The 52,797-nt window shown below is 38.5% G+C and overlaps 1 protein-coding gene across 1 annotated transcript; it reads right to left on the bottom strand.

Annotated features, from left to right (window-relative positions):
- Positions 1-1,610: 1,610 nt before the first annotated feature.
- Positions 1,611-37,064, bottom strand: ALKAL1 (ALK and LTK ligand 1). Its single transcript, XM_090138340.1, has 6 exons — positions 36,700-37,064; positions 35,634-35,977; positions 13,274-13,327; positions 6,667-6,747; positions 4,798-4,874; positions 1,611-2,239 (listed from the first exon to the last, which is right to left on the bottom strand). The coding sequence occupies exons 2-5, from the start codon at positions 35,965-35,967 to the stop codon at positions 4,810-4,812; spliced, it is 534 nt and encodes a 177-aa protein (XP_089994466.1). The 5' UTR covers positions 35,968-35,977; positions 36,700-37,064; the 3' UTR covers positions 1,611-2,239; positions 4,798-4,809.
- Positions 37,065-52,797: the final 15,733 nt, after the last annotated feature.

Consider the following 52,797-nt stretch of genomic DNA (forward strand, 5'->3'; position numbering starts at 1 on the left):
GTTTTATTGTCTCCATTCAGGTTAAATCACTGATGGCCTTTTGAGTTTCTCTGCATTATGCCAGAGGATAGATATCTACCTACAGTTGTTTTCGTTACTAATTCTGAAGTCTTCAGTGCAATGTCTGAGAAAGAAAATCAGTTAAACAGAGTGAAAGATTGGATTGAGACACTACTTCAGCAGCTAGAGCTGCCCTACTTAATATTCTCTATCAGGACAGAAATTAGACGGAACCTCTTGAACATGAAAGGAAAACATGCTTACAGGAAAACCATCAGCAAACCCTATTTTCAAAGCCAAACTGTTACTTCAGTTTAATGATATGGAAAAAAACTGAAGGAATGTTGTAAGAGAAAACACATGGGTTGCTTAATTTAGAAAAATGCAAAGCTTACTTAAAAGCATCTCTTCTCATGTTCTAAGGCACATGGTTCTTCATCTTGCTTTCAAATAACCATCTTCCAAAAGTGGTCCCTACAGTTTCTGGAACATTAACAAACTTTAAAACAAGAAGTTAAATTAGTATAATTACTCTGTTACTCAACTTGGTAATTTTTTTTGTACAACTAACTTTAGTAATTTTACATCTAAGCATTACATGAAGAATAGTGAAATAATAGAGGAAGAGTACATTATACCTAGCTTAAAGTCCAGCCATTCAAAGCATGTTGAGGAACAAAAAGTCTCTAGGAACAAAAAGAAAAGAATACATATCACAGCTGACTCAGATTATCTTGTTTTCGAACAAAATAAAAATAGAATCCCCAAAACAATCAAACAAGCCAAACCACCCAAAACCAAACAATAATCTACAAAACTTCTAGAAAAGTAGAAGAATGGAAGCTTTGCCTTCTGTAATTCTTTTCATATACTTTTTTCCCTTTTAACAAAATTTTAATTCTGTGCACGAATCTATCCTTAGTATCTTTATAATATTTGTGAATTGTACAATTAATGAATACACAGATGTTATGGTATAGCACAGAAATTGGCTACATCTTGTTACATCAAAACAGGAAACGGAAATGATAGGTACACTCACTTGTATCCTGGGCTCACATGGAAAACTCCAGTAGAGTAGATCTCCAGAAGAGATCCTTCCCCACTGGTAGTCAGCTCTTAAATTGGTCTAGGAGAGGTGGAGCCAGGCTCCACCACTTCCGGCAGCACAGTGAATTGCCTTCACCTGTGCTCCCGTGGCTGACTCATTGTTCACCTCAGGTGATTAATCAGAGGCTCAGGACCTGATTCAGCAGTTCCCATACAGTGAATCTTCCCAGAAGTAGGAGTTGAGTGCTCAACAGCTTTCATTCTATTCCTCAGTTTCAGACAACTTGACATTTTTTTCTCCTAAAGGGCTCTTTCATGATGCTCTCTTCACTCACACAACAGGTTTCTGTTGTCCACAGTAGGTGAATGACGCATTTTTATTGGTGCCCCATTGAACAGATTTTACCTCTTAAAAATAAATGCTGCAAAAAAATTCAACACAGTACTTTGTGGTTCTTAGTGGAAAATTATTTTCACTATGCAAGGTTAGTTAAATTTACATGTTAAATAAGTAATGTAAATAAACCGCCAGGAAAATAGTTTATTTTTATGTTCTTTATTCCATCAAAACTGCATTGCAGTTTTCCAGTCTTTATATTTACATTATTTGCAACTCTTTCCATAAGTGCCAGTACAAATGTAACTGATGTTAATCCAGAATAGTCATACAATTGTTCCTGAAAGCAAGGTGCATTTCTGAGCATTTTTTTTCTGATGCGCAATAATATATATATTAACAAAGCTTCATAATATAAAATATCTTCCATGGCAAGTAAAACTTCCCCACAGCTTATTCAGATTTCAGTTACATAGACTTCTGCATTTCAAGTTAGTGCAAATAATGAAAGTAAGAGCCTGAGCAAAATGATGTAAATACAATGGAACAAGAGAAACAGCAAAATTTTTCTAACTCCCTGCATATGATTATAGCATTTAATCAGTATATTATTAGTATTCTTTATATACAATGTATTTAAATAATTGGCTTGTCTGAACTATAGGCAACAAATTTACAAATTAAAATAAAATAATGTTTTACACAAATATGGAATGTCCAACAAATATATGAAAATAAAATGCATCTAGTAACAAAATGTCGTAAATCAAAAAGGTAAAAGATGTCTTCTCTGTCCTGGAAGATTTCAAGGCACTTTCTTGGCAAATCAGAATTCTCTCCTTAGTAGAAAGTCTGCAAGATAAAAGGACATACCATTTTTTAACTACTTCCAAAACACAGAAGACTGCTTAGTATAATTCTGATTCTAAACCAGCTTTCTGCAGATTGCATAAGTCTTCACTCCAGGCTGCCAGTGGGTCCTGCCCTTCCACAGACACTGATGAGTTTGGCCATGGTAAATCCTCAGTGTTGATGCAAAGAGGCTTAACACAGAGAGCTTCATGCTGCACATCTCACAAGAAAGCCTTCCATGAATATAGTTACATGCATTTGTAGATACTCAGTTCTATCAAATGCTTCAGTGCCATTTGCAAGCATCTGAATTAAAAAGAAACTCTCCAAGCCCTAAGAGCAGTACACCCCTCCCAGCGGGGTGGGCAGAGCCCCCTCCCTGGCCTTCTCCATGGTGCTGAAGCACAGTCCGAGGCTGTGCCCCTTGGCTCCTGCTGCAGCATGCTACCACCTCGATGTGAGAAACAATTTTCCAAGACAATGCTTTGTTTCTAACACGAGAAGACCACATCTCCTTTTTTTTTCCCTCACGTACTTGCAAGGGAAGGAAGAAAATATCCATGTTCTAGCACTGCAGTTCTGGTTCTGAGGAAATTGTAGCCTATTTTAGTACACTAAGATGAAATGCTTTAAGGCATCTGACAGAAAAGTTGTCCTCCTTTCTTGCATTCAGCTGAGCACCTCAGGACTCTCTCAAGATTTTAAAGCAAAGGCAAAGTCCCTTATGTAAAATATCAGCTAGGACCCAGTCCACTGTAAGCTACTATGAGGATGGAGTGGAAAACAGATCCTCCAGCCAAAAGCTGGAGTAGATGCAGTCACCAAATCATGCTACAAATCCAGTGTTATTAAGGGAATAATGTATGCAACTCCTGCATTGCCCTGTTCAGTCAGAGAGAAGAGAGAGGGGCTTCTGCTGCCCTTCATCTTTCTCAGAAAAAAATGTATCAATTTCAAGCAGACACTGGATAGCTCTCACAGAAACTAGCCACTCCATCTACCCAGATGTGCAAGGGAGCACAGAGGAAGCTAGAAAACAGTCATATCACAGCTCTGCTTTTTTTCTGTAATGTTCTCTCTATTTTCAACAGAATGGAGAAAAAGTCAACCTAGAGACACTGTGTGAAGACAGTGTACATGAGCTGCTAACATGGCTTACCCCCCTTTCCCACATCATATTCAGAGTATATTTTTGACAGGCAAATTAGAACAACTGGTTTTGCAACTCAGGAACAACTTATGATCCTTTCATATTTTAAAGCTGGAAATGGGATGTGATAGTGGCTTATATACTTGGAATATGGAAGAAAACTTGACTCACCAGATTGAAAGAAAAGGGAAAAAAAGTACTAGAACACTCAGAAATGTTTCTGAAAGGCCCAAGCCATGAACCCAGAGGAGTAAAGAGGTACAGATGAATGGAAAACAGATCAAATAAATGAAAGGTCATAAAATGAGAGATTTCCAGGATGCTTCTGAATGCAGAGATTTGAATAAGAAAACTAAGAAGCATACAGTTTTGCTGGGATGTAAAAACAAAAAACAAAAAACAAACTAATGGACATTCAGAAAGGTTTCCTGACAAAGTAATAGCATCTGTTAGCCAGCCTCAGGTTTGGTGTCCTAATATATTCAAAACCATGTGCAAGACCCAGAAGGCAAGAGACAAAACAGAATGAAAATAGTTAAGAAAATAAATGATAAAATAAATTCTCAGCACCAAATTATTGCCATATTCTTCTAAGCATTTTTGCACAGACACCAAAATGAATCCCACCTCCTCTTGGAAATCAAATTAACTAACACTGACTCATATCCTACTCTTTCTTTCTTATTCTTGATTAGTATGAATTGAAGTCTTGATTCAGGAAGAAGTGACACACACTGCTCCACCAAACTCCAGGCAGTATTTGACAGAAGGAAGTTGTGAGAGGAAACAGCCTTTGAAGAAATTTAAATACATCAATTTTCACTGATTTTATGTATATATGTTCTTGGCCCATAATAATCAGTGCTGTTTTTCAAATTAGTATGAAATGTGCAAACATCTCATTGATATTCAACCAACTAGAGAATGTTAGACAAGTTCTTAGAACAAAATCTGAGAATGAAAAGGGGTCCTGATGATGAATGAAGTGATAGAGCATTTACTAAGATTGCAGACATGAGACCAAGACCTTTTTTTCATGCTTTAACAACAGAGCCCTCTTACTTAAAGGATTGAAATGCATTGATCAAGTCTTCATACATTTTTCACCTTCACTAACTAGTCTTCTTTAAGTTTTGACAGAAAGATGTGACCCAGAACATAATTATAGTCTACAGTGCCACCAGGGATTGGTTGGACATTACAATGGAGTTTGTATCAGAGACACCAGTGCTTCCATATATTTTCATGTCTATCTAGCCAGTCTTAATAGCAATGCCAGAGTTTCACGTTGATGCACTATTTATATCATGTTTCTGTGTGCACATGCAATAACAATGTACAAATGTGAAATAAATCATTAGACTATTACAGAATTTTAAAAGAATTGTGAGGAAAAAATGATACTTACATAGCAAACATCCTAGGACTGTGTACACAAAGGGCTCATTGCTAATCTTGTTAGCAACCTTGCACACCTTTTATAATCTAAAAAACAAAAAATACCAACAGCAATAATGAATCTCAACTGCCACATACTCTCAAACACTGTAAAATTAAATGTAGGACTTGTATTAGATTTTCAGGCTTTCAACACAATAAAACCATTCTCTGATGGAAATCCATTACAGTGGAAGATGCAAAATTATACTTTATTATATCTTGGGCTTTAGAGGAAATACGAGTGATGGCAGCAGTTCATTTTCAACTTTTAAGATGCATAAGACAAAGCTGAATTCCCAGCTTTACCTGAAGGAACTTAATTCATTATTTGGGAGGCTATTCTAATAAGCAGACTATGAGGTATTCTGACACCAGAATCTCAAACTTTTTTATTGTTCCACTTACTAGTGACTTTGGCAGAAATCCATATTTTTCATGTCTAAATAAACCTTCTAATAATAAGACTAGAGGGACTTGTTCTCCCACTCTAGTCTCCTTAGTTCAAAGGACCACTTGTTTCAAGTGACCCCCGAGCCACTGCCATCTTTTCTGATGAAAAGATCTAACTATTTGGTAACAAGGAAGTGCAATTTTCTTCCCTTGCTTTATAAGTTTCTTAACAGAAAACTTAACAGAAAATGTTCCAAACAGCAAGAGACTGAGTGTCAACCTGGGATCAGTGCTTCAAGGAATATGTGTAAAAAAGATAAACCATATCAGCAGGAGAGGAAGTAAGCCATCCTTAGACATTCTGTGGCAGGTAAGGTTTCCCAGAAAGAAAATATCAACTCCCTCTAAAGAGACTCAAAAAGATTCTGGCTATGATTAACCTTGTTAATTATTCTAAATCTTGGTGCCAAGATTTAGATAAGGTGGAGACAGTTCTGAGAGAGCACTGAACTCTCCTTCTAGATCAACAGAACAGTTCAGGTTGAATGGAAATCATTGTCTGGTTTAGATCTGGTTGAAGAAAAGGAGAAATAAAATTTGATTTGGTTTTAATTGCATTTTTCAATTCAATTTTTATTTTGATAATTAAGTTTAAAAATTAGTTCTTCACACAGCCCTAGCTGCAAACTCATTTTTAACTTTAGAGAAAAGATGTTTATTAAGAACAGAAATATCATGACTGTATTTCTTAATAGAAAAGAAATGCAGCACTCACAGAACAGTCCAAACGATATCCATATATATACAGTGGATATGCATACTCAAGATAGATGATAGGCAAAATACATGACACTTTTATTATGTACATATGACAGATATGTGTCTGGCTTATCATTATGTCTACTTACAAAGCTATTTGTATAACTTCTTAGAAAACTGTCATCCCTAACTAGCAGTATGCAAAAATAAGATATAACCATGTTGTTAAAGATAAACAGAAGGTAGGAAATTGTTCAGATTTCATCTTATTGCACAAGTTAATAAGTAGAGCTAATGGGACTGAAAAGCAGAACATGGCTTCGTAACCCACCTCTTCATTGGCATGCTTGACTTTTTTTCCCCAGAATTTTCATTTAGTTTACATTAGTCTCATTTAGAAGGATTTAGAAGGAACTCTGTTACATGTAGCTAACTGCAAATGCATTGTATATGAATAGATAGATGTATAGATAACATAGAAAAATATTTGTGCATTAGAAGACCTTGTGTAAATACTTCAGCATATTCTACGGAAAACAAACAAACAAACAAACAAAAAAACAAACCCAACAAAACACAACTTCTAGAAGGATCAGCACATCAAAAACTGACCAGGAAAAGCAGAAAGCAGGTTGCTTTAAAACAAATATCACAGTTAGAATTCTAAATTACTTTACTTGCTACTTACAAGCTGGTGTTGAGCAGTCCCTTGTATTGTGATACAGTCGATGAAAGTGCTTGCTGCACTCTGATGAAAACGTGACTGGCCCTGTTTGAGGGTAAGCAGGAGTTAACTACAAGCTTTCAATTGTACTACTTTGGAATTTTAAACAATATTGCCATAGAATTAATTTCAATGTGTTTTGATAAAATTACTCTTAAAATTTTGCCATGCATTAAACAATTATGATGAAACACAACTATAACAATATATGCTACTGAAACAACAGAAAGTGATACTATTACTATGCTACTATACAAGCGGAGTAGTTCGATTGACCAGGAGGAAGGGATGCCATCCAAATTCAAAAAGTAGGCCACTGTGAACATAATGAGGTTTAGCAAGGTTTTGCAATTTGGTCACAAGGGAGGTGATTGTCCCCCTCTACTCTGCCCTTGCAAGGCCCCATCTGGTGTACTGCACCCAGGTCTAAGTCCCCAAGCACAAGAAAGATGTGAAACCTTTCCAAAATCTTCAAATGAAGACCATGAAGATGATCAGAGGAATGAACCGTCTCTCCTGTGAAGAATGGTTGAAGGAGCTGGGCTTTTTCAGCTTGGAGAAGGCTCCAGGAAGCCATGCCACAGCCATCCAATACTTAAAAGAAGCTTATAAATGTTGATCTTGTAACTGTTTGTAAATATCTAAAATGCAGGAGTCAAGTCGATGGGGGCAGACCTCTTTCTGGTGGCATGCATAGCAATAGAACAAGGGCAATAAGCAGAAACTGGAACACAGGAAGTTCCATGCTAATGCAAAGAATTTCTTCACTGTCAGGATGAAAGAGCACTGGAACAAGCTGCTTAGAGAGGCCGTGGGTTCTCCTTTTCTGGATATATTCAAAACCTCTCTGAACTCCCACCTGTGTGATCTGCTGTAGGAAACTTGCTTTAGTAGGGGGCTTGGACATAACAGAAGTCCCTTTCAACCTCTACAATTCTATAACTTTGTGGTTTTTATAAACAGGAGGGAAACAGACTTTTTACAGGGTCTCAGAGTGATAGGGTGAGGGGGTGAGAGGAATAAGGGTTTTAAATTAAAATAGGGCAGATTTACATTAGATGCCAGAGGGAAATTTTTCATCAAGGAAACGGTGAAGTGCTGGAAGCCTTTTGTAGTGCCTAACATAGAGGCTGGCAATGCTGCCAATGGTAGGGGGTAAGAAACATGATATTTGAGGTCCACTCTAACCCAAGCTATCCTATGATTCATGATACTATACTCATGATCCAGATATGAGAAAAACCTCATAGTGATAGACCACACTAGCCTTGAAATTCCATTAATTTCAAATTAATGGTAACATTTTTTTATGTGGTGAAAAATAGAATGGTGCAACTACGGCAGTAATTAGTTAGTTCAGTAGTCCATATATGAAATTCTAAGCCCTGCAAAAGTTAAGTAGCTTGACCTACTAAGGCTTCTAATTTGCACATCAATCATTCATAAAGCTCTGTATGAATACAACATGGGTGTTGAGGAAAAAAATTGGCTGAATGCTACCTAGGAACATCATTTGTTGTTGAAATAGTACTAGCAGAAAAGGGTACAGACCTGCAGAGGGCAGCATACGTTTTAACATATGGATGAGGCAAATCCCTGTGCACACAGGGTGTACTGTGCTGTCTATTCTTCCAGCCACTGCTCTTTTCTTCGGACATATCATGTCAACTACTCATATTAATATTTGATATTAACATAAAGCTACTGGTCTTCAAACCATAGCAGACAGGTTATAAGTCACCAAAGGCCTTCCATAACTACTCATAACCTCAGAAATGTAATAGTGATAGTATCCAAGATGAAAAAGAGGGCAAAAATATAACATTTAAATCATGTAATATGTTAAGCATGTAGCTGCTTTAAACCAGTTTTGGATATCTGAAGAAAGGTAGAGGTCACAATCCAGCAAATAAAGAAGGAACTGCTTACTCCTTTACAAGGATTAGAGCTCACAAAATACTCCAAAGGAGGCAACCTCCAAGTAGAGATGTGTACTATTAGGCTGCCAGCAATTAAATGAGGTTAGGGAGAGGCAGATCCTGGGCCCACCCTTTCCGGTCACCCAGGCAAATTTCTTCCACCTGTGCTCCCAGGACTGGCTACATCCTTTCACCAGGTGCTCAATCATTGGTTCAGGTCATGACCTAACTGTTCCCATACGCATGCTTAGAATACTACCACTGTCAGTTAGGGACCAGTTTCTGAGATTTGATTAGAAAACACTGATATAAATCAAAACTAGATGAACAAGACTAAATCGACCTCCATTCTCTTAATTCAGCACACATAGGGAACCTGAATAAGACTTTATAGATTGATTCAAGCAGTGCTATAAAAGGATCAATATGAAGAAAGCTGCTTTGACTGACCTTTTAGTCAGAGGAAGCTACTAAGCATTTCTGAGCAAAGATTATTTATTTTGCCATTTCAACGGTGGGTTAGCAGCCTGGTAAAAGAGCCAATCTTAGTGGATAGTGGAGGCTTTACAGAAGGCTCCTCTTTATGACAGTGAACTGATTTGAACATTAGATACATTTTACAGTAATACATGGAATTCATAAGATTTCCAGATTGAAACCTAATTCAATGCACCCATTTTTGCTGAAGGACCTGGCAGAGATTTGGCAGATTGCTTTCTATTGTCTTTGAAAGATCTTGGAGAACAGGAGAGCTGCCTGAAGACTGGAGGACAGCCAATGTCATTCCAGTCTTCAAAAAGGGCAAGAAAGATGATCCAGGAAACTACAGGCCAGAGGCCTCACCTCCATCCCTGGAAAGGTGATGGAACAACTTGTTCTGGATGTATCTCCAATCAAGTGGAAGAAAAGAAGGTTAGCAGGAGCAGTTAACACAGATTTGCCAAGGAGAAATAATGCTTGATCAACCAGATGGCCCTCTATAGTGTAATCACTAGCTGGGCAGATAGGGGGAGAGCAGTGGATGTTGTATATCTTGACTTCAGCAAGGTTTCTGACACTGTCTCCCACAGCATCCTCGTAATGAAGCTTAGAAAGGTGGGATAGATGAGTGGATGGTGAGGTATGCTGAGAACTTGCACACTGGCAGAACTCAGTAACTAGTGATTAGTGGCATAGAGTCTACTTGAAGGCCTGTAACTATCAGTGTTCCCCAGGGGTCGGGGCTGAGTCCAACCTTGTTCAACATCTTCATCAGTGACCTGAATGAAGGGATTGAGTCTACCCTCATCACGTTTGCTGATGATACAAAGCTGGGAGGAGCGGCTGACATACCTGAAGGCTGTGCAGTCATTCAATGGGACCTGGACAGACTGAAGAGTTGTGCACAGAGAAACCTGATAAGGTTTGACAGAAGCAAGTTTAGAATCCTGTACCAAGGGAGAAATTACCGCATACACAAGTACAGGTTAGGGGATGACCTGAAGGAGAAAATCTCTACAGAGAAGGACCTAGGGGTCCTGGTGGATAACAGGTTGGCCATGAGCCAACAATATGCCATCATGACCAAGAAGGCCAGTGATATCCTGGGATGGACTGAAAAGATCATGGCCAACAGGTCGAGGGAACTGATCCTTCCCCTCTCCACACTGCCCTGATGAGGCCACACCTGGAGAGCTATGTCCAGTTCTGGGCTTCCCAGTTCAAAATACAGGGATCTCCTAGAAGGAGTCCAGTGGCAGGTGACAAAGGTGATAAAGTGCCTCTCCGTATGAGGAAAGACCGAGAGATCTGGATCTGTTCAGCCTAGAGAAGAGAAGACTGAGTGAGGATCTGATCAATGTTTACAAATATATAAAGTGCAGGAGGCAATTGGATGAGGCCAGACTCTTTTCAGAGATGTGTAGTATTACAACAAGGAGCAGTGACCAAAAGCTGGAACATAGGAAGTTGCACACAAATAAGGTGCACACATAACCAGGAAAAACAACTTCTTTACAGTCAGAGTGATGGAGCACTGCAATAGGCTGCTCAGAGAGGTTGTGAAGTCTTCTTCTTTGGAGATACTCAAGACCTATCTGGATGCCTACCTGCATGACCTATTATAGGGAACCTGCTTTAGCAGGAGAGTTGGACTTAATGATCTCTAGACACCCCTTCCAATCCCTGTAATTCCGTGATTCTATATTCTGTGATTTTTCAGTCACAAGTAAGCTTTTGAATAAAATGACAAAGTAGTCTTTGCGACTTTGAACCGAAAGATTGTTGCTATGTTTTATCTGAGTGAGTAATTAGGCTGCAGAGAAAGTATGAAATTTGAAATTTTCCAAGATATATGAAGATAACAACAGCTTTCGTCACTAGATAAATTTCATGTCTTCTCAGGTGATAAGTGGTTTTTCAGCTTTCTTCCTTACCACAAAATACAGACTGTTAATTTTATTTTTTCCTTATAGAGCAATCTGCGTCGACAGGCTTTTCAGGCCAAATTGATAGATAGCTTTGTGACTCATAATATTATTTATGATTTTTCCTACAGTCAAGGATTGTTAAATACAGTTCTTCTTTGGCTTCAAAATGTCTACTATTCTCAGCAAACTAAAAGTGTAGAGTAATTCTCTTAACCTTGAAACTGTAAAGACAATGGACTGTAAAGTTAATGTTGATTTCCTCTCTTCTTTTTCATAACTTCATTAGTTCAGAATGTCCTAAGTCTTGCATTTTTAATGACTACCTTGAAATAGTTTACTTAACTAAGGTAGATAGGAAAAGAATTATGATTTGAACAGAATCAAGAAAAATAAACGTAGACTATATAAGAAAAAAGACAAAGGATTAGAGGATCTAATAAAGCTGTGGAAAAGAAAAATCAGGCAGAATACCCCATCACTGTAGATCCTAAGAGTATAATAAAAATAATAATAAAAAAAAATATGTAGGCAGCAATCCTAAGCCAACAAAGAAATAAATTTCCAAGAATTTTGGAATGAACCTGCTTTCCTTATTCACTCCAGCTATTCTTAGTCAAATAATTTCAGCAATTTGAAATTGATGAAATGACAACTACCCATGCAGAAAAAGACCATTAATTTAATAAATTGTTCCAGAAACAGTCCTCTAAGTGCTTTTTGCTCTTTTTCACTTCTGTGATTTAGTATTCTCAAAATACCTTCTGTAAAACTCATGGCTGTTTTGTTTTTGCTGTTGTTTTTGAGCAAAGGAACTTGTTCTGCAGCCTACTCAGATACTTATGTTGAGATTGTTATGGTAGCTGAAAAGTTTCCAAAGTTAAAAATGAAGAGGAAACATTAATTATTAATTCAAACAAAACTTTCTTGTCTGCACTCCTCAGAATAGAATCTTCCAGTATTCCTGTGCTACAAGGAATAGCAAAGTTCAAGTATGTATGTTCATTTCTTTTTCATATGAATTGAAAATGACAAGGTTCATAATTATTCTTTTTTGCTGTACGAGTGAAGAGGCAGCTGGGTGTAGCACCATTCCTGTGGATGTTATTAGTCTGCAGGGAGCAGCTGGCAGAAAGATTCTTTCTGTTGTGCTTATCCTGAAGGTCTGAGGCCCTTCTTCCATGCAAAGAAAAAAACAAATTCTTCTCTTTCTTGCCATGGACTGTCCAAAATTTCCAATTCTCTTTTTCATGCACCTACTGCCATCTCTTTCTCCAGGTTTTAGTTTCACTAATCCCAGTAACATTTAAAATCACTAGCAGATTTGCAGTGAATTTCAGAATATTTGGAACTAGAGAGTAAGGAATCAGCACAAGCACATTGCTGTTGGCAGGTTTTTTGTTTGTTTGTTTTGTTTACATTCAAAGAATACAATATTTTTTCCAGTAGTTACAAAATAAAGTACAAAAGGTAAGAGTTACAAGTGTAGTTATACAACTACATTTCAAATTTCACGTACAAGTATTTGACTGTATTGATATTAAGCTTCTGTATCTAACATAGCTAATGTTTTTTCTGATTCATTTACACTGGTATAACCTTTCTGTACTCTATTTGTTTGCTATATTAGAACAAGCATCCACACATACATGTCATGATATAGAAGACAAAAAGTGTTTTGCTAATATAGTAAAAAAATTGTACAGCTACATAGATTTGATCTGAAAGATATATGCAGTCCCTCTAGAAGCTTTAAAATTAGCACTCTTAAAAATTAATATGCTAGGACTGACAAATATTAGAGAAAAACATATATTTAAAATTAATAATGTACTACTGAGTTCTCTCATTGAAATATTTCGCAGAGACAGTAGATAGGTGATGATGTATTTTTTACTCCATACCACAAAATGTTTGCATGTGGATATATAGGATATAGACACATACATTCAGTAAATGCAAATCAGCAAGTAGCAATAGGATCATAAAAATGAACACTACGCTCTAAATCATTAATGTTTTAGTTTACTTTCTTTTTAAGGTATTTTAATCTCAATTATTCAAAGAGAGATTGAAACTAAAACGTGATTAGAGTTCTTTAAATTTTCTAGTGCTAAATGACGGAACTGTAATTTTACAAATGTTTAACTTGGTTCATTAAGCTCAAGAAATCTAATATGTGACTCTTCCTATGGCTACTTAGAATATTCATATATGGGTAAATTAAGAGCAAGCAACTTTCCTTACCTGTAAAATGTTTTATGAATTTGTCTTTTAGACTGGAATCTCTTGGAAAAATTTCTGAGGAGAGAAGAAAACAAATATATCAATGTATATTGATATAATGTATGAATTAAAGTGAAAACACTGATATTGTGATATGACAAGAAATCTTCTGTAGAGAGCCACAGTAAAGATGATCTTTCGAGATTTTTGTCTGAACGGCATTATGAAATGTTTAATTTAATTCACAGCGGAATATTAAATGGCCATCCTACAACACGCACTAAAATAGTACAAAATATGTTATCATGTAGTGACAATTGATTGAGTACATGAACAACTTATGTAAAATACCTACATGCAAACAGAATACCATACATTGGGTATTGAAATAATAAACACCTTTGGATAAAAGTTTCCTACAGATCAACTGTGACAGATACAGTTATTTTTATAACTGTATACAGACCTTTTATACAGATATTTTAATCACCATTATTAATCAAAAAATAGTACTTCTCTCCTGTGAAAAATACTGTGTATTTTAAAATAGCCCCTTTTCACGTATGGCACCTTTTCCAAAAAGTAAAATAGGAAGTACACGTCTCAGAACAGCCACATGAATCAAAAAGAAGAGAAATGTGACCTAACAAAATAACTCCACTCTCCTTCAAACTATAGGAAGATGTTAATTATCTGCCAAAACAAATTCTTACCATTGCCTTTAAGGCAGTTTCCCAGAGATCACTTGAATGTAGTTTTAGGCTGGGGTTTTAAGCTAAAATGCTAAAGTACCACTGTGACTCAGCAAGATGAGGGCACGTTATTTACTTAACATTCCTTGAAAATCTCAGTTTTAAATGACATAGATTTCTTTTGTTTCCTTACTTCAAATGAAATATCAACCTTTCTAAATTTAAACATAGAATTTTACTGACATGAAACATCAGGAACCTTAAAATTGTACTCAGAATGAAGCAAAAGAAAAGACAATAGTGAAACCATCTGGATGAGTTTTTAATGGGATGCCTCTATTAGACCAATAAAGAGGAACAGCCAAATCCTGCTGAAGGCTGGGCTAAGAGCAGGCCACTTCTGGCTCTGACAAACAACATTTAGAAGCAAGGCTCTTTCAAAATCTATAGAATTTGTTCCGAGAACAGTAATCACATTTTGCCCTGTAAAATCCTTTAGGAATAAAATCTATAATACAACCAGGACAGAAGATGTCCTTCTATATCAAAGATGACAGAATGCCAAAACCCTACCCTTCAATACTAAGGCAGCAAAACAGGATAAAAGATATGATGCTGAGAAAAGAAATTCAGCATTTCAGGCACACACAGCAGCTGTAGCTGAGCGTGAAGGCTGCAGGGTCTGCTTCCTACAAGCAACTTCTCTTGGCTCGGGTTTGCTCCATCCCAATCAGAAAACTAGGTCAGCCATGTGTGGTGCAGGGGCTGGACAACTCTGCCTGCCTGCCGCAGCTGCCAGCCCTCTGGGCAATCATCCTTTCAACATGTGCCTATGCCTCAGCTTTCTTCAAGCGTTCATTTTCTTCTCATATGGTACAATACATTTGCTTGCTGAAATACAATTGGTGAACCCCTAGCCCTCCACAAAGACAACCCAAGTTCATTTGTATAAAAAACACAGGCAGTACAGGTCAATGGAGCACTTCTGTCTGCTTGCTCTAATGGCATGGGCAGCTCTGCCTGAACTATCAATTGCCCGACACAAGCACAATATTTTTTCTTGTCTTTTAGCAGCATATGAGGACCTCAGCACTGCTTATGACTAGAAAAACTATTTCGTCCATATTTATTTTCTACTTTTTTTCATCAGAAACAGGTTTTTAGAATTGTCCATGTTGAACATAGGGAAGCTCTCCTAACTGTGCTTAAGTATGAGTCTGCGGTCTGAAAGGACTTACAATTTAAATCAAACTAATGAACATCTTGTAAGAATGGAATAGTTATCACTTACTCCCAACCAGATCACACTTCAGTCACAAGCAGGATCACAACTCCATGCAGGATTCTTTTATCAGGCAATGAAAGATCATCAAGACAGACATCTACACTAAGTTATTCCAGTTTTTAGCCTGTTCACTTCATGTGATACCTATCACCTATTAAGAGAGACATCTTATGTCTGTTCTTGCAATGCTTGCTCACATCCTCACAGAGCAAGTTAAATTCTTCTAACATGTTAATTTCACAAGTGAAAAGCAGCAACATGTAATAAAACAAGATAGATTGGCAATGTATTGCTGAAATCAAAACACTGTGAAGTGACAATAGGCAAAAATACAAAAGAAACAGGAAAATCACAGCAGAAAATACTGAGTAGAGACAGTTTATTCAATCCACTCAATCCATGCCTCAAAATCATCTTACACAAGCTAAAATACAGCCACTATATGTACCATAGGAGAGGGCATTGGACTGTTTTTTTTATCAGCTGGGGGATTCTTTAGACTCATTCTTGTGCCTAAACTTACAAAACTTGCACTGCTCTCCAGAGACAGTACATCTAAGATAAAATGTGTTTGTGCTATTGACCCTAGGCTCATCACTATAATCCCAAATTATAACCATAAATGATCTTAATTCAAGGATTTCCTTTCTACTTACATTAGGACCTCCATGTATGTCTGCAGATGATTACTGATCTTGGGCATAACGCTGCTCATCCTACATTCCTTCCACGGAGAGCAGTGAACATGGACAACTATTAATTGTGCTAGTACAGATCTGCTGCTTAAAATATAAAGAATATAAAAATACATGATGAAAATCTAGGGAAGTTGCGAATGTAAGGGATTCTCCAGCTTCACACAGAGACTGGTTAACTTCATACTACAGTTTCAGCTATAAACAATCCCTACAGTTAATTTTCTTAATCTGAGTTGTGATACCTCATGGAAAGACTTGGGGCTTCAGGTAGAAGTTGTGTGGATGTGCCAGAGTTTTATCCCATGCTGAGATGAAAAGTCTGTTTGAGAGCAAACAAACTCTGAGCTAAGCAGTAAGCAATAGCTGCTCCAGATCTCCACTGTACCCACAGTTTTGTCATAAACTTTCCAAAGTTGATTTAAACCACTGTAGTAAAGCTAATTCACTTACTGTTCAGCACCTGGAAACAGAGATGAATATCTAATTTTTCAATAATTTGGACATGCAGAGAAGTAGAAGACTAAATAAATCAGAATCCCAGGCTAGGGCATGTAGAAACACAGAACGCAATAGAAACATAGCTGCATCTCCTTGGCTGAGGATTTCCATTTTTCTTAGTTCTGTGCATTACAATTGCAAAGCTGCGACAACAGGTGCTGATTTTTTCCCCGTGTTTGCATTGTCTACAGCACTATGTAGCCATAATCATGCCTGGAAAATTCATGTCCTGCTTTAGTATAATTAACAAGGAGACACATGCTTGCTGAATTAGTCCAAGTTCACACAGCACAGCTTGCTGACCCCTCCATATCCTCATATTCTGAGGTGATACCACTTTGGCAGAAAAAAAAATGAGACATAAATAATGTTCCCAACAGGCAGCAGCCTTTGCTTATTTTAGCTTATTCAGGGAAGCTGGTTAAATCAGCCATCAAAAATTAATCCTTCTCATGGTACCAGACTACCCAGAGTGCCCTACAGTGTCTCACTTCAGGCTGTACTCTAGGAAAACACAGAAAATGAGTAGTATCAGGTCTCGGGCTGTTTTCATTCATCTCTCTTCATTTGATCTTTAAGGACTTTTCAGCTCAAGTCATTCTAGAATTCTATGATTTGATGGCTATCCCTTAACTCATATATGTAAGAAAAAGAAAACTTCATTAAGAACCATGATCTTCACTTTTTGTAAGAAAACATATGCATTTAAAATAAATAAATAAATGCACATTCTCTTCAACTTCTGAAAAAAAAAAAATAATTAATGAACATTACAGCATTTCTGGAAAACTTCTCCAAGGCAAATAAGTGTTTCAGGAAACTGCATGTGTATCCAAGGGAATATGACATTAGTTAGCACTATCCCTTCGTCTGCTACCTAAACTGTATTTGTCAGATTTAAATGCTAAAGATGCTAAAGTATTCTCCATAGCATACTTCAGTTAGAGTATTTAAAACCTGGCACTTTTAGCCAGGCTTAGTAATTTTCCATTTTTCAGAATATCCATTGTTAACTCAGACTATCCTCTGTTATAGATAGCATGTCACGTGTTGGAATAACAGGCCTTTCTGAATCTTACATTGTTCTGCACTTCAAGGAGTCACTTATTAATAGAGTCAGCCAGGCAGTCCAAAAGATTACAAGCTCATAGAAACTTGTTCGCAAATAAACAGTTCAAGATATGATCAACAGGAATGGTAATGTACCTTAATATATCATACAATGATTCTGATCTGTTTTACGTTCATACTGCATCCATTTTGAGTCAATAGATGTTCTGTCCATTCTTCAGAAATGGGGAAGGATTCAAGAATTACCTCTCCTTCTTTCCTTCTTGCATACTTGCAGCAATGCCAAGATGTTTTTACTTAATGGAAAAATATAATGTATGGTGATAAAAGTGATAGTGATTTTTCAAATGGAAATTCATAAAGGTACTGGTAAGGTATCAAAAGAATTTATAGAGATGAAAATAGACAGAAACAAGAGGAAAATATCCCAGTGAAGAGACATACTTGAAAGATGAATGAACGGAACATTGCAATGCCAGGATGAAAGTATTCATCAGCATGATAGCAGTATCTCTTAAAAATAAATGATACCTCTACAAAAGCAGTTCTTAAAAGCAAATACATAAGAGAGCACAATTAAGATATTCTTTACTCCTTAATTTAACTCTGTAATGATTTCTGCAAATTTTAGGAAGGAATGTACAGCTTCAATAAAATAAAATAAAAAAGAAAAGAAAATATTTAAAAGTCTTGCTCCAGATCAACAAGTACAATAGAAAAGACTACAGACATAAGGCATCCTGGTGGGGAAAAGAGAAAAGCAACAATCCATCTGATAAGAGCATATTGTGGTGCTCAGTAAACTGTAGTAAACAGGTATCTGACTACAGTCAGTGTCACATGTAGCAAAACATCCTGTGAAGAAATGGGGCACCTAGAGATTCCGATTCAAGTATTCCTCTAGACACAGATACCACTCTGGGCTGCTGTCACAAGCAGTCAATCACATCTCCTCACTAAGGTACTTGCCACACCACAATTTCATAGTGCGTAGAAGAACGGTTCCTAACTGATGTTAAGAAGAGTCATGTTAATTAATACATACTGCTTTCTTTTGTATCCTGACCAATTGAAAAGCTTCAGTTTCCTACTCAGTTTCATTCATTCTTAAACTTTGGCTGTGACCAACTTGATAAGACTTTTATTGTTAGGTCTGGGTAGGACAAAGTTCTTATCTACAAAACTGGAGACGTCCAGCAGCTTTGACTATGTTGGAAACAGGGTTTAAAATGCTGTTATTCCATTCCAATTGGAATGGTATCACTTTTTGTTCTGAAAAGAACAGCCATATTAATATAGATTTTAAAGTTTCTGTGGATTATCAGTTGGTGTCTGATACATCAGAGAAAGAGTACATATTTCATTGCTGAAAGCATGAGATGTTTGAACTCCCTGCCCAGGGACAATTGTGTTTGTCCAAAAGTAATCCGCACACTTTGGACAAATGTGTTCTCATGTTACAACTCATGGACTGCTGTTTTTAATGTGTTTTCTATTGCACTTTCCAATAGGGAGGAAAGAATAAACACTGCTTTATGCAACAGAGAGCAAATCCTTTCATCACTAACAATCTTCAAACATTTTCTAATTTTTTGTATTAAAAATAACTGCCATAAAAGAAAATATCTACTTAGAGAATGTAATTTAGTTATTCTTTAGTCTCTTCATCTGTGATTTCTATCATATCAACTATACTTTTTCTCTGGTTTTTCCAAGTTTGTATAATTGAAAGCTTTATAATAATTTCTAGTTACCTCAGTAATTTGTTTGTTAATACACACAAACATTCACACTGCTTTCCTCCAACAGATTTGCAATTTGCTCCTGTGGACAAGGGAAAATAATCTATTTCTGTACTCAGTATTCCAGGACGTCACCATGTTACTACTTCTGTTAAATAACACACACATTTCCCACTTACTGAATACTTTTATTTTGAGACTTTGATGGGTACATACTAAGTTCCACAGAGCGTAGATGGAAAATGAGTCAATGATCCAGACAGATGCATTCCTTTCTCTATGTAATACCATTGTTTGAAATTCAAAATTTACCAGATGCTTCCAAGTGCTGTGTAATGAAGATTACAGTAAATTAGCAAAGATTTCTAGCATTTTATATCCTTGTCTGCTCCAGCAGGTGAAAAATGACCTGCTATCTTAGTATTTGCTGGGGAAAAAAAGAGACTGAAATAAACAGGACATTACTTGGTTTCACGTAGATGAGAGCGTCTGCTCAAGAGAAAATCCTGAATTAATCTACAACTGCATACCACTGCCATCTACTGAATGTAGAGTATGCTGAATGTACTCACACATACCTTTCTGCTCTGGAAGCTGAGTTTACTAGGATTCCCAACAATTCCTATCTCAAGGGAGTCCTTTCAATTCTCACAATACAAACTCTGGTCTAGAGCTTAAGGGTTGTAATTAAGAATTCATAATTAATGGCTAGGTCAATTTATCTTCTAGTTCAAGAGTAGACATAAACAGTATTCTAATCTCTTTAGATTAATCTGCTGTCCGTGAAACCTTTGTTTAGTACTTTGACATTATTTGTAGGGAATATTTGGAATGCACTCTGTGATACTTAATTGTACCTCATTAGTTAAGTACTAAAATGCTATTTCCACTTTCATGCTTATTTACACGTGCAAGTTTAAGTCTATGCTTCTAAACTTAAACTGGTGACTGAAAGTTTACTTTCCCTGATGTTCATTCCAGTAATATTTTTCTGATGTGAGCATGGCAAAATATACTCCATTTACATGCTGAGTAATTGGTATCTTTTCACATGCTCCCAATTTTAGTTATGAATAAAATATCTGGTGTTACATATTTAAAATGAAGTCTTTATTCTGTAACATTCTTTAGGAACTTGAGTGATGAAGTGGGCTGTGACATCCGTCAGTTTAAAAGTACAATGACTGTAAAGTGAAAATTGAACAGGACCTGCTTTCATTATGGCTGATCCAGTCTGCTATGTCAGTCACTGCTGGCAAGAGCACTACATTAAAAGAAATCAGTATATAAATGTGCTAAAGGTGGGCATAAAAAGAAAAACTGGCTTCTAAATAATAAATAAAATAAATGCCTTCTCAGGCATTTATTCATTATTTCTACTTTTTCCCCTCTCTTCTCTGTGTAAATCCACCACACATAAAGCCAGACACTCATTCTTATCCCAGAGACTCCACTCAGCGACATCACCTATTTCTTGCCCACTCTGGTAAGCATTATCTGTATCAGTAGTTCCCTTAAATCCAGGAGAATTGATATTCATGAGGAGTCAATAAGAGAGTAACTGCATCTATTTACTCCTATCAAAATTACAGTATTATGAATTTAAATTCATTTAAAAAGCAAACAAACAAACCACAACACAAAGGATTCTACAAACAATTTCTTTACACAGCTCGTATAAACAAATAAGGACCACTTCTTCAAAGCATAATAAATTCAACTCTCAGTCACAGCTGCATAGTCTTCCTCACTCATCAACACCTCCTTAATGCAATTGCAAGGGAATAATGAAGCTGTTTTGGACCTACTTTTTTTTTTTTTTTCAGCTTTATTATTATTGAGAATGTTTGGCGGATACCAAGAAAACACATGCCTAACTTTAGACATTGGATTTAATTCAGTTGGATGCATAATTTTTAGCAACATTCTAAGAGTACAAAAGGTTCTGTACATTTCCAAAATACCAGAAGCATAATCCTGCCATCCACTGCTGTCTCAAATGGCATATGTGCTCATTTGTATGAGAAAATGCACCTCATTCTTTGACTATAAGGAAAAACAAAAATTTTACGTTTTCTTCACTGCTGCCATTACCTCTCCATTCACCTGTGGTAGAAAGAAAACAAAAGTAAAGACTGACCTCTTTTTTAGGAAAACAAGAATTTTAGTCCCATAGCCCTTGTACATCTCTACTGGCTCTCACAGGCCACAGTGAAAGCAGTGTGCTGGTCAACACTCCTGTACTATTACAGCTAGTTTCATAGCACACTTGACAATACAGATCTCTCAAGCACAATCTGTGGGACACCCGAGTTCTTTCATACACATAAAAGGAGTTGAAGGTGATCCAAAGTCCTCTGAGACAAACTTTTCTGTCTGCCTTTTTTATGCCTCAGGTGAAAATAGTCCATCAACAGAAACTTTCATAAAATCAAAATGGTAAGAGCAAACAAAACAAATACATATACGTTTTACTTAAGTTTGTTTCTTTTCATTTTATGATGATTCTACCTGGGAAGGATAATAAGTTCTTTCTCTTATAATCCTACTTTCTGACTTGAATTTGCAGAACTATCTTTGAGACATCACAACTGCTCATGTTTTCTCAGTTTCTCTCACCCTGTGATACACATCATAGCAGCAAACAAAAATGAAAGCTTTTGTGACAGTAAAAAGGAACACACATCCAGAAGTAAGAGAATAAAAGTAAGGGAAACAGGAATGGAAACATCTGGTTTTCATATTGAATCATTTATAACACCTACACAGGATACAAGGGACAGGAGATGGGTATCTAACTAGGATTCCTGTCTTCATCCATACCTCCATCACTTCTTCAGAGACTGGGTGGGAAACCTATTTTTCGGTAAGTTCCTCCAGAAATCTGAGCAGTAGAAAAGCTTTCAGCCATGGGAAGATGATAAAGACCTCACATTCAGGGGAAGGATCCAGACAGCTTCTATCTGCACTGTTCCATGCCCATGCTCTACTCATCCATTGCATTTTGCTTCACTGCACTCCCTTTGGTCTCCTTGCTTTGGCTGGTCTCCGCCAAGCTGCGAGTGGGAGCAGGGAGTGACAGGAATAGTTAGCAGCAATCGTTGCTATGAAGACAACTATCGGCATGAACAGTAATTCCAGGGAGGCCTTCCTACCTCAGCAGAGCAATGACTATTTACAGCCTGAAAGAGGTTGCCAACCTTCAGTTCAACACCCTCTTAAGGGCAACAGATTATCCCTAGAGTTGGCTCCTCTGAGCCTGGGCACTGAGCTGTGGGAAGGACATAACCTGAGGCTGAAGGAAGCTAACTCATCCGAGCTGCAGAAGCAGCATTTAATCACATCTAAAGGACTGGGATAGGCATACAGGGGATGGGGAGGAGAGTTTTACCTGCTGTAAACTGGATTTTCAATACTGATAGTACTTTGTTCCTTTTCTTTTTGATCCGCCCTTGCTTTGAATTTCCTTTGCGTAACTTATCATTTGTGAAGAGAAAGTAATTGCTCATTAAAGTGTCCAGAAAATATACTCAGAAAGAGAAATCATGATGGATATAAGACTGAACTAACAGTATTACTTTATTTATTTATTATTATCATCATGATCTTGGACATTATGAACATTGTCTGGCCAGGAGACAGAGGTGCTTGCCAGCCCCCTCCTCACTGCCACCCTCTGTTGCCTTCTGAGGAGTGAACGCAGAGATCAGCATAAAAGGTTCCCATGAATCAGAATATTTCTACCAGCATCTTCCAAGTATGTCCAGAAATATGACACTAAGTAATGTCTTTTTACTCTATTTATAATGCCATCAGTTACTCACATTACCAACATTCATTCATCTGTCCAGAATTTGCAGATGTTACATGTCAGCTTGCAATTTGGCTTTAGATCTTTCAAGACACTTTTCTGTCTGTCACCTGTCTAAACAATATTTCCCTGTCAGTAGAGCTACGAGAATGCTCTTAGCCACGTAACAGCTACATGTTACTTTCTTCCAAAAACAGCTGCACATGTGAAGACTTCTCCCAAAATCTTTCACTTCTTCCTGAATGTAAGATTATCAGATGAATCCATTTAATTTAATTTTGATTATAACTAAGTGCATCTTTCAATTTTTCGTCTTTCTTCTGATTCCTTACTCTCTCCTGCAAAGCCTCCATAATTAAACACATTTTTTTTCTACTTCATAGAAAATTTTAAAATGCTGAAATGCTTTGAGTTTGGACACAGGTGTAATTCTGATAGTCAGAGCTTCAATCTGAGAATGCATTAAAATACATATATGTTTCAGTGTATGTCTTTGAAATTGCCTTCTATCAGAAACTGATACCTGGATCTGAAATTCTACTTTCCATATGTAGAGGCTTAGAAGCCACTGTCTACATGTCAAATTTTGAAATAAAAACCAAAAGCAGACAAGGAAATACATTCTATTTAATGTCTTAGCTTTTGTTTACAGTAATAAAACACAAAGTAGTTGTGCACTAGCAGCTCTCTAGGATTTCTGGCTAGTATAAAAATGATTCTAGAAAAGGTCATACTCTCAAGTAACAGTTTTGATGGCTGAAAAACTCTGGAAGGAGAGCATAGCCTGATTCTGTTCTCCTTGATTTCAACAGAAGCAAAAACAGGTCCTCAATCTGTGTGTAATTCACATGATCTACTTAGCTAAACAATTAAGTCACAGCTCTGACATCTGATATTTATTTTAAGTTCTTTGAGCCAGATTCTCCACTCTGAGCTAACCCTTTTTTCTATTCTGGTGGCACAAAGGCCGTAACAACCGTGGATTTTCCCAGCTGGAGATTCTCCCAGCATGAATAAGTCTTTACCTGTCTGGCAAAACCAGCTTTCATGTTATTTCCTCCTGCTTTGCACTCTCTGAACCTTAGCCATCTTACGTGAAAGAGTAAGAGGCTTGATTACAACCCTGGTTACCATATTCAAAATACTCTTAGCCTGTATACTTAGCTTTTCAAATTAAAGACAAATTTGTTAATTTTAAGTAACCCAGAATCTTTTGTATCTAACGTATCTCTTCTGAAATACCACAGAAGGAGCACAATTGAAGATCCATCCAAGGTGCATCATCAATAAGACGCCTCAGAAGATCAGCATCCCCTTTAGCCAAAATACTGTCGTGTTCCATGTCTGGGCAGAATCATACTCTAAGATGTGAGGTTCCTTGAATGCTACAAGATATATTAAATAACCACCTACCAGATTTGGCTGGTAGACATGCACTGGCATATAATGGCCCAGCAAAGTAGGCGTACAGCTTCATACACTAAGATTTCTGGCCAAGAAAATGAGTCAACTTGGGAGCTAAACAACATCAAAGAGAGCAGTTTTCATAATGCTGTGGTCCCTTCTAATTCATTGCTTTCTAAACAGCCACTTTCCAATAATTCATTAAAACTTGAACAATAAGGTTGAAGTGCCGGCATCTCATAAGACTTTAGCCAAATATAATTAAATCATAACAGGATATATTTACCAGGTTAAATATCTTGAACTCAGCTATAATTATGTTTATTAGCAATTCTTCAGTAGCTGCTCAGAAAGCATATTTGTATTAGTTAATCCTTGCCTATGGAGACCTCTATATTTATTTGGCAAAAGAACATTAAGGAACATGGCTTTCCTTTTCTTTTCTTGTATGTAAATCCCCATTTCTACCAGAAAATGCTGTGGGATCAAGAAATAAGCCAAACTGCAATTAGTGATCACACTAGAAAACAAAACTAGAATATATATAAATATAGAGAGAGAATATATATAAATAGAGATTGATTCTGACAAGTTTTATGTTTGAAAAATTTAGCAACTATAGTTTGTAGTGCAAGCCCACTGAACAGCAACACAGACAAGCACCATGTGCATAATTCAAAATAATATTTTTTCTTCTTTTTGTCCCCTGTCAGACATGCAAACATGGAAAACACATAATTATTTTGAAAAGCAAAAGAAAAAATCTCAAAACAATTACAGACCTGTTGATGAGTTTAGGCAAACTTTTCCTTTTCCCTAAGAGATCCAAATAAGCAGGCTAAGTTATTCCTCAAGCAATTCAAACGGCAAACTGTATGGTATTATGAAACTCTCATTATTTTGAATATTAAGTTGTGAATACATACTTTGTTCTTTCCAAGAGGGAAGATGTATTATGATGCTAATTGTTCATTAAAATATAAAAGGATAATTCACCAAAAATAGTGAGACATATAGACTGACTATTTGAGGCATTAATTTACTAAAGCTATACTTTTACTATTCAGAGATCTTTTTTCTGTACCGAATAACAACTTCTATTCATTTATCAGCTACTTGAAATCACTTAACTATTAAGGCAGATATTACAGCTGAATCCAGAGACTCCAAATCATATTTGGAAAGTTATTGAAAAGCTCTTGACTGAAGGCAGTATCACTCTCAGAATGAGATACAGAGACTAGATACTGATAAACGTGAAGAAGAAATTCACTTTCTGCAATTCTGCAAATCTTTAGGCAAGTATTCTCTTTCAGCTACCAAGGCTGCTAATAAATGTAGATTCTAGAATATTTACATAAATTAAACACTAGAACAGCTGCAATACATCAAAAGGAATACATGAACTAGTTAAATCATTTGAATGAAAGCTGATGACGTGTGCTCAACTGCATACAAGTCAAACTCAGAACTGACAAACACAGGCAAACTCTATTGGAGTGAAAGGAAATGCAATTGAGTTTACCAGAGCTTAATCAGGCTTTAGTCTTTCTGAAAGATGAATAGATTCCAAGTTGATTGCTATGCAAATGGTAATGTTTATTTCAATTTCCTATCCTAATTTTAGAAACATTTCTATTTTTGTCTGAATTGAAACAGGTTCAGAATATCATAATAGATTAATAACTCACAGATTCTCACTTGTTCTGAACTGCTATCTTAAAGGTGTTTCCAGTGAACATTCATGCCCAGGCTAACGTTGTCTTACTCTTTATAATTATGCAAGGATGTATCTTAGAAATGACAACTGGGATCTAAATATTTTGAGGGTTAAATATAAATGCAACAAGAACAATGAGCTATTTAGACATTGATATTCGAGGTCTTCCCTTGGAGAAACATAAGCAGATGTAAAATACATGCAAACCATACATTTCAGTGGGCCAAAATTTGCTGGGTAGAAAGAACTAGCCTTAAGCAAAATTACAAAAAATTCTTTCCACGTCCTGGAACTGAAGAAGTTTTATGTCTCTCTGGTTTTTAAAACAATTGTCACTACATATCTTCTTTCCACTTGAGGATGACACCAAGCCTAAGCTTCATATCACTAGTATGAACTGCTGCCTACAGTAGCCCATGTGAGATGTTGTGGGTGATAAGCTCCAGTCACAGGACTGTTTCCAGCATGTAGGTACAAAGCTGTGGCTACTCTGACTGTGTCAAGACAGAAGAGGCTAGTGCTGGACGGAAGCAAAATTATAACACCATTCTTAAAACGTATGTTTCTGAGATTTTCCTAAGCATAGCATATGAGAATAAACTTTATTTCCTTGTATGGGTAGGATATTAAGATCACAGAATTGCAGGGTTTGGAATGGACCTCAAAAAATCATTGAGTCCAACTCCTCGGCTAAGGCAGGTACCCTACGACAGGTCACACAGGTAGGCGTCCACTTGAATATCTCCGTAGAAGGAGACTGCACAACCTCTCTGGGCAGCTTGTTTCACTTCTCTGTCACCTTTACTGTAAAGAAGTTCTTCTGCACATTAGTATGGAACTTCCAATGTTCAAGTTTTAGGCCACTGCTCCTTGTCCTATCACTATACCGCACCAAGAAAGGCCTGACCTCATCCTTTTGCCTCCCACCTCCCTTTAGATATTTATCAACGTTTATCAGATCCCCTTTCAGTCTTCTTTTCCCCAGGCTGAACAGACCTAGGTTACTCAGTCTCTTTTATGTAAGTGTCCATGGATGTGAACAGTCTTGCATGTGATTAAAAACAAAAAACAAAAACCACAAACATTGTCAATTATTAAAATTTTAACAGCAAATGAGTAGTATCTCATTTAGACATGCTATGTCATTAAAAAGACAATGAAGAAGCTACTTTATCATAGTTACAGCAGTAACATCACAGCTATTTCCTCAGCTATTTTAATCCAATGGGATTTAATGTTTTTGTTAGTCTTGTGCTACCACATATGAGCACACATTTCCTAACACTTCATTTAAAGGGTTTCTTCTCCTGAAGCACATATATCTTGTTATCAGACATAATAAGGGTTATGGAAAAAAATGTGTCTAACTGGTTTCCAGTAAGGTTTTGCTTTTGCTTGTCACCTATATATTACACAGCCAGGTAGAAAGGAAAACATAATTTAAGCAAGGCCTTTAAATTTTTGTCACGTTGCCCCTAAAACTGTGTAAGATCTGCAAGGAACATTACAATAAATGCTTTAGTGATGCAAAATTAAATATGTGTATTTTCAACCCATAGATTCCAAACTATTTTGGAAGAGAACATGTCCTAAAATACAATCTAACCAACTTAACTTGGATTGATCAGAGATCAACCTAAGAGATCTTGAAAGATCTAAGAGACTTACAATAAATAATTCAAAAGTGTTTTCATATTTTTTGCATGCAAAGTTGTGCTCTTTTTTTTTTATTATTACTTCATCACTTTAATTGTATTTTAAAAACAAAGTATTACGTTTATAAAGCAACCATAATTTGTAACTCTAAGCAGTACTTTCCATTGGTGTTAAAGTTGGTATTAAACACATTTTTAGGCGCTCTTGAGTAAAGATAGCAGAGCAATTGAGGATTTTTTGCCCAGTAGACATAATAAAATATAGGATAATATAAAAATGGCCACTAATCAATGAAATGCTTGGATCCTTCATGTGTTAAATGTTTTTTGTAGCCTGGAGATAAAGAATTGCACCCTCAAATGTAATCAATATTCAATCAATCCTCTGACTAGAGCAACTGCTTTCCACTTGACCGACATTAAAAATACCCCAAAACACAAATGAATAGCCTGCAGGACTTCCACTGAAATAGTAACCTCTAATTCACAAGTGACAAAATGAAGTATGCATCCTTAAATTGAACAGAAATGCTTAACCATCAGTTGAAGCTAACAGCGATTAGCTGCTCTTTTGCCAGCAAAATGCTTTCCATTATTGCATCTTCTGATTTCTTCTCATTTTTGAGATTCACTTTCGACTTGTTCTCCTCAACAGAGTTAAGATTCACTTGTGGTCTCATGGGCAGGAACTGCATGCTAACTGTTGAATCTTTGACACTAAAAGAACAATTGTCCCAGAAAGCTTGGTTTCTACCAATTAAAAAAAATCTTGTTCTGTTTAACACTGTTTATGTCTGCATACATTCCAAACTGTTATAATCTTTTCTAACAGTCTGCTTTAATATTCTCCCTCATATTCAAAACCAAATATAAGTGATGAATTGACAAAAAATGTTATACTTCTGTACAGAATGCTTTTACCAAAAGCAAAGACATTTATTATGGACATTAAAGTGCACTAATTTATTGTGTTTTTTCCCAGGTAGCCTTTTGTAAAATTTGTTTTTTAAACACATCTATTTGTTCATCTTTAAGGTATTTTCTTTTAAACTATCATGGAAAATACTAAATACCGCTGAAAATTTTAATTCTCTAGACAGCTGGTCTAGAGGAGCACAGGCAATGAGGAGACATTCTCTCTTGCCTCCCAAAGTACTTTCTGGTCACTAAGAGATCATCTTCAAGAATGATCTCAAAGCTGACAGTGACAATATAGATTAGAAACGGAATCAGCCTCCCTCTTCTTTCTGCAGCTTACCAGTGGCTATCCATCCTACATAGAAACTGTACACGTAAGCATACATGCCTATACATATGGATGTACATATATTTAGTACGTTTGCAATTCTCAACTTTTTTCATATTTCTCCATGTTTACACATGTATTTAAAAATTAAAATAATCTTCCGAATTGAGGGAGTGTATTTTCAAGGCCAAAGAGATATCTACTAGACAATAAATGGCTTGCAAACCTATACACTTCTGTACTACCATTGTTACACTGCAGAGCCTTCAGTAAATTAACACCTGAAATAACATACTAGTAAAACACTGAGACCTGCTGTTCTTTTTAATTTTTTTTTTATGATAATCAGAACTTCATGTCTACAAGAAAGAAAAAAAGAAATATTTCAAATCTTTAGTTTGTTCATAGGCACAGTGCCAAGGTAGACTAATTCAAAATGCATGCCATAGTTCCTGGATTACAGACAGTTATGCACTTGGATCTACTTTGAAGTGAAACCTCTGTTTCATTTGTTACTCACTGCCCCACACATTGAAGGAGCCCTGGTGTACTTCAAGTTCAAATCTGGTGTAATTTGGTGAGAATCTGCCATTTTTCTGGGGCTAGGATTGAACATATTAGTAAAATATCTCTCATATTAGCAATAACGTCTCTTGTCATGATAAATACAGGGTATTTCTTTTCAAATACAAAATTGGACTAAAATGAAAAGCAGAAAAAGTCTCCCAAACGAATAAAGAAGTCATCGTTTTTGTGCATAACAGCTGAGCAAAAAAATCTTTTAAATATGCAAAGATCATCTTTTTTCCCTTGCTGTAGTATACTGCCATGCAAAATGCTGCCTGCCCAGTCTACTGCAATTCCACAAGGTTTCTCCCCTCAGATGCCAGATAGCATACATCCATGCATTGAGACCCTTGGTTTGCATTATGCATAATGGAAATAAGAACACAGGCCCCTGAAAATTAATATAAACATTTCATTTTAAGGACTGTTCTGATAAACCCCTTGTACTTTCAAATCCAAAGTGTATAGTAATTAAACTGCAGTAACAAATAGCTTTGTTATTGCTTACTCGTAAGCTATCAGGGTTGGTCCATGGGCTCAACGTTCCCTACCACGGTAGTGAAGATCTCTGGCTTATTCTAGATTTCAGATCTGTTCCATTCAGTGGCCTAGCTCTACTGGCTGGTAATCACGCTTGCCAAAATCACAGCATCGCTATTACAAGGCATACTGCACAATACATCTAGGAACACAAGCAGACAAGACAACAAACAGCAGAGAAACAAGTCATAAAGACATCATATCCGTGAAAGATCTGGACATGATGACAGATGCAGGCCCTTGAATGGAAGGTTGAAGGACTATATATGCTTTGCAGCATTTGGACTGACTACAGATGCTGGAAGTACACTAGATGCACTAAGATCATTGACCTCTTACAGTTTAGAGAACTAACACAGAAGTAACACATTCTGGAAGAAACAGCTGTGGTAAGTAACAGCTGTCCTAAACAAAAGTCCAGGGTCATTCCATGTAAAATAGTGAAAAATAATAAGAAAAGCACATGTTACAAATTTGTACTTGTCAGAAATAAAACTTTGGGGTGTGGAACTGTACCTTTATGACAGGAAATAATACGTCATGAGTCAAAAAGTGGTGAACATCAAATTGCTTAGGAGAATTTATCATGGAACATTTGAGAATCATAGAATAGCTCATGTTGGAAAAGACCTTAAAGATCATCAAGTCCAGCTACAACCTAGTAATCCTACCCCAACTCTAACAACCCACAACTATAGTTAAGATTGAAATATTATCAGTATAATTAATGAAAAGTCTTGACATTCATGAAACACTGTGAGAAAAAAAAAATAAAAAACCTACCTTAATTGCACTTTAATGGATAGAACTGACACCTAATTTTTGTACCAAGACAGTACAGTAATTTTTGCATCCAAGACAGTGATCATCAGTGGGATAGTCCTACCAAACTCATTGGGATTGCTCAGATCTTAGAAATACGATATTGAGAAAAACTCACATCCCCTTTTTACCCTGTCTTAGTATCACTTGCCTGGGCAACATATGTCATCTATACTGCTCCCAGCACACAAGTTGTGGGCATCCATAGATATTCTGCTGAGAAGAATTACACCCAATAATCCATTCAGTTTGCTAGTTCTATGAGAATATATCTTCCCCTAACTACTCACATATGCAGTCACAATTTACTCACACAGCAGGCCCATCCCAGTAACAGGAAAGAAAAGTGAACTCCATAACCATTTGGAATATTGTTTATATTAAGCCTCTAAAGCAGAATATATCTGCCTTGTTCACTTCCAGAAAAGCATATCCACCAACTTTACAATAAAGAGAATGATTACTATAAGGAAGAAAAAAAAAAAATTAAATTTTGGTAGTCATAATTTTGGAAAATGTCATTTTTATTAACTCTCATGTTCCTGTATCCCTTCTGAAGGGCCAGCTATTTCTAACACAATACACTTTTAAAAGTACACATTAATAGGAATACTTGGAGAAGATAAAGACATCACAAAGAGCCCTGTGTTATTCCATGCCATACATTTTCATTTCCTAAGGAAAGGTTTACATTCTTCTGTGGCATCCTTTTTTTAATCCAGATCTGCAATTATACTCACTGAAGTAGTTTAGTCTTAGGCACAGCAGGTCTTGCAGAATTGGAGACTTCCAACTGTAACTGTCTCTGCACTTCGATGAGATTTTTTTTAAGTGAGCAAAAAGTGGTTTTGATTCAACTGTAAACTAAAATAAATATAAGACATATCTTTCAAATATAACTTGTTTTGAATAATGGTTAAATCAGCATCATGTCATGGCACAATGTGTAGTTTTCTTTCACTGATGTGCAAGAAATTTTGGCATAAAACTGAATTCTTAAGTTTAACCACAGAGTTTAAATAGTTTGAGGGCTAAATTTTCTTTCCAATATGTTATTCTAAATCTGAATTAGATATGTTCGGGAGGATAATTTGAACATACTGGTAAACTGAAAGCAGTATTTATCTTCATTCCTTCATGCTTAAAAAATAACTAATCAAAATGTTTTAAAATGTCTTGCTGTTCTCTCAGCGCAAAAACAAATTTCAGTACACTTCCCCTTGTAAGTCTAGATGCTCATTTCTTCATTGACATGAGAAATATGTGGGGAAAGAATAGTTAAAGCAGATATTTTTTAATTACTATATCTCAAAACATCTTTAAATCTAAGTATATGGAAGCTACGTAAGCTCTGCGGAAAGTGTTTGGATGAAGGTAACAGAGATAATCTCAGGAAAATGGTGAACTATTCTAGTTCCCCAACACGATATTCAAAAATAACTTGATGTTGAATCCTCTCTTTGTGGAAAAAAAATATATATATATATTTGGGTTCTTCATAGAAGAAGAAAAAAAAAAGCACATCAGAAACTTAGGGATAGTTATGAAAAGAATTGGCCATGGAGAGCTTTCATAACTAGGCTTGAAAACTTTGAAGCACTTAATTTGGAAAAGTAAAAAAAAAGCAGAAAATAAGAAAAAACACCTCAAGAATAGAGACATCACAGAAATCAGGTAAAGTATGTTGTGACAGAAAATCCAATCCCACTAGCTATAATAACTTAGAGGAACAACTTGTATTTTCAGTGAAACCCCACTAGAAATCCTAGCAGAAGTTGAAGATTGCTTTTGGATTAGTTGGAATACATTATTTCTTCTGAATGTAGAAGTTAAGACAGCTGAACTGATGGGAAAACCGGTGTCTTTATTGCAAGTGTGAGTGCCTTTCATGGCCCTATAGGATACATGATGCAAATCTTCATATGGATGAGAAGTGCACAACAGAAGATACATCTCTGATGCCTAAGGGGAAAAAGACTTGGGTTTGAGTGTCCATCCTATTTCAGTGCTGCTATTTCACTCAAATGTATTTTGATGGCTGCCCATTCAGCCTAGTTCCAGGACCTCCTAACAAACCCCCATAAAGCAGTGTGGCTATTATTTCCATGACATAGTCCAATGCCAGAGCCACAAGACACTTTCAGATCAAGCATAGCAGACCAACCAGTCTTGCTTTACATCTTTTCTTGTATATCTATAACTGAGAGATACCTGTAGGATGTCTGACAGTGTCTCACCTTTCTGTTTCTAAACTCACTGAAGAAACCACATGATGTTGCACTTTTCCGTTATGGCCTGAGCCATCACAGAAAGGAGGATGATGTCCTCAACACTTTGTCCCCCATCCTATGCTCCAGCCACTTGCATCAAGCTCCTCCTGCAATTCACTGGGCAGCACACCAGGCCAGCTCTCCTCACTACATGAAAAGCTAAGTCCCAAGAACAAAAATACAAGAAGACAGGTGTGTGAAGATGCAGATCAATGAGTTGAATTAGATTATGGTGGGGTTAGACTAAAGCTGGAGCCAGCCTTCAGAGAAGAACAGGAGGGAAAGCACATTAAACCCTCCTGGCATCCAGCATCCTCAGAAAACAGGAAAACACACAAAAACGGGAGTACTTTTCATTCTATATGCTTGACTGCACTTGATACTTTGCATTTCAAATGCAAGAAGCAGTTTAGCTGCTCAATTCTCTTCTATATCAGACACTGGGGTTTCACCTTCTGCAACAAGTGGAGTTAATCCAAACATATAACTGATCTTAAATGCTTGGCTCAGTGTGCAGCTGAATGTAACACCTATCCTGAGTGGTGGGAAGATGAGCAGTTCTGAGAAGATGACCCTCAGGTCACACCAGCCAGAGCAGAAATCCGCTGCTCCTGTGCTGGTGACAGGAGTTACAATGGCTGAAGACTTGTAAGTATAGCCTTTTCACTGTTTTCTGCTCCCCAAAACAACAGATACCATCACAACAGGTGCTAATTTCTATCCTGGCCATCTGACATTCAAAAAAGAAGGAAGAAATATCAAAGCATGATCATTTTTCACACTCTAGATTTGTCCTTTTTGGGCTGTAGAAAGCTAGCTTGGTGGCTGGCCACAGGATGCTGCACCTGCACTAGGGATGAGTGGGGAACTCCTCTCTTTAAGGATGTTCTGCAACTCCACCCCTGTAGCATACAGAGTATTTACGAAAACCAATGATTAATAGAAAACAAACTTCATTATGTATATACTATATATGATGAATTCAAGAAAATTCCTCTTCAAAGCTGCATAAATATCTTATGGCTTGGTACAACTATACAGTTAGGAATAAACATCTCAAATGAGGATACCATTGTCCATAATAGGTTTTTTTCCCTAAGCCACCTGGTATTAGCAGCCACTGCTCTCAAGTTTATACTTCTTTCATTCTCTTGAAAGGAAAACATATGCAAGGCATCTCAATTGTGCCTTGAAAAAAGCCTGCTTGCATTTTTTTTCCTTGAAAAGTGTATGCTGAAGTTTTGCCTGAAGCACATACAGAATTAAGCCTCAGTAAGTAATCACCCATGACCAGTCACATACAAAACCCACAACATCTTTTCAGTTGTACAGATCTGTGGCAAACTGGTTTGGGCTGCCTCTGAAAAAGGAAGGAAATCAAGAATTTTGTGGGAACACCCCAATATCTTACTACTGGACCACTTGGTGCCTTTTTCAGACTGCAATGACCGCACTGCGTGAGTGTCCACCCTAACATTCAGAAATTCACCTACCGATGTCTGGACTTCTCACACACCGTCAGTGTTTTCTGAAGTGACACGCTTAATTTCCATTAAAATGGACCACTGGTCAAAGGAGAGCAATCTAACAGTTTCAGCCACAAGGGTGCTCTCCAGAAAGGCAGATCGCTAAGAAGCCAAACTCCTGTGCTTTCCCACATCCCTATTTCCCTCCGGTAGGGTCTCTAGCAGGCATCAAGAGAAAACTATGAGTGGGCTACAGCCACGAGACAGCCGTTGTTTCATTCCTTCTGAGCCGCACCATCCTAATTCACACAAATCCCTCCAGGAGCTCAGAAATGTTTTGGGTGGCTTTGCATGAAAAGCTGCTATGGCAGATGGGACTGTTGGCCAAGAACTGTCTGTGAATGCAGCACCGGGCAGCTGCATTCGGACTGCCCCACTCGTCACGGACAGGAGGACAGGTCTCTGCCCTACAGAGCATCCTCCAGGAGGACAGAACCAGCTCCTGTGCACAGACTGCATCCACCCGATCAAGGCTAGAGAAAGGCATCACGCCCGAGAAAGTTTGCAGGAGTAAACCGAGATATTTGCCCCTCAGTTCAATCATTTTCCCTCTGTTCAAAACAGGGATGCACTTCTAACTTTGGAACGGGGCTTCCTGGGAGCTGACAGCTCTGCAGTGCGGGGAAGTTGGGAGGCGCGCTCAGAGGACACCGAGAATCAGCCACAGCTGAAGACGGTGAAGCCCGAGTGTCGCCTCCCTCCCTCTTGCCCGGGGATCCTCAAGGTGCAGCTCCCGTGAGGTCAGGCGATCGCACGCTTCCCCACTCCCCCGCGGTGTCGGTCCTGCACCCTTCCAGCAAGAGCGCGGCGGGACTGACCGCGACGGGCTCTTACCTCCAACACGGGCGGCGGCGAACAACCGGGGAGGCGGCGGGGCGGCGGCGGCGGCCGGGGGCGTCCGGGGGGCGGCGGCGGCGATGGGGCGGGGGTCGGGCGGCGGAGCGCCGCCGCTGTAGCGCCGAGAAATCAGCCGGTCCCGCCGCGGCGGGCGGGGCGGCAGCGGACGGCCGTCGTCGTCCAGGGCTTGCAGGAGGAGGTCGAGGAGCTTTCCCCGCTCGGTTCCCGCGGCGGGCACGTCCCTGCCCTCGGCGCCGGGCGGCGGCGGGGCCGAGGCCAGCAGCAGGAGCACGATGGCGGGCAGCGCCTGGCGTTTCTTCGCCCCTCGCATCTCTGCGGCGCTGGGAGGAGGCAGAGAGCGAAGGCGGTCAGCTCCGGGCCCGGCCCGCACCCCGCCCGCCCGCCCCCCATGCCGCGCCCGCCCGACCCCCGCACGCCAGGGCAGGGGCGGCCCCGCGGGGAGCCGGCAGCGGCGGGGAGCGCAGCTCCGACGTGCGGCCACAGGACGGCCCCGCCGCGTTATAGAGGCGGATTAGGGGAAGGTTATTAGCCCCGCCGCACGTAGCTCAGTGCGAGCGATTTGCTCGGCTCTCTTTGCCCCCCGGCGGTCCCGCGCCGGAGGCTGCCGCCGGCCCCGCAGTGACGGGAGCGCACGGGAGGGCGACTGGACGGAGGCGAGTTCCCGGGGAGTTACATCGGAAAGTGCTGCAAATCGGAGTGTAAAGGCCAAAAGCAGTTACAAGAGGCTGAGGCTTCGGAAGCGGCGCGTAATGCCCCTAAGTAAGCTATTCTAATTATAGCAAACAGTTAGGATTAAGGAGAAGGGAGAAAAAAAACAGTTATTTACCAACCGCCTCACAGTTGGCCTCCCTGGCAAATCCCCTCTGGCGAAAGAGTTAACCGGAGCCCGAAGGAGTCGGCTCTCCCCGACGGCCCCGGGCTCTCCATCGCTCCCTTCGCCGCCGGGGCGCAGGCAGCGCCGGAGAAGAGCAGGGCCCCGCGGCAAGGGAGGACCGTCGGGCGCACCCGGCCAAAGGCCCCCTCCTTAGAGGCAGCAGTTTACCTTCAAGCGCAGAAAAACCTCGTCGAGCGTCTGCTGGCTGCGAGGAGCCGTCCGCTGCCGTCGGCCGAGAGCCGGTGTCCCCGCGGAGGCTCCGCCGGGCGCGGAGCGGGGCGCTCGGTGCTGCGCCCGCAGAGGGGCGATGCGCCCGCCAGGGCCATGCGCTTCGCTTATATAGTGCGCACCGGCGTGCTCATCCGAGTACTATCGACTTTAGGTGGGTGGCAGCCGGTGGAGACGTCTCTGGTAATCACTCTTGGGCTCCGAGAAGGTCTCCTCTGACAAACTTCCTCCTCCCCGTTTGTCCCCCGGTGGATGGCAACTGCACTCCGAGTCTGAAGTGGCTCTGATCTGTTTGTGAAATTAGATTTCCCCGAAGACCGGGAAACGCTTACTAATAAAGCTGCCGGCTCAAGAGATTAAAATGTGCTTTAACTTAGGGGGATTCCCTTGGGAGTAGAGCAGGAAGACTACTTTTTTACCTTCTTCATACCAAACAAAGAAGCCTCGAGCAAAATCTGTGTGAATTTGGGTTTGTTTTGCCGGGAAGCGGTGCTCTGTCTTTGCTGGGTGAATTGTAAAAGTCTGTTTTTCCCAAACAACTTCTTTAATTTTTAACAACGAGAGCTAATGAAAAGCTAGCAACAGAAGACGCTGACCTGATGAGACCATTAATCACACACGGTGAAAAACTTGCCTCATAGAATCATAGAAATGTGAGAAAACAATTAGTTGAGGAAACCTGTTCTGTCAGAGAGCAGTGCATGCAGGTGGTCTAGGAGTGTATTGAAAAGCAACACAATGTCAAGACTATACACATTATAACAGAATTTGTAATTTTGTCAGAAAGTACCACTGAGATACTTTGTTAATAAGAATGGGAGAAAAGTAAAAAGCATTTGAAGTATCCTTGAATATGACATTTCGGATTTGGACAACTGCTCTCTACAAACTTTCTTTCTTCCTTAAAACTCCATCATTGTTCCTGCCCTCCTGCCATTCTCTGGCTCTCTCAGGCAGGGCATATGTGGGGCTGTATAAGTGCTGGTGATGGGAAGAAAGGGAGAAGGCGGCTTCTCCACCTCCTCCTGCATCATTTGTTCTATCCTCACCTTTGGTTGAGCAATACAACATCATAGACTGGAGTTCAAACTGAATTTTTTAAAAGGTTACAAAGGGTTGCCTTTTTTTTTTTTTTTTTTTTTTTTTTAGAGGACAGCATACTGCACTGAATGAGATTGTCTGGCCTGTGGATTCCCAGGGTAACAGAAAAAAAGTGGTAATCTGTCACTGAATGATTTACTGCATCTACCTCTTTACTGGGGGCATACAAGGAGTTTTGTCCGGTCGAAGTGTCAGGTTGAGTGAAGAGAAAAAAAGAGAGCTGTTACAGACTGAGAAATAAAGCAGTATGTTTATTTACCAGCTCCAAAACAAATCCAAAAGCTTCTCTACACTTCTGTTGTTGTTGTTTGTTTGCTTTTATTTCATTTTCAGAGGCATATATTGCCACTGTCATATGGGACTGAATTGATTTGAGCTTCCCTGTGCACCTTCATAATTGGTCATGCATTAGGTCCACATTTTCTAGCCTTGGACTTGGAAGCAAGTCACATGGAATCATAGAATCATTAAGGTTGGAAAAGACCTCCAAGACCATCAAGTCCAACCATCTACCTACCACAAATACTGCCTGGTAACCATGTCCCTCAGTGTCACATCTACACATTTCTTGAGCACCTCCACTTCCCTGGGCAGCCGGTACCAGTGCTGAACCACTCTTTTGGAGAATCATTTCTTCCTAACATCCAACCTGAACCTCCTCTGGCACAACACTGAGACCACTGAGTCTTTATCGGTTGAATGTTCAAGGCAAATAGCATAACACTCAAAGGAACTAAAAGAAATGTTGCAGAAGGCAACAAAATAGCCTGTCATTTCTCCCACATGCCCACCAAATGATCCCCAAACTCTGCAAGCTGTGGTAGGTGGCTTTGCACTTGCAGTGAGTGACCTTTTGAAACTTCTCATGTGGGAAAGTTTATGAGTTCCTGAACAAATACTACCAAATATCACCTATATTCGGTGAGTTTTTTATATACAACACTATTAGTGCAATTTTTTAAAATTATATTATGAGGATTTTGGGTTTAAAAGCTCCACATCAGAGCCCAATTAGGCTCTTCACCATTGTGAGCCAAACAGTTTTAACTTCCTCCTTTATCTGCATTGTCACTTGCCTCCCTCCTTTGGAAGAGCTATATAATTCTTTCTTTGGATTGAATTTGTACCCATCCAGAGGGCAAAAACTTTTTTTTTTTCATTACTGTTTTAAACCAAATTGAAAAAGTGGGTGCTTCATTTATTCCAGGACCTTCTCTCTCTCTCTCTCTCTCTTTTTTTTTTTTTTTAATGTTACCCTTTGTGTGCTTCCAAACTAGGTAATCAAGAGATCAAGTAAAACAAAAGGGTGGGTATCCTTGAAGGGGTGTCTGAGTGCAGATCTATCAGGCCCTAATGTTACTGCAGTCAGTCCAATTCACTGCCATAGGAGTTGGATCAGAGTTTAAAATGAAAAGAGCCAATTAGAGCCAGATCACATCGAAATCACAAGTTTTAAGTAGCTTTTTCAAATTCTTTTTATGCCCAGTAGCCTCAAAGACTTACTAAAAGCAACAAAAAGCCTCCCAAACCCCATCTCTTTTCAAATCGTTTAGATACCTGAATTCTTCAGAGAGTATTTGAAAGAATGGCAGCCAGAGAACAACTTGAGGAAGATGTCTCCTTAACTAAGCTCTGGCAATTCTGTAAGATTGAAAACCCATTTTCAGGTCACAATCACACTGGCCCTTTTTGTTTGTAGCCCCACCATGCCTCCTCCTCATTACATGGTGAAAGAACCCCAGCGTGAAGTTTACATCAAAGAGAGCTTCTTAAGGCTGCACTCAGCGTCTGGTTTGGGAACTGAAAACATGTTCAGAATGAACTTAAATAAGTCTGGTTATTTGCTTCTATTAGCCAGCGGATTTAAACAAGTGAATCACTTTTTTTTTTTTTTTTTCTTGTGTCATGTTCTTATTTTCTGATTGTCCTAGCCGCAAGACTATCTTTGATTGAAGTTAAAAGCAGACTAGTTAAATCAAAGAATCATAGGACTGACAAGGACTTGGAGGGATGATCTAATGCTTTCCATTGCCCAAGGTAGAACCAGCTGAACCTATGTCACCAGAGCTCAGTAAGAAACCTGACCTTTATTTTTTCCCATCAATCTTAATACTTCAACCCAAATCCATTAAAAGTGCAGTTGGTAAATATTGGTTTAGTAGTGATTTTTTTTAATCTCAGGATTTATACTGAAGCATAAAAATTATCTAAATATACTCCCAAAGCACACACTCAAATCAAAGGCAGGCTAAAGAAAGATTTAAAATCTAGGTGTCTTGCTGTTTCTAAATAAATCTGTCAGCCAAAGATTTCCGTGGCTACTAAAGTAAATCAAGAAGAAAAACAGAGAGAAAACCTGGTTCTGTTGAAGTCCATGGGAATTTTTCTGTTGACTTTATTAAGCTGGGATTTAATGCAGGGTTGTTACTAAAGGTGAGATGAAGAAGTGAAAAATGACTGCAGAAATATGAATGTGTTATCCAAGGCAGTAATTTATAGATGTCTGCAGTAATTTCTGATAAATAACAGAGCATTCTGTCTGCTTTTTTAGATCACGCAATTTCCTTAATGTCAGAGGTGTTAAACAGCTGCATATACGTGTCTGTTGAGGCTGATGTAAACATACTTGGCCCTGTCTCAGTGTAGAGGACTTGATCAGGTGATCTCTTGTGTATCTTTTGCCATCCTTTATTTCTATGTGTCTACAGTGGAAGTTAAGCTGTAACTTTAAAAATGTATTCCATAAAATTGTATCATAGTCTTTCCAAATAAAATATAGCAGGCCAATTTTACTATTATAAGCATATCTAAATTTGACTATAGAGTAATAATGATCATTACATGCTTTTCCTTTAATGAAGTTTACCTTGAGGCTGTTTTCATCTGGAGGGGTTTTGCCCATACAACAACAAAGTCATAAGAAGTCATTTTTGGAGGACCTTTGGCTCCATTGCTCTGACAGTGGAAGACTGTGGAGAGGAGAGCAAGGTGCAGAGCAAGCTCCATCTCTTGTGCCCATCATGCAAACTCAGCTGAATGGAAACCCATGCCTATTACATGTTACATGCATGCGTGTCACTTGGTGAGTTAAAAAATGATTGCCACTAATAATATTTCAACCTACCTACAAGTGTGTGTGCCCGTGAAGACATGTGATTTTTGTTATTAAGCAAACATGCAAATATTCTTATTTAATTTTTAAACTTGATCTTGTGTTATTTCATAAGATCATAGAATCATAGAATCATAGAATGGCCTGGTTTGAAAAGGACCACAATGATCATCTAGTTTCAACCCCCTTGCTATGTGCAGGGTCACCAACCACTAGACCACGCTGCCCAGAGCCACATCCAGCCTGGCTTTGAATGCATCCAGGGATGGGGCATCCACAGCCTCCTTGGGCAACCTGTTCCAGTAAAGTGAAATTAAAGATAATTTAATAATATAACGCATTCACTGCAGAAGGAATACCCAGAGTACTTGTGTGATGCTGACCAATTTAGCAGCTTACAACACCTCACAAAGCTCAGAAAAGAAGTATAAAATAATTTGCCCAAAGTTTTTTGTTGGTGGATTTGAGACCACTCATTTGAATTAGTGGAACATCCATCTTAAGGGTGAAAATCGACATATCTATGCAATGTTTCAAACCATACTAATGTTCAAAATAAAATTTAAACTATGACAAGCTCGAGTAATGGCAAATAATTTTATACATTTTGATATGTGGTCTAAGCACAATCCTGTGAACAGCAAAAAAATATGCACCCTTGCTTTCCATTTTGATAAAGAATTTGAGAATGTTTCAAGGTTTTCAAAAAGAAATCAATTTTTTTGTATACTTGCAACTCCATTTTCAGCTGACATAAATACATTTTCTATAAATTTTCAAATGGAACATATAGAGTTGCAAACAGACAATCAACTCAAAAAAAACCAAAATTGATCATGTCTCTTCACTAAATCTTTATGAGCTCTTTCTTACCAAGTATCTCTCATTTTGCACTGTATTCATGACATTGTTGAGGCAGTATGTACATTTGTGAACAACCATTTTCACAATAAAGCACAGGAGGAATAAAACTTCATCAGAAATGTCTGATGAGCACCTTGAGAATTCATCAAGAACTGTAAGTACTTCCATTGAACAAGATATTGACGCATTCGTTTCACAAACTCAGGGTCAAATATTCCACTAGCATTATGTTTTTGCTGCTCTCTTTTTTTATCTTTTAATTAAAAATACAGAAAAAATAGATTTTGTTCCTTGTATACTGACAACTAGATTATATATTTTATATGCAGCCCAAGAAAATTCTTTACTCAGTGCAGCCCAAGCAAGCCAGAAGGTTGGAAATCCATGGACTAGATGTTACTTCACAAAAAAAATCTAATCCAAACAATTTATCCTACAGACCAAATACAGAATCATTTTCAGAGCTTAGTAGCAAGGGCAATAACAAGCAGGAAACCTTACAATCAAGTCTTGGATTTCTGGCTTAGAAAAGTGTCTAATTTTTTTCTCTCAATAAGAAGCTTCAATCAGAGAAACCTGGATTTAAGGATTTTTGGAGGCAATAATTCAGAGGCAGCCTTCTCTACAGATGGAAGGAAAGTCACTGCAGGCCTGCTGCATCAGGGTGGCCTAAGAGGCTAGAGTTTACCAACGTGCAGGTAATCATTTTTAAGAAAAAGAACATTTTGATAGGAATGTCCTTTCGGGAATAACACACATTAGTGAATGAAGAATCTTGAAAAGATTAAAAAAAAAAAAAAAAATTGATCTGCGGGGTCTACCCCAAAGGAGAAACTCAGCTCAAGTTCATGCCAGCTACACCTAGAGCTGAGATTCAGACATTAGGTATCATTCCCTACAGCAAAAACATTTCCTGATCCTATATTTTATCAAGAATATACTTCCACAATAGTCCTTTGTTGATGACCTCTAATTCATTTTCCAGTTTCCTAATATACCAACAAATATATTTCCAGAAAGGGAAGAACTAGTTGAATCTCTTTGATTTGATGACAGTAGAAACAAGCCTCGAAATTTTCCTAAGAGAAGCCCTAAATTAAGTTGGCTGTGGCATATCCTGTGCAGAGATGATTAGGTGTTTAGGATTCAGGACTCCCTTTGAATGTAGCACAGAGTTGCCAGACCAGTGCACAGAGATGGCATCAGTGTATGAGATTTCTAAGAAACCTTTGACTTTGTGCTGTGTGGTAATTTAGTCAAGAATTTTGAAAACATGCTGAATTCTCTGCATTAACAACTGGTTCACTGAGGTTTCAAAACAAAAAATCAAATGTGGTATCCCCATTTATTTAAATAACATGTACATGATTGTTTAGTTAGGAAGAGATTTTCAACAGAAATCAATTTGTGGACTGGCAAGTAATAAGGAAAACTGGTCTCTGTTACAAACCAGTTTGGATTACTGGGATGAGGAAGGCATAACTAAACATGATGCAACCAAAGGCAGAGAGTAAAGCTATCTGAGGTTACTCTCCAACCTCAAAATAAACAGTTGCTCTGAAATAAGAGTCATAATTGGCCAAAGCAGTGCTGCTAATATCCAGAGAGGGGAACCTCAACTGAAGCAATTCCTCTCTGATGAGACTGCTACTCAAGTCTTTTACTTGAGTCACTAATTCACAACTTGAGAATAATTGAAAACTGGGGACAAATTAGGAACGTGCTCTTAAATTTTGGGAAAAAATATGTTAAAATGCTTAAGATTATCAGAAAGAATTTTGAGCCAGACTATCCAGAAAAGAAAAAAGAAATGATATTAGGGAACTTTAATTTAGGAAAATGAATTTGGAAAAGACTGCCATGGTCTTTCAGTCAATAAAATCTGAAGTTACCAGAAAGAATGCTATAGATACCTACTTTAGTGCATGTATAAAACTTGCACTCTACATGCCCATACTGACACTTTTGTGATACTTTGGGTCACAAAAGATTTTTAAAACACTCTTAAGCAAACATAAAATCTATGGAAGAGACCAAAAGACAAACTATGATGTCTGAAATAGCTGAAGGAAAATCAAGGGAAAAAAATCAAGAAGAATCCCCTGCATGAGTAGGGAAGTTTTTGAATAAACTGACCCAAGAAACCAGGTCATTCCCCTTGCTTATGAGTGTCAGAATGCTTCTGCCTACCAGTCTTGACAGAAAAATTTCATGATGACTCCAGTCCTGGTGACTGATTCGTATCTCACTGAGAACATGATTGAGGTACACAAGCTGAGCAACTGAGAATGTAATGACTTACTGATGGATATTTTTTGACACCCTGTTTCCAGCTGTGAAAGTCTCTGATGATTCAAAGGAAAGGTACAAAAAAACAGTCTCTTCCTCCTCTCCCATTCCTGAGGCAAACAGGGCATGTAAGGGATGCCTAGGAATGGTCCCAGTTTTCATCTGAGAATACTCTCATACAGGGAATATGAGGTTAAAGCAATAGAAATGGTATAGATGAGCATTCCAAATTCCCTTTGATATATCCACTGATTATTTCTAACAGACTAGTCCTAGGTGCAGCAGCTTATGGAAGCAGTCAGACCAATTAATTTCTTTTTCTAAAAGCAAAACAAAACACAACTTTCCTATTAATTTTCCAAAACTAAAATAACAAGTGTAGAGAAATTATTGACAGTAGATTTTGCCTGTTTTTTCAGATGGCCATCCTTTGATGAGAATGAATTTTTAGGAGTCCTGCAGCCAATGATTAAGAAAATCACCTTATAACAAATCATATGAATGTCTTTGGGTCTAAAAAAAAAAAAACAACAACACCAAAACAAACAAACAAACAAAAAAAAAACTGTTTGAATTGTAGCCATCAGGTTTGAAATCTATTTAAAGATCTTGTCATATTCTTTAACTTAACCGAGGCTTTTGATGATCATGAGCAGTACAGGACATTACACATTATGTGAAGCTCATTTCATTTTGCTTTTCCTTCTCTTGTATTGCAAGATTGAATTGTTAAGGAACCCAACTCCAATACTGTACCAAAAAGAAGCAGATTTCCCAAAGAGTAGTAGCAGATCTTTCCATCAGAAGATCTTTCCATCCCCTGCCACCACCAGCAGGGACAGGGAGGTGATTGTCCCTCTTTACTCTGCCCTCATGAGGCCCCATCTGGAGCCCCCAGTACAAGAAAGACAGGGAGCTGTTGGAGAGGGTCCAACAGGGTGAGGAGAGACACAAAGATGATCAGAGGGCTGGGGCACTCCACTCCACTCCAATGACAGGCTGAGGGAGCTGGGCTTGTTCAGTCTGGAGAAGAGAAGGCTGCAGGGTGACCTCATTGCAGCCTTTCAGTACCTAAAGGGAGCCTACAAACAGGAGGGGAATCAACTGTTTTAAAGGGTAGATAACTGCAGGACGAGGGGAAATGGTTTTAAGTTGAGGGAGGGAAGATTTAGGTTGGATGTCAGGGGGAAGTTCTTTACTATGAAAGTGGTAAGTGGAACAGGCTGACCAGAGAGGTTGTGGTTGTCGCTGGAGGTGTTTAAGGCCAGAGTGGAGAGCACCCTGGGCAGCCTGCTCTAGTATTACATGTAGAGGTTGGTGGCCCTGTTTGTGGTGGGGGAGTTGGAGCTTGATGATCCTTGAGGTCCCTTCCAACCCGGGCCATTCTGTGAATCTGTGTTTCTAAGTGTTTTCAGTCATACTTCTTTCCTTCCTCTTTTCTTATTCTCTCTGTGTCATAGTTGCCCTACATTTAAAATATTTACCTTACTTCTTCCATCAGCTTCCTCAGTTTCTCTTTGGTATATGTTATTTGATCCCGCCCTTCTCTTCTGACATCCTTCCCCTACATTGTTCTTTTTCTTTTCATTAAAAATGACACATGACACTACAGCTGAAATACTGAAGATGTCACTCATGAAGTTTTTTTACACATCCCTTGTATTTTTAACAAACAGCAAACGATATACAGAGTTCTTTGTTACCACAGGAAAGAAAAAAACATTCTAAACACATATAAAATTCCTGCTTAGCATTTTTGACTTGGTATGTCAACTATGACAACTTAATAACTGAGTTAAGTAATACTTCTTATATTTTTTTAAGTTTTCATCTTCATAGTGGTAATTTTTTATTGCTGGTGGTAACGTATTTTTTCTTTTTTCCTTTTTTCTTTGTGGGTTTTTTTTTTTTTTTTTTTTTTTTTTTCCAAATTGACTTGAACATTTTTAAGGGAATAAAGATTGAGTGACAGAAAATCAAGCTGTCTTAATTACCTGGTGTGCTGTCATTGGAGATATATTTTCAATTCAGTTGAAAGCAATATTAAAGCTGGAAGTTTTGCTGCGGTTGTAAATTCCTTACTCTGAATTACTGCATCTTTTGCCACGTATCCTTTTAGTGTGACTCTATGAGAACTAAGCAATGCCTGCCTTACAACTTCTACTGCATCCCTTTTTGTGCACTCAAGAGATTCTTCAGTTCAGATAATCCAAGGTAACCAAATTTACATCAACATCAGCACTTTACAACAGAAAAAGAAATTCTAATGGCAGAGATGTAAAAAAAGAAAGAAAACAAAAACAAACCAGGAGGTTGTGTTACAGGTTATTAAGGGAACTCCTAAGGGTGCACATGTGGAAGCAGCATGCAGCACACGGCCACTTCATTGCCTGGGGAAGAAGGTGGCCTTACTCTGGCAGACAGTGAAATGGTGACTGGCCAAGGAATCTGATTCCCAGATGGTGAATCAAAGGCACAAAGACAGGGGGGCCTTGCCTTTTCTAATGGGAACATCTCAGGGCACTGATGAATGGGTGTTTATCGGTTTTGGTTGATGGCTACTTTTCTTCTGCTCAGTGCCACATGGAGCCTATTTGACTCTACCAAAGCCAAATGGTCATTTCAGTTATGTGCTTCATCTGAACAGAGAGGACAGCCTATGAAGTTCACTTGCAGTGATTTACCCACAGCTCAGTTTGCCTCTCAACATCACTTTTCACAACTGAAAAGTAATATGAACATTTGTTATAGTTCATTACAATCTTTTTCTTTGGCCTGTTTTCCTGGGGCAGTGAATTCTCACCCAATTATGTTATTTGTCTAGCTTCAAGCACCATTTGAACTAAGATAATTTGGAATGGCTGCCAGAAAGATTGATGACTTCACACTGCTGGCCATCAGATTTCTGCCCTTGAGCTGCCATCTTTGTTATACTGGCACAAGATGGCTTCAAGATGCACCAGGGTAAGTTTAGGTTGGATATCAGGAAAAACTTCTTTACAGAAAGCAAGTTAAGACTGGAATAGGCTTTCCAGGAAGATGGTTGAGTCACCATTCCAGGATGTGTTTAAAAACCATCTGGACGTGGTGCTCAGGAACACGATGTAGCGGAGGGTTGTTAGAGTTAGGGTAGTATGGTTAGGTTGAGGTTGGTCTTGATGATCTTTAAGGTCTTTTCCAACCTGACCAATTCTATGATTTTATGATTCTAAGAGCTCACGTGGTTGCTTGCTAAACTGGATCAGGATACTGGTTCAAGCTAAAATTTATTCCTAATGGGTGGTTTCTCATGCATCCCACATAGCTCCTCTTACAGATGTGTAGAAGCAGAGAGCATAAAGATGTCAATGAGTAGGTTGCAGGACTGCACCTTCCAGAAGAATGTGAACTTATGATGTTCACAGAAACGTGTCTGCAGGTGACTGTGATGCTCTTTGGCAACCCTAATAACATTTGTGCCCACTGGACATCAGTATAAGATGACTGTCTTACCAGACATAGCAACCGTATTCTCATTGACTTGGAATGTAATGCCTTGTAGGTACAAAAGATTACAACCTTTTAACCAAATGCAGAGGGAGCCCATCTCTACTGGCTGCTCTTGTCTCTGAACAATTGGCTTTTGGAGGAGATCTGTGGGCAGTGGTGGAGTTTTGCCACCCTCCAACAAGTGCCCACTAAGCTGAAACAGAACGACTGAGACACATATCTTGTCCAAGGTAATTTGACCCCCCTTCTTAATATTTACACTTTAGGAGAGGCACTCACCGGGCTTTCCTTCAGTCAAACTGTTTGTTAGCAGTCTTTCCTTGCAGAAAGCGTGCCAAGACATGCTAAGGGCTTTGCTCCTACGTGGCTGCATGTGAGAGCCATAGAAGAATGTCAGCCCTTATGACAGCAGTCTGCAAGGATTCAAATTCAGCTCCACTCTCATTGCAATGCACACATCATCCACCTCTGAAGCTGTGTTTGGTATGAGCCCTCAAATATTATGAGACCTCATGACTTTCCTTGCTCTTCAAACTTCTTATCCAAATGAACAGGTTGGAGAATTAATGGAGCAAAAAACCTTTACAAGGATTGCTTTGGTCTGTCATCTGTCCGAGGAGGTCGACAGAGAACTGACTCAGCAGGAAGCAGGCTCAGTACTGCATTCATTACTGCTCCATCTCTCCTATCTCATCTCCTGTTTTCCTTCCCCCACCTCTCTCATTTCATTATCATTGCGGGAATTTGAACATGTTGCTGAGCAAACTGCAAAAGCCTTCCGCAGCAGCTGTGGAACTCACCTGCTAGGCAGCACCAAGGAAAGCTAGACAACCATATTTCCCAAGCCTCCTCTTCCCTTCCCTTGTAAATAAAAGAATATAAAATAGATTTCAGCTGTCAGGCATGATGCTGCAGAGGGTCTATAAAATGCTGTGAAAAATCTGTTACTAAAGCTAGCAGATCTAAGATAAGCAGATCTTCTTGGCCCAAAGACCCTTAGCTGTTTTAGGAGGAAGACTAAAAGTAGGAATAGCCTCTCCAAATGCTTGCCTGCAACATATGGACCTTTACTAAATCTGATTTGAGCAGGTTTAACTTATTTGGATGTAATCCCTACTAAATATTTGGTGAGTAATTCAGATTAAAAATCCCTGCAACCCCCTTTTTCTTCTGTGTGACACAGTGTCACATCTCTGCAGGGCAGAAGAATAAATACTGCAGACAATGCTGGAAAATAAAGAATACAAATGTCTTTGACAAGTGGCTTCAGTCATGCAGTCAAAGCACTCACACTCCGCTGTTCTAAGTGGCTACGTATCTAAAATGTACTTTGTAGCTACTTCAATCCTTAGTTCATCTTCCCCTAGAAGATTACTTAAACAACAAAATGATGGAGAACTACACGTTAAAGACTTCATTTTCCCATTAGGTGCCATTGCCTTCTTTAGTCCTACTCACTTCACCCTTGTCTGTATAATCTCTTTTTATACTGACACGTTCATTGGCGGAGACCTTGTCTTTTGCTCTTTATGGAAAGCTTTTTTTCTACTATTCTTAACAATAATAACACTAAATGAGTCAAGGAGAGAATTTAAGTAGGAAAGATAATGAGCTGTGTGGAGGAGGTAGAAAAATTTTTGAAAGGACTGTTGAGTAGTACAGAAGAAGTGATACAGGGAGAAGGAAAGATGCAAGGCAAGGAAGGGTTAAGAGAGGAGGAAAAGAAATTCTGAGTCAATGCAGAGTAGGAGGAGATGATTAAGAAGGAATCAAAAATTTGAATGTTAAAAGGAAGGAAGATTTCTGTTACAGTGAAATCAAAGTGAGGGGAAAATATAGAAAGAGACAAAATCTTGAATTAGTTGAAGGAAGGAAATTCTACTCCAAACCTTTTCTAAAAAATGAAGAAACTGAAGCAAATGCAGAAGAAGTCATCACAATAGGCTAGGTAGAGAAGAAAAAGTGATTTGGGGAAGGAATTTAGAAGTTTGCTATATGGAGAAGAAAATGCTGAGAGATATATGTATTTGTCTAAATATTAGGCTCAGTTCGTTTTCTTAGAATATGAGGAAATATATCCACAGGAAGAGCTAAACAACAGACAAAGAAAGGGGAAAAAATAAATTGTATGAATTGGAAAAGCATTTATGAGGTAAATATTGCTTTAAAAAAAGTAAAAAGTTATGGAAAATGCCTACTCTAAAATATCACCATTTTAAATATCACCAAATACAAACCTGCAACACATACAGAATATCAGATACATTTCATACTGTTTTCTAAGACATTAATTCTCTTAAACAGATGCTGTTTGGCATGTTAGTTTGATTTCATGGTATTTGCTAGCCGAAAGCATCCCCAAACAAAACATTTTCTCTATCATAGGGTATTAGACTCTCATTTGGCATGCAACTGAGGTAAATGAAAAATTGTGAACTTGGTTTTGCTGTTGCATAACTGCAGATTATGTTCTTTAGCTACTGTCTACTCATGGAACAATCCTGAGCCTTTATAAAGTGACTGAATGTTTCTAAAGCATGACACATTCATAGCTTTCTAATGTCTAAAAGCTTCAGGAAGAATTTCCCCTACCTCAAAATGTCCCCCATTCACTTAGATTGTTCCTATCCTTCTGAGATGCTTCCTGTTTTTGTAATACCCATGTGTCCTTTTTCTGTCATCAGCTTTCCAGTGCCTCCATGACTTTCTTTTTATCTCTCTCGAGCCCTATTTGAATACTGTTCCGATGTGTCTCTACATCATTTGAACAGGCTGAGAGAGCTGGGGCTGATCAGCCTGGAGAAGAGACGGCTCTGAGGAGACACAGAGAAAGCCCTTCAGTATCTAAAGGGGGGCTGTAAGAAGCAAGGGGACAGACTCTTTACCAGGGTCTGTTGTGATAGAACAAGGGGAAATGGTTTCAAATTGAAAGAGGGGAGATTTAGATTGGATATAATAAGGAAGTTTTTTATGATGAGGGTGGTGAGGCACTGGAACAGGGTGCCCAGAGGTGGTAGAAGACCCATCCCTGGAGACACTCAGAGTCAAGCTAGATGGGGGTCAGCAACCTGATGTAACTGTAGGTGTCCCTGTTCCTTACAAAAGAGTTAGACTAGATGACCTTTAAGGACTCCTTCCAACTCCAAAAATTCTGTGAGCTTTAAAGTAAGCAGGCATTACTGCAGTGGTTGCTAAAGGACACACCTGAGAGCAACTCCTGGTTCTTCTAACACACCACAGAAACATTGATGCACATCAGTTTTTGTTTTTTTGAAGGAAACCTGCTTCATCAGAGAAAACTGATTAAAAAGGACATATGTGTCCTGCAGGAATCCATAATAAAGTTCAGCAGAAATAACCCAGCTTTGCAGGCAACCTGCCTTGATGGGGCAGTAGCCAGTTGGCTGGCAGTAAGGTGGGCAGGTTGCCGGCTCCCTGGGACCCTCAATTTCCCTATCAGAGCAGCTGGGTCCTTAGGCAGCTAACAAGCCAGCTTGGCAGCTGGGCAACGGAACATCGAGGAAAGCAATCAGAGAGGTAGGGAGCTAAAGAGTTTGGCAGCTGGCAAACCAAGAGGGATATTAAAGTAATCTCATTCCCATGGAAAGAGTCAGGTTTCTGGCTTTTCATCCTGATACAGGAAGCTACATACATATATTTATAATATACATATATAAGTATATTGATGTATATGTATACCTATTTTAAATACTATTTCTTGTGAGAAAGGAAATCCTTCTTCCAGCTGGCTGTGATGAATTGCTGCTGTCCTCTGCCATGAAGATTACAAGTAGGCCAATATAGGCCAAAATTAGGGAAACTAATTTCAGGGAGCCTTGCTGATGAAAGGAAGTGCCATGACATTATCACTGGACATTATTACAAATAAATGTGAGATGGAATTGAACAGAGAAAGTGTAGCTTTTTCAGTCCTGTATAAAGCAATCGTCACAAAATACTTTTTAAAGCTCTATTAAGCATAACAAAAATAAGAAAGAAAGAGAAAATAAGCTTAAGTAATATAGTTGTGCTTATGAGTGTTTATACTTATAAAGCAATATATAATTACAATTACAACATAATACTTTACACTTATAAGTACTCAATATATTTATAACTTTTATATACATTTATACTTATATTTACATTTGAAATAGAATTTGTGCATCAGTAGTATTTTTTCTTACCTTTCTTCTGCTCTTATTCTTTATAACAAAAAATATCCTCAGTTTGGCAATCTTCATGAAAAAAAAAGTGATAAAACCCAAGCTGAGAGGATCTCAAGCACTTTCTGAGAACTTTCTGTTCCTGGTTCATAAAGTCAAAGATCAGGTTAAGGGAAGGATTAAAGAAAATAACAGCAAAGGTAGGAAATGCTGTTGTCTCTAGTATGGATTCCTCTGCTATCACAACTTCAGAGTGGTGAGCAAGATGTCTTGGCAGCTGCTTATTAAAGTCTCCATGTGAATCTGCTAAGGACATCGTTTTCATCTAGTCAAAAGCTGAAATAATGGGTTGAGTGATGCAGTCTCAACTGATGGGCTGAACTCACCATTCCCAGGTCACAAGGAGTGACTTTCCTGGCTCTCCAACAGTTTCTGACTGCACCAATATGATGTCTCCAAGGGACTTCTTAGCCAGTTCCCTCTGCCCATGTCCAAATAACAACTCATCTGTGAATGGAAAATCCTAAATCAGTGGTTAAACATACCTGGCTGCTTTGAACTTTTGAGAATATTTACCTGTCAAATGTCAGATACAGTGAGGAAAGTACAGTTAATGTCAGCATTGTTTCATCTGATTGTTTTTTTATTGATCAAGGTAATTAACAAACTTGAAAATCACATTATTTGAATAGTATGTAATATAAACATGTAGAGGAAAACATTTCGTTTTCTTCTAAAATAATTTTCCAAATTGTATTTGTTATATAATGCCAAATGAAAGAGACTTTCTCCCAAAAAATAAATGCCTAAACTAAAATTAGCAATAAAATATTTTTTTATATATTGATAATGAAAAGTTTCTTATCTTCAAAAGACCTATGTTGCAAGTAGACTTGCAACATAAATATAGCTGTCAATGCCTGTGCGTTTTGATCTCAATACTGGCAGGCCCCTGCTACCTCCCACTCTTGATTTTGTGAACAGTAGTTTAAGCAACAACCTTTCTGAGATAAAAGA

The sequence above is a fragment of the Phasianus colchicus genome, chromosome 3 (genome assembly GCF_987193195.1).
Source record: "Phasianus colchicus chromosome 3, bPhaCol1.hap1.1, whole genome shotgun sequence".
Classification (NCBI taxonomy): domain Eukaryota; kingdom Metazoa; phylum Chordata; class Aves; order Galliformes; family Phasianidae; genus Phasianus; species Phasianus colchicus.

Bases quoted from the DNA above. Each gene is read 5' to 3' on its own strand.
- ALKAL1 (XM_090138340.1), bottom strand. From the start codon at position 35,967: ATGCGAGGGGCGAAGAAACGCCAGGCGCTGCCCGCCATCGTGCTCCTG. The intron at 6,748-13,273 runs GTAAGGAAAGTT...ACCCTCAAACAG, and splicing joins ATTCATAAAACATTTTACAG to GGCCAGTCACGTTTTCATCA. The intron at 4,875-6,666 runs GTAAGTAGCAAG...TTTGTTTTTTAG, and splicing joins GGACTGCTCAACACCAGCTT to ATTATAAAAGGTGTGCAAGG.